A 72,089-nucleotide genomic window follows, 5' to 3' on the forward strand; every position below is an offset into this window, starting at 1 on the left:
AGAATTTCTCTCTAAAAAAAACCTCTCCAAACACTCTCTTCTTCTCACAATCTCTTTCTGGATTGTATTTTTGTGTGTTTATTTACAAGTCAAACATAAGACTCTATTTATAGCCTTAAAAATGTGGTTGGTGGTTGAATTTTCCATTCAACAATAGAATTTCTCTTTATAGAAAAAACCTCTCCAAACACTCTCTACTTCTCACAATCTCTTCCTGGATTGTATTTTTGTGTGTTTAATTATAAGGCTCTATTTATAGACTTAAAAATGTGGTTGGTGGTTGAATTTTTCATTCAACAATGGAGGCTTCAACAATGATGGCTGATGGCTTCAACAATGGTGTGCTGCTTCTAGAATTGTGGGCTTCTAGAATGGGTGGCTGCTGAATATATCAATTCTCCCTCTTCAGCTGCATTCTAATATAGCTACTATCTGAAAGTTATTCCAACTATGTTTCTGCACAGCTCTAACGTTTTTTTGAATGACCACCTTTGTCAACATGTCTGTTGGATTCTCCTTTGTATGGATCTTCACTAGTTTCAACAGTTGTTGATCCATCACCTCGCGTATCCAGTGATAGAAAATGTCGATATGCTTTGTCCGAGATTGATACATTGAGTTTTGCTTAAATCAATAGCACTTTGACTATCACAATGTATTTTATACTCTGTTTGATTCATCCCTAGTTCTTGGAGAAATTGCTTTAACCACAACATTTGTTTACCAGCTTCTGCTACAGCAATATACTCTGCTTCAGTTGTGGATAGTGCAACACACTTCTGCAATCTTGACTGCTATGACACATCTCCCCCTGCAAAAGTATAAAGATATCCTCAAGTTGACTTTCTACCATCAGGATCTCCGGCTATATATGAATTTGTATAGCCTTCAAAGACTGAATCAGCTCCCCTAAAGACATACTTGATTTTGAAGTACCCTTAAGATACCTAAGAATCCACTAACTACCTCCCAATGTTTTTTCTAGGTTTAGAAAGAAAATACCAACCACACCTACTCCATGTGTGATATCTGGCCTCGTGCAAACTATGACATACATCAGACTTTCAACTACTGAAGAATATGGAATTGTAGACATCTCATCAATCTCTTTCTTGGATGAGGGGCACAAACTCTTGCTCAACTTGAAGTGATTTGCCAAAAGAACACCTATCAGTTTGGCTTTACTCATATTGAACCGTTTGATCACTCATTCAACATAATTTTATTAAGATAGCCATAACTTCTTGTTTCTTCTATCTCGAGTTATCTGCAGTCCCAAAATTTGTTGAGCTGGACCTAAGTCTTTTATTTCAAAGGACTTAGAGAGTTCTTTCTTCAACTGTCTGATTTTTGTTGCATCTTGTCCGACGATCAACATGTCATCCACATAAAGTAGAAGTACAACAAAATTGTCATCCAAAAATTTCTGAATGTAAACACACTGATCTGCAACATTCCTTTTATATTCATGACTTACCATGAATGAGTCAAACTTTTTGTACCACTGTCTCGGTACCTGCTTCAGGATATATAAGTTTTTTCGTAAGCTTATAAATGATGTTTTATTTACTAGAAACCTTAAAACCTTTCGGCTGCTCTATATATATTTCTTTATTTAGATCACTATGCAGAAATATTGTCTTGACATCCATTTGTTCAAGCTCCAAATTCAAACTGGCTACCAATCTAAGGATGATATGGATTGAAGTCAATTTTATAACTGGTGAAAATATTTCATCAAAGTCAATTCCCTTTTCTGTAGGAATCCTTTGACTACTAACCGGGCTTTGTGCTTCACAACCTTTCCGCTGCCATCTTTCTTGAGCTTGAATATCCATTTTCTCTTGAGTGTCTTCTTTTCTTGTGGAAGTTTCACAATCTCATAAGTGCTGTTTTTCTGTAAAGAGTTCATCTCTTTGGTCATTGCTTGCAGCCATTTTTCTTTGTCCTTATGAGATATAGCTTCATGGAAACTCTCTGGTTCTCCATATTCAATAAGAAAAATATACTTGAATTCTGAGTATCGAGTTGATGGAATCCGACCTCGTTCAGATTGACGAAATTGTTGATTATTGGCTTTAGGAGGTGTACCATCATCGTTCCCTTATGATGGTTTTGTAGCTTCTCGAGGGGTTTGTGCTTCCTCCTGCTGAACATCCTTCTGTTCTGCTTCTGGTACTGCTTCATGCTTCCCCATTATATTTGTGGCAAACTGCAATGGTAGTAGATCTGAAACAACTTTCTGGGCATTGGAATTTCTTTTATGAGACATTGTGGAATTCTTTCTATTGTCTAGTTTTCGTGGAATACACATCCCTACTTCTGATCACCGTCTTCTGTATTTGATCACATGATCTATATCTAAATTCTTCATCTTCATAGCCTATGAAGATACATGGTATAGTTCTACCATCAAGCTTCTTCCTGAGCTCCCTGGATACATGTGCATGCTCTAAACAACCGAATACACTTAAGTGAGAATATGATGGATTCTTACCAGATCATATTTTCTCTGGAACCTCAAAATTCAACAGGGCTGATGGCTTAGGCAGCTTTGCCATATTGATCATACTTCTGACTCTTTCCATGATTGTCCGATTCATTCTCTCGGCTACTCCATTGTGTTGTGGGGTGTGTGAGACCGTTTTCTTATGTCGAATTCCTTGTCTCTTGCAATAGGAATCGAACTCCTTCGAAGTATACTCGCCTCTATTATTTGAGCGAAGGCATTTTAATTTCTTTCCCATTTCATGCTCTACCATTGAATGAAATAACTTGAAATAGTCAAAAGCCCATTCCTTTGTCTTTAAGAAGTACACCCGCACCTTTCGAGAAGCATCATCAATGAAAGTTAGAAAATACCTATTACCACTAAGTGATTTCTCCTCCATGGTACCACAAATATCAGAGTGTACCAGATTGAGTAACTCTGATCTTTTGGTTGAAGAAAATGTAAATGAGACTTTGTGTTGCTTTTCGAATAAGCAATGATTACAAGGGTCTAAAGCAGCATTCTTGTGCATTATGATAAGCTACTTTTTCGTTAGAATTGATATCCCATTTTCACTCATGTGATCGAGTCTCTAGTGCCACAGATTTTGAAACGCCTCTTTTCCATAACACTGAGGCTGTCTGGGCATACCTTCACATGAGTTTTATATAGGTTGCATCAAATATGTCCTCGAGCGAGAACCATAACTCCTTTCAGCAATTTCCATGTGCCTTTTTCGAAATAACTTTTATAGCCTTAGTTTTCAAGAGCTATACCTGATATTAGGTTTAGCCGAAGATCTGGCACACGACGGACATCCTTCAGTATCATTGTACTCTCGATATTTATTTGTATTTTGATATCGCCAATTCCAACTATCTCACAAGAACTAGTGTTCTCCATCTTCACTGCTCCAAAGTCTCTTACTTTATATGTTGTGAAGAGATCTCTTCGGGACGTGGCGTGGTATGATGCTCCAGTATCTACCAACCATTTGTTGTCTTCTTGAATTGAGACGTGAAGGTGTTGACACCAATTTTGATTGACATGAAACGCACTTTATGACTTTTATTTGATTGACATGAAATGCACCAATTTCGTCTACAAATTATTATACAAATGTTGGGTTGATTGTATTTATCTATCCTTTGTTCTTAATATTTTTCTTGACTATGAAATTCGGACCTTGTTTCCAGATCCGTGCATAGATAGTTTGTGTTTCTTGCATGAAGCTAATTTTTGTCATTTGTGTTAAATTGCTAACTACAAGCCGGTTCATATCGTCTTTCTTTTTAAGATCCTTAACTAACTTTTTTTTGAAATCTTCTAAAAATATTTGTTTTGTATTAATCTCAATATGTAGAGCCTTGCAAGTGTCAGTTTTTAGCTAATTTGGTAGTCTGCTTAAATAAAGATGTTCTAAATATGTAGTTTAATTACAGTACAATTCGGATTATTAATTTACTAGGTAACTCCGGATTTAAATTTGGTAAGGTATAATATTCTAATTGATTTTAACTTTGATTTGCTCGCATTTGTTAGAATTGGTGTACAAAATTCATATGTCTCTCCCTTTAATATATTTTTTTTATATTATAGTTTTGCATGATTTTATATGTTCTGATTGATTCTTAACTGATTTCCCTCGCCTTAAATAATTATGTACATATTCTTATTTTATTGGTAATATTTTATTCATCTTACCTTAAGTAATAATCCCTGCAAATTCATACTTTGTTATTTATGGTATTCTCTTTAACTAAGTCTTCCTTGAATTGTGTTAAATTATTGACCAAATCATATGGCCTATTAATGGACTGTTTTTACTCTATTATTTTTGATAACTTTAGAACATTAATTGATTTTCTTTTGACCGCTTTCACTCCATTATTTTTTTTGTAACTTTAGAATTGTTGACATCCAATTTTGACCCCACAAACGTATACTAGTTACAGAGCTTCTTCAATTTTAAACAATCTGAAGTAATTACTTTTATAAAATCTCAAAATATTTTCAAGTGTATTTTTAAAAGAAAATTTTATCATTCTTATAATTTTTAATGATATCTATACAGTTCTATATAATTATCAATTTCTATAAATATTCAAAAATGACAAAATAATAATAATTTAATTTTATTGTTTCGTAAATTAGTAACTTATATTTTTGAATTAAGTAGTTTATAACTAAGTTAATTAATTCATTTTGGTTAGAATTAAGAAACTCGTTAATTAATTATTATCAATTTGTCTTATTTAATTTTTAGCTTTAATTTTAGCTGAATTCACAAATTAAATCAATTTGGCTATTTTGTGGCTATTTTCCTTACAAATCTAACTATTTTTTCACTCCACCCTTAATCAAATTTCAAGTCATTTTTAAGCCCAAAATTGGGTCCAAAGTCATCCTAATCCAATGTTGTCATCCCACTCTCTACAAACCCAATAACAACAACATCCTACACTATTTTGTGGCTATTTTGTGGCCATTTTCCTTACAAATCTAACCATTTTTTACTCCATCCTTAACCAAATTTCAAGTCATTTTTTTAGCCCAAAATTGGGTCTAAAGTCATCCCAATCCAATGTTGTCATCCCACTCTCTACAAACCCAATAACAACAACATCCTACACTATTTTGTGGCTATTTTGTGGCCAATTTCCTTACAAATCTAACCATTTTTTACTCCACCCTTAACCAAATTTCAAGTCATTATTTTAGCCCAAAATTGGGTCTAAAGTCATCTCAATCCAATGTTGTCATCCCACTCTCTACAAACCCAATAACAACAACATCCTACACTACTACAACATACTAATTCTTATAATAATTTTGGCATAACACCAACTCGCTACAATACATATATTATACTTATACAATACTAAATCCACCCCTTTCTTCTTGTTCATTTTTCCACCTCCCAATCCCACCTAAACCTTTTTTTTAAAATTCCCAAATATCATCATTCTTCTATCCCCATCCTTTTCATTTTCCTTTTTTCTTTTCCCCTTTTCACCCCATCAAATCCATCATTATTCAAAAATCTCATTATTACTCCCACCAACCTCACTCTTTTTTAAAAAAAATACCTTCATCTTCTTCAAAAAAAAGAGAAGAACAACATATATCACAAAAAAGAAGAATTAATCTAAATTCATCAACATTCAAAAACATACAAGGACACAAAAAAAGGGAAGCAAGAACATAATACTACAACAACAAAAATTAGACGAAAAAAATAACAAAAAATTTTAGTCCCGAATCTTCGATTCTTTTTTTTTTAGTTCTTTCGCTCATTTCTTGGTGGGTTCAAGGAGTTCATCTCCCTCCAATTCGTCGTCTCAGTCGCTGTCCAAAAATAGGTAAAAATCTTTTCTCGCTTTTATTTTATTTAATGAATAATTATTTCATGTCTTCTATGTAGTCGATTTGTAATTTTGTTTTTTTTAGTAAGCATGTGTTAGGATTAGTTAGATTAATGATAGAAATTTCTTGTCTTGCTTGAAGTGTAGTGATATTTTTTATCAAATATGTGAAAACTCTTAGTTTCATTCATTATTTTTTTCAAGTAGTTTTTTTTTGACGATATAGATTTTTACGTTTTCAATTTCTTCTTTTATCATCATTTAGATAATAAATATATGTTTAAGTTATTTGTTAATTAGAACTTTCATGGCTTAATTGATTTAAATTTTGTTATGAGATTTGAGTTAATATAATGTATATGTTTATTCCATGCCCTTTATTTACTCGGATATATTTATATGTTCCCCTTTTTTTCTTTTTTTCTAGATATATGCATGTTGTTAGTCACTATGTTATTTTATAATATTCATATGTGATCCTTTTAAGTGTTATGCATATATACATATGTGTGTTTTGATATTTTATTCTTATGACTCAAGTACTCACCAGACCAAGTTGAATTTAGTGGTAATTTGATCATGAGTTGTGTTGTCTCTATTCATACTGTGAAGTTTATGTGTTTGTTTAATATATACAATAGCTCATATTTGTATTATTAAATATTATGCATGAATTGGTCTCTTAGTAAAACACATGATTAATTAGAATTAATGGGGTATCTCTTCCTTAGAGGCAAGTTTCATATTGGTTTTCTTTAGATTCTAGTGATTACACTTAAAATGAGATGTTTAAGTATCCTTTATTCAATTAATAAGAATCATATTGTAACGATCTATTAGATCGTTTTGAGTACTAGGGATTTTATTTCATAAAAAACTTATCCCATAAATTTTTAATGAGTATTTTAGACTATTCGATAATTATGGTTATTTAATTGAGAGGTGAATTTAGATAACCTATTTAATTAATGGGCTAAAGTGGTAATATATTTAATACCTTGTACTGCTTATTCCATATTTATTAAAATGGATAGTAGGACTATCACTTTTTGTACTTAATTAATTAGAAAAGAGAAGAAAAAGAGAAAAGGAACAAAGCGAAAAAAAAACCTCACCTGCTGTGACAACCTTCACGTAAAAATTCAACTTGAATGTACATTAACATGGAAAATTGTGTGCTTCAATTTACTTATTACTTTGGAAAATTATTATTTTATTGAAAGAAACGTGTGGAAGGAGGATCTAATAATGACAAGATAGGATCAATCATGGGCAAGATTACAAAAGTGACCATTATTTGTTCCCTGTAGGTCGACTTCCAACAGCTTTGCATATCTGCAAATATTAGTAATTCTTATAAGTCAATGTTTTTGTTCCTTTTTAATATAGTTTTACGGGTAAAAGTACATTAAGGACCATAACTCGAGTTTTTCTTTAAAAAATATTAATAATTAGATGTTAATCGAAAACAGTAGGTTGACCATGCATAAAGTTTCCTATAGGTTGTTGGATAATTTCTTTAGAAATTCGTGTATGTTTCATAGTTAAGTTGATTTTGACATAGTGGTATATATTAAATATGTAGGTGTACTTCATTATATGAATATCATTAGATTTATTAGGAGAAAATTGAGACTTAACCCTATGCTTGGGATTTAGGTAATTGATTATAGATTTGAGGTGATTGTTTTGGGTCTAGTCTAGACATATAGCAATATGGGTGTTTACGAACTCGTTTGCTTACAATATTGTATAATTGATAGATTGAAAACATAAGTCTTTGAAAAAGGGAAAGACATTGGTGGATTAACTTGCTTTACTTCGGTTCTTCGGTTGAGGTTGGTTATGGATTTTATTTTATATCATAGATAGACTCTTAATAGTGATTGATAGTCATTGAGTAATGTGTGAAGTTTACTATATATTTAATTGTTGTGGTTTGGATGCTTGATATGTTATTGTGATTGGTCTGAAATTCTCAGACCGTAAACTCTATAATCTTGAAATTGCCCTATCAAAAATGGTGCATTGAATAAAGAAGGCTTGATTAAACATTTCTAATGAAGTGGAATGTAATAATAAAGAATGATAAATTAATTATATTTAAATTGGGTGTCACGTTCTAATATGGTATACTTGGGATTGGGTGTTACGTTCCGATATGGTATATTTAGGATCGGGTGTCACGTTCTAATATGGTATATTTGAATTGGGTGTCATGTTTCGGTATGATAATATTCAAGGGAAACAAATTAAAATGACTTAATGTTATCCATTCTCCAATAACTCATTTCTCAAAAAAGCGTGATGTGGAGGCTTGAATCTTTATGTGTGTTCTTGATCTTGTTGGTTGCCACCTGTTAACTGGTATGATTGATTTTTCACTATTACTTTATGCATATTGATTTTTATTTTGAATCGGTCGATGATAACTATCTAGTACATGTTGTCTTATACTGACCCCTACTTGTATATTTTTTTCTTTATTTTATTTTCTAGAGTGCAGCGAGTCTTCAATCGGCTTCGACTCGATGATTTTAGGGTGAGCTATCCTTCTAGCTCGTGATGGGTTCTCTCGGTCATGGCATGATGTCCTTATTTTTGGGACACATTTTGTTATTTATTTATTTTGGTGTTTGATATTTTTAGACTTAGTTTTAGAATTTAGATGTCCTTTATGTGATGACTTTTAGATTTTGGGGAACGTTACGTAATAGATTTTAGTGACTTTTGTTATTTCTGACTTTAATAAGGTTGAGCTTCCATATTATTGTTGTGGTTTATAAGTTGAATTGTTAATGTAAGTTGGGGTTTGCATTGCTTGTTTTCCTACTTAGGAGGTTAAGTTTGGGTGCCACTCATGACCCAATTTGGGTCGTGACAAACTTGGTATGAAAGCTTAAGGTTTGGTGATCTCATCACACAATGAGAGGTCTAGTAAAGTCTTTCGGAATGGTACAGGGACGCATTTACTTTTCTTTGAGAGGCTACGGGATTTTAGTAAAACTCTGTTCGTTTTATATTTCATGCTATTATTTTAATCCAATTGGTATTTAGGTGATACAAATTGGTATCTGACTTTCTTCATCTTATTTTCGCAGATGGTTAGAACTAGAGCAATAACAACATGACCTGAGCCAGCCATTGGGGCTGTAGCTAGAGGAGGAGTAGCAACGAGAGGTCGTGGTAGAGGTTGCGGGAGAAATCCCACCAAGGACAGGGGCCAGACATCTGGGTCAGACAGCTGGGCCAGCCAAGGAAAGAGCAGCGATCCCTCCACCGACTGATGAGGTAGCTAGACATGGTGTTGAGGTGGAGGATGAGCAGGTTCATGAGAGAGAAGCACCACCCCATCCTTCTCTAGAGATAATCCACCAGGTTCTCACCTATCTCAGTGGGTTATCTGATTAGGGACAATCTCCCCCAGTACCTTATATCCCAAGAGTACAACATTTAACTATTGTGGCTCCCCGTATGACGTTCCCCTCGGAAACAAGCACGTTTTCTTGATTGACTTGAGGTCCGGTAATGACTAGTGACCAGCATGATCTATTTGTAAAGTTTTTGAAGTTGAAACCCCCGGTCTTCAGGGGTATTGAATCTGAGGATGCTTATCATTTCCTTTTTGATTGTCATGAGCTGCTTCATAAGATGGATATAGTAGAGCAATTTGGTGTTGAGTTTGTGATATACTAGTTTCAAGGAGACGCCAACATGTGGTGGCGGTCTCATATTGAGTGCCGACCAGTAGAGGCACTACCTATGACTTGGAAAACTTTTTTTGACTGTTTCATAGAGAAGTATATTCTCCGGACCTTGAGGGACAGGAGGAGAGATGAGTTCCTGAATATAAAGTAAGGGAGGATGTCTGTTGTCGCCTATGAAGCCAAGTTTCGTGCCTTATCCAAATATGCTACTCAGCTTTGCTTCAGTCCAGAAGAGCGGATTTGCCGCTTTGTGAAGGGATTGAGGTTATATTTACGGAATCCAACTTTATAGATTTCTGCGTCAGCAAAATCTTTTCAGGAAGTGGTTGAATTTGTGATAAAGGTAGAGAGAGTGAAGCCAGATAACTTCGCTAAAGAGACAACGTTCAAGAAGTTTAATAAAGGATGTAAGTTTAGTGGTTCTTACTCCAGAGGATAAAGTTCTGGAGATTATTCGACCCGTCCTATTCAGTCTTCATTGCAGGTTTCAGATGGAGGTCAGTTAAAGAATAGTCAACCCTTTTCTAATTTTGGGGGTTATCTTCAGTCTTCTTCGTCTTCACAAAGACCCACTATTGACCCTAAGACTTGTTGCGGATGTGGTGAGCCTGGACATATCAGAAAATAGTGTCAAAGACAGAGTCAGGCTTGGCACGATCAGGGTTATAGAGCCCTATCAGTTAGAGGTAGAGGCGACGGCTATGGTAGGTACCGTCATATTGGAGGACGTGGTGGCCAAGGTCATAGTGGTCGTCAGTCCAAACGGGGTGGAGGGCAGGTTGGAACTACTTGGAGTATAGCCCGACAAGGGAAATGGTCAGACAAGCGACATAGCCTATTATTATGTTTTCCCCGGGAGATCAGAGCCTGAGGCATCCGATGTTGTTATCATAGGTACTCTTCTGGTCTGCAATAGCTTGGCTTTCTTATTGTTTGATCCTGGATCCACATTTTCCTATGTATCTTTCACATTTGCTGATTGACATGCCTATTCGTGTTTCTACTCTTGTTGGTAAGTCTGTGCTAGTTGAGAAAATGTATAGGTCTTGCCTTGTGACTTTTGTAGGGAGCAGAACTTATGTAGATTTGATTATTTTGGAGATGGTTGACTTTGATATAATCTTGGGTATGAATTGACTTTCTCCAAAGTTTGCTATCTTATATTGCAATGCTAACACTGTGACATTAGCCAAGCCTGGGATGGATCAGTTGGTTTGGGAGGGTGACTATCTTCCCGCCCCAGTTTGGATTATCTCTTTTCTTCGTGCTAAGAGGTTGGTGAGTTAGGGTTGTTTGGTCTTCCTAGCACATCTTAGGGATGATAGTTCTAAAGTGCCATCGATTGAGTCTATTTTGATAGTGCATGAGTTTATGGATGTTTTCCCCGCAGACTTACCTGGTATGCCACCTGATAGGAATATAGATTTTTGTATCGACCTCGAGCCCCGCACTCGCCCTATTTTCATTCCACCTTATAGAATGGCCTCGGCTGAGTTGAGGGAGTTGAAGGCCCAACTTTAGGAGTTGTTGGGTAAAGGTTTTATAAGACCGAGTGCCTCTCCTTGGGGTGCTCTAATTTTATTTGTAAAGAAGAAGGATGGTAGCCTGCGTATGTGCATAGACTACAGGCAGCTGAACAAGGTGACTATTAAAAATAGGTATCCCCTTCCTCACATTGATGACTTATTTGATCAATTGCAGGGTGCTTGTATTTTCTCAAAAATTAAATTGAGGTTCGGTTATCACCAGCTAAAAATATGGGTAGCAGATGTATCGAAAACTTCTTTTTTAATCAGATATGGGCACTATGAATTCTTAGTAATGTCTTTTAGGCTTACAAATGCATCTGCTGCTTTCATGAGTCTGATGAATGAAATCTTTAAGCCATATTTGAATCTCTTTATTATTGTTTTTATTAATGACATATTGGTATACTCAAAGAGTAGAAAGAACATGAGGAGCATCTGATGATTGTTTTGGAATTGTTAAGAAAGAAAAGGATATATGCCAAATTCTCCAAGTGTGAGTTCTGGCTTGATTTAGTGTCTTTCTTAGGGCACGTGGTTTCTAAGGATGGAGTGATGGTGAATCCCCATAAGATTGAAGCAGTGAAGAGTTGGGCAAGACCCACTAATGTCTTAGAGGTAAGGAGCTTTATTGGTTTGGCTAGCTACTTCCGCCGATTCGTCAAGGGATTTACTTTCAATGCTTCCCAGCTGAAAAATCTGACCAAGCAGAAAGTTCCATTTGTGTGGTCAGACCAGTGTGAAGAGATTTTTCTGAAACTCAAGACCTTATTGACTACTACACCGATTCTTGCCGTACCAGTAGAAGGTAATAATTTCATTGTTTATTGTGATGCATCATATTCTGGTTTAAGTGCAGTGCTAATGTAGGAGAATAATATAATTGCCAATGCTTTAAGGCAATTAAAGGTGCATGAACGTAATTACTCCACTCACAATTTAGAGTTGGCTGCGGTTGTATTTGCATTGAAGTAGTGGAGACATTATCTATATGGGGTAAAGTGTAAAGTGTATACAGATCATCACAGTTTACAACATGTGTTCACTCAAAGAGACTTGAATTTGAGGTAGAGGAGGTGGATGAAATTGCTAAAGGACTATGATATCATAATTCTTTATCACCCGAGAAAAGCTAATATAGTGGTCGATGCCTTGAGCAGAAAAGTAGGGAGCATGAGAAGTTTAGCTCATTTGCAGGTTTCCAGACGTCCATTGGTTAGAGAGATTCAAACTCTGGCTAATGACTTTATGAGGCTGGAAGTAACTGATAAAAAAGGATTATTGGCCTGTGTGGAGGCAAAATCTTTTTTCCTTGACAAGATTAAAGAAAAGCAGTTTGATGATGAGAAGCTGAGATGGATTTGCGATATAGTCTTACAGAGAGAGGCCAAAGAGGCTTTGATCGATGAAGAAGGCGTCTTAAGGATTAATGGGCGGGTATGTGTGCCCCATATTGATAATTTAATTTAGACTATTATTGTAGAGGCTCACGGTTCGAGGTACTCTATACATCCTGGTGCAATCAAGATGTATCGCGATCTGAGATATCATTATTGGCGGAGCAGAATGAAGCGTGACATTGTTGATTTTGTTGCCCATTTTCCAAATTGTCAGCAGGTAAAATATGAGCACTAAAGGCCTGGAGGGACACTTCAAAGAATGCTTATTCCTGAATGAAAGTGGGAAAGGATTGCAATTGATTTTTTGGTCGGCCTTTCAAAGACATTGGGTAAGTTTCATTCGATATGGGTGATTGTTGATAGGTTAACTAAGTCTGCTCACTTCATTCTAGTCAAGGTGACTTATGATGCAGAGAAGTTAGCCAAACTCTATATCCGCGAGTTTTGGAATCCATATTATGCAAGGAGACATTGTTTTTGCTAATTCTGTTCGATTACATGGAGTTTCGTACTATAATAGCTATCACTCGAGTATTCATATGGCTCTATTCGAGGCATTGAATTGGAGTAGGTGTAGGTCTACTATTGGTTGGTTTTATGCGTTTGAGGTGAGACCCTAGGGAACTGATCTTTTGAGGGAATCACTAGATAAGGTAAAATTTATTCAGGAGAAGCTTCTAGCAGCTCAAAACAGACAGAAAGAGTATGCAGACCAAAAGGTCAGGGACATCGAGTTTATGGAGATAAAGTGTTGTTGAAGGTTTCACCCATGAAGGGTGTGGTGAGATTCGGTAAGCGAGGTAAGCTCAGTCCAAGGTATATTGGGTCATTTGAAATTCTTAAGTGTGTTGGAAAGGTGGCCTATTAATTGGCTTTACCTCCAAATTTGTCTAAAGTGCACCCAGTGTTTCATGTGTCTATGCTAAAGAAATATCATGGTGATGGAAATTATATTATTTACTGGGATTCGGTCTTTCCTGATAAGAATTTGTCTTATGAGGAGGAGCCTGTAGCTATTCTTGATAGGGAGGTACGTAAGTTGAGGTCAAGGGAGATTGCGTCTATGAAGGTCCAGTAGAGGAATCGTCCTGTTGAGGAGTCCACTTGAGCGATTGAGACTGATATGCGTGGAAGATATCCACATTTGTTTGTCGAGTCCTGTTGATTCAAAAGAATGGTGGGTAAATTGGTATCTGTTGTAACGACCTATTAGATCATTTTGAGTATTAGGACTTTTTATTTCATAAAAGACTCATTCCGTAAATTTTTAATGGATATTTTGGACTATTCGATAACTATGGTTATATAATTGAGAGGTGAATTTAGATAATCTATTTAATTAATGGGCTAAATTGGTAACATATTTAATATCATGTACCACTTATTCCATATTTATTAAAATAGTTAGTAGGCTATCACTTTTAGTACTCAATTAATTAGAAAAGAGCAAAAAAAGAGAAAAGGAACAAAACGAAAAAAAAACCTCACCTGCGGCGACAACCTTCAGGTAAACATTCACTTGAATGTACATTAACATGGAAAATTGTGTTCTTCAATTTACTTATTACTTTGGAAAATTATTATTTTATTAAAAGAAACGTTTGGAAGGAGGATCTAATAATGACAAGATAGGATCAATCATGGGCAAGAAAACAAAAGTGATCATTATTGTTCCCTATATGTCGACTTCCAAAAGCTTTGCATATCTGCAAAGATTAGTAATTCTTATAAATCTATGTTTTTGTTCCTTTCTTAAAAAAATATTAATAATTAGATGTTAATCAAAAATAGTAGGTTGACCATGCATAAAGTTTCCTATAGGTTGTTGGATAATTTCTTTAGAAATTCATGCGTGTTTCATAATTAGGTTGATTTTGACATAATGGTATATATTAAATATGTAGGTGTACTTCATTATATGAATATCATTAGATTTATTAGGAGAAAATTGAGACTTAACCCTATGCTTGAGATTTAGGTAATTGATCATAGATTTGAGGTGATTTTTTTGGGTCTAGTCTAGACATATAGCAATATGGGTGTCTACAAACTCGTTTGCTTACAATATTGTATAATTGATAGATTGAAGACATAAGTCTTTGAAGAAGGGAAAGATATTGGTGGATTAACTTGCTTTAATTCGGTTCTTCGGTTGAGGTAGGTTATAGATTTTATTTTATATCATAGATAGACTCTTAATAGTGATTGATAGTCATTGAGTAATGTGTGAACTTTACTATATATTTAATTGTTGTGGTTTGGATGCTTGATATGTTATTGTGATTGGTCTGAAATTCTCAGACCGTAAACTCTATAATCTTGAAATTGCCCTATCAAAAATGGTGCATTGAATAAAGAAGGTTTGATTAAACATTTCTAATGAAGTGGAATGTAATAATAAAGAATGATAAATTAATTATATTTAAATTGGGTGTCACGTTCTAATATGGTATACTTGGGATTGGGTGTCACGTTTCGATACGGTATATATAGGATTGGGTGTCACGTTCTGACATGGTATATTTGGATTGGGTGTCACGTCGGTATGGTAATATTCAAGGGAAACAAATTAAAATGACTTAATGCTATCCATTCTCCAATAACTCATTTCTCAAAAAAGCGTGATGTGGAGGCTTGAATCTTTATATGTGTTGATCTTGTTGGTTGCCACCTGTTAACTGGTATGATTGATTTTTCGCTATTACTTTATGCATATTGATTTCTATTTTGAATCGGCCGATGATACCTATCTAGTAAATATTGTCCTATACTGACCCTTACTTATATATTTTTTTTCTTTATTTTATTTTGTGGAGTGCAGCGAGTCTTCAATCGGCTTCGACTCGACCTAAGCTCTAGTAAGTCTCCAATTCATCAGATTTTAGGGTGAGCTATCCTTCTAGCTCGTGATGGGTTCTCTTGGTCATGGCATGGTGTCCTTATTTTTGGGACACATTTTGTTATTTATTTATTTTGGTGTTTGACATTTTCAGACTTAGTTTTAGAATTTAGATGTCCTTTATGTGATGACTTTTAAATTTTGGGGAACGTTACGTAATAGATTTTAATGGTTTTTCTTATTTCTGACTTTAATAAAGTTGAGCTTCCACATTATTATTGTGGTTTATAAGTTGAATCGTTAATGTAAGTTGGAGTTTGCATCGTTGGTTCTCCTACTTAGGAGATTAAGTTTGGGTGTCACTCATGGCCCAATTTGGGTCGTGACACATATCTCAATTGCTTTCTATTTATTCATTTACTAATGTTATCTTTTTTGTTTATTGTATGAACCATCGTCGAAGTCCAAGGACTTTTTCCATTATTTGCATTTCAACATTTAGCCACGGAGGCCCAAATACCCTTTTTCGAGTCATCCTCTTCAAAACAAAATGGAAAGAGATGCTGACTTACAGGTTGCTGGAGCTGAAAATAGGTATATATACAGTTCAATATACATGAAAATAGTATTGTATATACTGATATACAGTATATATGCATCCGCAATATACAGTCGAATTGGGCCTAAGGCCCAAAACGCAGGTAGCCCAATAACTTAGCGCAGACGTACAGAATTAAGTCTTAGAACAAATTTTCATACTTTATTCAGTTATATTTAATTCGAGTTTTAATAATTTATTTATTTATTTATTTATACTTTTGTAGAAGTTGATTTAGTTTGGTTTAACTTAATTGAACTCTCGTAAAAGAGAAATCATTTTTTTTTATTAATTTATTTTTTAAAAATAATTTAATTTAAGTATTTTCTTTTACTTAGACATTTCAACAATTATGATTTTCTTCCAAATTATCTTAAAGGTTTTTAAGTTGATGTTCTTTCAAATCAATTGAGTTTAAAATGTCTTGATTTTTTCCTAAATAGCTCAAGTGATTTTCCTTATTTAATCAAAGTATTAATTGTCTTTAATTTAGTTAAAATACATTCGATCTATTACTTTTCTTTAAACATATTTAAAATTTATTTACTTAGTCATTTAATAGAGTATATTTTCTTAATAAATTATCTCAAGTATTTCAAGTTGATTTATTGCTCAAATAAATATATTTATCTTTACTACTTACAAGTAATTTTTCCAAAATCAAATAATTTTCAAGTCGTCGGATAACCGCACAGATTACATATTTTAGAATAGCATGCCTATAAGATCTATCAATTTTTATGAATATGTGGCACATCAGTGAACATAATTTGTATGAGTTACTTAATATGTTCTCTATAATTAGAAATCATTTCTATAGATTATTTTAATAAATATTTCAGTACGTCTCTGTGATTAGAAAATATGCCTATAGAATTGATGCATTTTACAGCATGTTAAACAAATATAAAGCATGCCTATAGGGTTAACATATTATTTTTCGATATCAGAAATCATGCCTCCTTAATTGTTCTATAATATTTAGTATGTTTAAAATTAGTTTAATAAATTCCAGCATACCGTTTGAGACTTAGAAATAATGTAGGTTTATATAATAATTACAATCTATTAATCATTTAGATGTCATGCTCACATGATTCATCAAATAATTTTAGACATAACAATTGAATTATTATATTTAAAACTTGACATATTTTTTTAGAATGTATTTCAGATAGACATCATGCCATAGGATTTAATTATACGCAGAAAATCATGCCTATAGGACTATAAATATTTTCAGCATGTTAACTGCTTAGAATAGGACTATAAATATTTTCAGCATGTTAACTGCTTAGAATTATGATTTATTTTCAGCATGTTAATTCATATGAAAATAATATATACTAGATTTATTATAATATTTTCAGCATGTTAATAAAACCATATCTGCATAAAATATTTACAGTATATATATGAAAATCATGTTTGTAAGATTTTTAAATAAGTTTTCAGCATGTTATAAATTAAAAATCATGTCTATAGGCGTTTAAAAATATCTTAGCATAATGTCATATATAGATACCATGCCAATAGGACCTTCAAGCATAAGCACTAAATGAATTGATTTAATCTCTGTTTAACCTATACGCACTTTAGTTTCTGCGTGTCTATAACCATTTCTGCCTCCTCTAAAGTGTTAATAATTACGTTGTTATAATGTTTGGTTGTTTATCTGCACCCACACTATAAATTAGAGGCATATTTCAGATTTTACGTGCTAATTACTCATCTTATTTGTTTTGTTTGATGATGAATCCAATTAGGAGCCTATATTTTCTTTTAGTCTAAAACATATCCTAATAGTACATCCATGCCTCTTGGACCTTAAGTTAGGACGTTAGGCACCTTTAAAATGTTAGTTTTATTATTTTTTTAGATTGCTTCTTAGATTGATAATAAATGAACTCAGGAGGGGAGGTGTAGAGGTAAATAGGCCCTTCAGAGATGATAAAAGGTGATTCGGGCATACTTTATATATTTTTGTTTTCCGCTAATAAGCCTGTTGCTGATCCGAGTAGGATAAATCAATTTAGTTTAGTTAAATATTTAATTCTTTAAATTTTCATACTTTTGTTTGTATTTATTTGGGGTAGTTTAATTAATAAAAAAATAATTTTCTATCTCTAATTAATTGTGTAAATTCTATCTTCTTGCTTGTCTATTTCTTTTATCATGTTAGTTAATGTTTAATTTATGTTCTTTATTTCGTTGTTTTAAACTCTTTTCATCACTTAGTTCTACTTTAATTTAATAAATAAATTAGAGACCCTATTTGCTATTATTTTTCACCGCCATATAGATTTATAAGATTCGATCGGGATCCATACTTGTGGACCTCGAAAGGTGCCTAACACCTTCCTTTTGAGGTAATTTGAACCCTTACCCGAACTCTGGTAGCAATTGACCCTTTAAAACTAATATAGGATAGAATGGTACCCTAACACGCCTTCAATTCATTAGGTGACGACTCTTCTCTTTTTAAAATCCTAAAAAGAGTTGTCATGTCGTTGCAATCCTGTTTTGAGAAAAATGGGGCGCGACAGAAGACATGTCTCTTCTTGGATGGAACAAATGGCTACCTCTCTGTGGGTAGTGACTAATGCATCTCCATCCTTCTCCTTCAATTGCCCCTTCTTCTTCTGCATTTTTTTCTTCAGTCCTTCTTTAAATGGCCCTTTATTCCACAGTGGTAGCACTCATATGATGGCTTCCTACCATTTGTGGATTTTTCCTTACTCTTTCTTCTACCTCTCCCCTTATCTTGACTTCTTTCTTATTGTCTCCCTCTTACTGTAATAAGGGCATGCGACTCACCATAATCGATGTCCTTTCTTCTGGTTTCTTCATTAAATAAGGCATCTTTGATCATAGACATGGTCAGTTTTCCACCAAAAGCTGAATTACTGAGAGAGACTATCGGCGCCTCCCAGCTATTAGGAAGAGATATAAGAAGTAGTAGGGCTTTCATATCATCCCCGAAAGGCATTTCAACAGACGATAATTGATTTATCAAGCTCTGAAACTCATTGGTATGCTCGACAACTAAAGTTTCGTGCTTTAACTTCAAATTGACCAAACGCCTCATCAACAGGGCTTTATTCCGAGTGGTCTTGGCTTGATACATCCCTTCTAACTTCATTCAGAGGGCATAGGCATATATTTCTTGTGCAACATGATGAAACACGCTATCGTCAATCCATTGTCGAATTTGCCCGATAGTTTTCCTGTTTAATTTTTTCCATTCTGCTTTTTTGGTGGAATCAGGGTTCTTTTCCTTTGCTAATATGGAATCATACAAATCTTTACAATTGAGGAGATCTTTCATCCGAGGTCTCCACAATGTGTTATTTGTGACAATAAGCTTTATCATAGGTCCAAATGATGATGACTATTCCAGTATATCTTAAAAATTGCTTGGTCAATATTTTGGAGCAAAATCTCACCAAACAGAACTCACCAACGCATCTTTATCATTAGATGCCTGAAATAGAACATTTAACTGTGTAGGCACTAATATTCCGTTCGTATTTGTTGCATCAAAAACATCTTTCCACAAGATTCTTACACTGAGGAATTGGAAGCAGAATTTGGAGTAAACACAACAACATCTTCTGCAAACAAAATCACTACACATCCCAACTTTCGATGCTAATTACATAGTGAGATAGTATACCACCAAAAAGAGGACCACAAATAAGGCTACAAGCGTAAATATTCTTCGGCTTGATTTAGTCTCGAATAACTGAAAAGGCAAGCAAAACAAATTTAGATTCAGCACTCAAGTCAAGGCTAGGGAGAAATTGGAATAAAGGCAGTCAAATATGATATACCATCTTAAATTTATCCATTGTGCCAGATAAAACTCCCCTTGAAGAATCCAAACAAGAAAAGCTCACATAAATTTTCAGTCATGCAATAAACGTAAAAACATGAAGTAAGTTACATAATTGAAGTGGGCTGACCATTCTATCCAGCATCCTATTAGGAGTATCCATTTCCTCATGTATATCACCTGATAACTGTTGGATATAAAACTTCATCAGAACAAGTCTAAAAATCTTCAAAGGTTCAAGATGCTCATTGTCAACAACACAGCTATGTAACTTCATGGACACACATTCAGTGATGATGTAGAAGAGAAAGAAACGTAGAAGAAACTCAAATACTTAAGTTGCGCGCAACTAAAAGAGAAAACAAATTTTCCAACCTAATGCAAGATCTCCATAGTTAAATGTACATGACAATAACTCAGTTAAGAAACTTAGAACTCAAACACTTGAGTTAAATCTTTTCTTTGAGGAAGACAATAAGCCTGTTAAGTGGGCTCAGGCCGGATCAGCCAACTAATTTTTTTGGCCACGGACCGGGCAGGGCCATTCTGGTCCTGGCCCAATAGTGCTAAAATGTTAGACGGCCCATCCCATGACCCATTAAGGATACAGTGATCGGGTCTACCGGGCCGGGTTGGGCCTATTGTGTTGGATTTTTTTTTGTGATGTTTATGTATTGAAAAATTTGACTCAATCATCAATATATTGTATCGTTATCTATTTAATTTAGAAGTAATTATAACAATTTATGTACTTAAAATATATAATAATATACTTATATTATATTACATATATACTTACAATGTATACCAAATATAATCACAATATATTATCTATTATAATGATATACTTACATTAAATTATATATACGAACAATGTATACCAAATATAACTACAATATACTATCTATAATGATATACTTACATTATATTATATAGACTTTCAACGTATACCAAATATACTTACAATATACTATCTATTATTCTATTATAGTGATATAGTTACATTATACTATATATACTTACAATGTATACCAAATATACTCACAATATACTATCTATTATTCTATTATAGTGATATAGTGATATAGTTACATTATACTGTATATATTTACAATGTATATCAAAAATACTCACAATGTACTATCTATTATTCTATTATAGTGATATAGTTACATTATACTATATATACTTACAATATATACCTAAATCCTAATATAGTCACAATGTATATCTAATATACTCACAATATACTATCTATTATAGTGATATACTTACATTACATTATATATACTTACAATGTATATCACATATACTCATAATATACTATCTATTATAATAATATACTTATATTATATTATATATACTTACAAAGTATATCAAATATACTCATAATATACTATCTATTATAGTGATATAGTTACATTATACTATATATACTTACAATGTATATCTAATATACTCACAATATACTATCTATTATAGTGGTATAGTTACATTATACTATATATACTTACAATATACTATCTATTATAGTGATATAGTTACATTATACTATATATACTTATAATGTATATCTAATATACTCACAATATACTATCTATTATAGTGATATACTTACATTATACTATATATACTTACAATATATATCAAATATACTCACAATATACTATCTATTATAGTGATATATTATCTATTATAATAATATACTTAATTATATATTATATATATACTTACAATGTGTACCAAATATACTCACAATATTCTATCTATTATAATAATATACTTAATTATATATTATATATGCTTACAAAGTATACCAAATATACTCACAATATCCTATCTATTATATTATATATACTTACAAAGTATATCAAATATACTCACAATATACTATCTATTATAATTATATTTTTTCAAGTATTGAAATCTTATAGTAACTATAAATTTAATTTTGAATAGATGATTATGTAAATTAAATAAAATTATTTAATTGAATCATACAAAAATTATGGGAAAAAAAATTAAGAAATGCAAAGACTCAATAAGTCTTTGAGTTTATTAATATATTAATAAAATTCAAAACATACAAAGTTTCAAACTTACAATTAGTTGTATATAAAATTTTAATTTCTACATATATTGAATCATTTTCTCCAATTCATCAGTATTAACATTAATAGGAATTGACTCATAATTTTTAAAATCAACTAATTCGTAATTTGGACTAACTTATGCCGAAGGATCTCCAATTGACATTATTTCTTAAAGTTCTTCTTCTTCTTCTTCTTCTTCCGTATCTCGTTGTCTTCCTTTATTTCTTCGCTCTGATCGAATCCAATCTTTGAGGCAAACTAAAACATTTATGGCATTGCTCCCAAAGAGTGTCGATTATCTCCGATCTGCTGTCTTCCTTGACTAAATGTGCTCTCCGATGCAACAGTTGATATTGGAATATTTAGCACATCCCTAGCCATGGTTGATTGCATTGAATATTGTTTTTGATTGTTCTTCCACCATTCCAGTGTGGATATACTATTTTCATCATAAGTCTCTAGGGCCTGTCTCAAATAATAATTAAGCTCATCTCGATTTACGCTCTATTGTAATATAGGTTATATTCTATTTCAAACAGATAAATTAGTAACACAATGGGCAGGTATACATTGTGCCTGTCTTTTAGAAGATGATGATTCGTCAGAAGGACGAGATAGAGGAACAATATGAGTAGATGTAACATTATCAAGTAAATCGATATAATAATTATATAATGCTTGAATATGATCATTTGTATCACTCATTGTCTTAAACATACTAGGTTCTTCATCTTTCTTAATGTCTAAAAAACTATATATAATGCAAATAAATTCAGACATAGTAGTAAATTTTATATATGGATTTAACATAACATCAATTAAATGAATATTAGGAATAGGAAAAAAATATTTTTAAAATTTCTGTATCATTCCAATTATAACTTCTTTGTAATCATTTATCTGTTTATACTCCATAAAAAATACAAAAATTTTGGCTATTTAAGCTAAAATATTACAAACAGTAGGATAATAAGAACCGAAAAATTCAATAGTAGCCAGATAAATTTTTTCTAAAAAAATAACAACATCATTAATTTTATAACAAAATCATAAGTAGAATTCCACCTAGTCTCAATTTCTTCGGGCATTAATCTTGATCTAACATTATTTTCCTCACATTTTCTTTTAAATTTTTTAAGTCTATCTTTTCTATTATTTTCTTAAATAAAACCAACTGCATGCCTAATGTTTTCAATTGTTCGCTCAAAAAATAAAAATCATATTTTACAATTAAATTATATATATGACAGGTACATCTAATACAAAAAATATCCTCTAGGGGGCGGGGGAGGAGAAGCTCAGTTTTTAAATGATTAATAGCAACGGTGTTGTTAAATACATTATCAAAAGAAATACATCAAACTTTGTGTTGAAGATCATAATATTTTGCAACCATTGATATAGAATCAGAAATAAATTATGCAGCATGTTTTCGATCTTCATCATATTAAAGGTTAAATAATTATTTTTATTTATAGCACGACCAAGATTAGAAGTAAGTGAAACTCTATATGAAAGATTTGTTAATAATAATAATATGCATATTGTCCATGAAGTCTAAAAATATATGATCTACAAGTACTTCTAGGAATACCTTTAAACATGAGATTATAAACTGATTGTATATAATGAATAAAAGCATCAGAAGAAGCAAATGAAAAAAGTAGATAACCCAAAGTAATCATTTTCGCTAACTCTTCACGATCCTTCATTTTATTTTACTTCCCAATTAATTTTTTGGTCTATGGGTTTAATCTACCTTGAATTGGTCCAGTAACACCCCTATTCATTTTTTTTCAATCAGTATGAAAATTGTCTAGATGTCTAGTCAATTGACCCGTCCCACCTTTATTACCCTAGGTCTTATGCTCGAAAATTATTTGACAATCTTTACATTGAACTTTAGTTGTTCCGGCTATTCGTTCAAAATAATGTTATACTAAACTAGTTTTTTTTCTTTCTTTTATAGGTCGTGGAGGAAGATTAACAGTACTAGGTTGGGCATTATTTATATCAACATCAGGACTAGTTGGTGTAACATCCTCATCATCGTTATTATGTTGTTCTATTTCTACTTCTACTTTCACTTTATTTGGTTCTTATATACCGTAAGTTTCTTGATATTCATATTCATTCATATCATGTGCACCTATACTTATTTCTCCAAATTCACTAGGTGGTACTTCAGACATACGAGAATAACTTCTACTTGTACTACCTCTATCAGAACCACTTTTTTTCTTATTATCACTACTACCTCCGGGACACAAATTTTTAACACTTTTACCTACATTTTTTAATCTATCCATTATGCAAATTAAAATAATAAAAATTATAAACACAAAAATTAAATATTTAAATATACTAGAATTAATTTACTAAATAAGAGTAAGAGAAGGAACTATTATACCAAATTATCGGAATCAAATAAAGAATCGTAAAATTGATGAAATGTTGAACACTTGAAAGTTGAAAACTTCCACTTGATGTTATTAATTTCAAAAAATAATAAAAGATTGCTATCACTTTAAGAGAGAATTGAGAAATTGAGAGAGAATTGGATGATTGTTGGTGGGAAAAAATAAATAAATGTTGTAGGTATTTATAGAAAAAAATTTGATTAATAATTTTGTTTTTAAAAAACACAATTTTTGCCACTTTTCAGAAAGTTTAGCGTATGGACAACAACCACTTTTTGAAAAGTGGCCCAACGGATATATGCAATTAAATAATTTATTTTTAAAAATCCCTTACCTGGCCAGTTACCGGTCCCTTACCGGATCTGTCTTATCGGGCTTGAACAAAAAATTAATCGGACCGACTCAATTCATTAAGAACGTGGGTCAGCTACCGGAGCCGGTCCCTTAGTGGGCCGGTGTTAATTTGCTAGCCACCAACGGACCGGCCTAATTGACTGGTATAGATGATGGTTTGTATTTTACCCATCAACGATCAAATAGTTGAGCTCTGTCCACTATTTCTTAAGAAAAAGATTCTCTAATGGAGCCTTAATCACCCTTTAACAGTGGTCTATTATTCAAAGTAGACACAACCAATATAATGGTGTTTTTTTACTTGGCTGGTAAACGTAAAAAATTAAGAGTGTTTAAACTTACTAGATTAGGATACATATGTATGAATCATAATTAGTAGAATTTTTTAAAAATGAAAATTAATTGATGAAAAAATAAATTATTAAAATTTACACAACTAAATGAGGTTAAACAAGTCATATGATCAATATACTATCCCAATTTACGTGGACTATTATATGATCATACGACTTGTTTAAGCTCATTTATTTGTGTAAATTTCAATAATTTATTTTTTATTAATAATTATTTTATTTTTTTGACAATATGCTAGTAAGGGCTATAAACTCATACAATATATTATTGACAAAGCGTGCAGTCTAGGATTTACAGTAAATTCAATTGAATGTCCTCAATATAATATAATTTATCTAACTTTTTTTTAACTATATACTAACATTTTTTGACAATTGCATCAATCCACCAATCCATATGCTAGTATTATAAGGTATATGAATTGGTACAATGGTAAAGTGGCTGAACAAATGAAATTCTTACAAAACATAGTTGTGGTTTGATAAATATTACTCTGAGGATGTTGATTATATAATTATTACTCATTCTCACACTTCTCTGATTATCGTCCTCAATTTACGTAGACTATTATATGATCATATGACTTGTTTAAGCATTTAGTTGTGTAAATTTCAATAATTTATTTTTTTATTAATAATTATTTTCTTTTTTTGACAATATGCTAGTAAGGGCTATAAACTCATACAATATATTATCAACAAAGCGTGTAGTCTAGGATTTACAGTGAAATCAATTGATGGTCCTCAATATAATATAATTTATCTAATTATTTACTTTTTTGCTATATACTAATATGTTTTGACCATTGTATCAATCCACCAATCCATATACTAATATTGTAAGGTATATGAATTGGTACAATGGTAAAAAAAATATTACTAGTATATAACAAAAAAATAACTAACTAAATTATATTATTTTGAGGACCGTCGATTAAATTCACTTTAAATTCTAGACTACACGCTTTGTCAATAATATACCATATGAGTTTATAGTTCTTACCAGCATATTGTCAATAAAAGAAATAATTAAGTAATAAATAAATAAATTATTGAAACTTAAACAAGTAAATAAGCTTAAACAAGTCATATGATCATGTAAGAGTTCACGTAAATTGAGGACGGCGATCAGAGATGCATGAGGATGAGTAGTGGTTATACATTCAACATCTTTAGAGCAATTTTTATCAAAACACAAGTATGTTTTGTGAGAATTTCATTTGTTCAACCACAATTCATCGTCAAACATTGTTGATCACTATCCCAATTTACTTGGACTCTTATATAATCATATGACTTGTTTAACCTCATTTAGTTGTGTAAATTTTAATAATTATGAATGAAGGTCTTACACTATGCTTAGTTTGTTCCTCAACTTATTATAGTCTAGCCATACTAAGACAATCATCCATAATAAACTTACTAGATTAAGATACATATGTATAGATCATAACTAGTAGAATTTTAAAAAGAGAATAATTAATTGATAAAAAATCTATATTAAAATTTACACAATTAAATGAGTTTAAACAAGTCATATGATCATATAAGAGTGCCGTAAATTGAGAACAGCGATCAAAGATGTATGAGGATAAGTTGTGGTTGGAAAAATGAAATCCTCACAAAACATACTTATACTTTGGTAAACATTACTCTGAGGATGTTAATTGTATGACCACTACTCATCCTCACATATCTCTGATCGTCGTCCCCAATTTACGTGGACTCTTATTTGATCATATGACTTGTTTAAACTCATTTATTTGTGTAAATTTCAATAATTTATTTTTTTATTAATGTAACAACCCCTAAAATGTTGTATGTCGGTATTTCAATTCTCGACGAAAATAATACATCCTATGTATTTTGGGTATAACTTTTCATAGGTTGGTCCAAATTAGGTGATTAAAATTTCTGGGTAACCACAACATCCTTACCTACAACTTTCATGAAGAACATATCTTAAGAATCGGAGTATAAGTAGGTCAAATAAATTAATCTTTACAAGATATAGTACTCTGACGGAATTGAGTGTTTATAGAAGAAAATTCATATCTCACTGTAGGTTGCTCCAAATTGGTTTATTCTTGAATGATATGAAACTATACTTCCATATCTACAATTCTTGTGAAGACACCAAATCCTAATAAGGAATTTATCTTATTCAAACACAACTCTGAAAAAGAGTATTCTGTTAAAAAGAACTCATCTTACCTACCATGGAAAGATCTAGATACATTTGACATCATTTATGACATAAATTGTCCTCCATTTAACATCATTCATGACATCAATATATTCCATTAAATTTTTAGATTTTTCTTTATAATTATTTTATTTATTGTTAGGTCCCTCTTTCCCACCTATAAATACCCACCTTATTTCCTCATTTTATTCATCAAGCTTTCTTAAGCATTTCTTCTCTCTATATACTTCTTCTCAAATATAGTTTTAGTTTTAGTAGTATAAAAATACTACTCCGATGATTCTTATACTACGGGTAGTACATAAAACGCTCCGGCGAGAAGAGAAGGCTAGGGGTCCAAGAGTGTTCCAATTCAGAGTAAACCTTCGGATTTAAGGTATGTAAGGCTTTCATAGCATTGGATTGAGTTTGTCCATGCACCCAATATTTAAATTCATTATAATTGAGTTATAGTTGAGTTTTATCCAAATCTTGAATTCTAAATAAATTAATTCTTCTTCTATTGAGTTTGATATATTTATGCATTAATATTATTATTATTGTTATCTCTCATATTATTGGAATTATTGTTCATGGCTACTTTCCCATGAATCCTAATTGATTTGATGTTCATGAATATTTTTACACATATTTTGAGTAAAGATGTTGGCTTTTTATTATTTTCATTGATAAAAAGAAAGTTATATGAATTAATACTATATATGTATTTTATTGAGTTTTGAAAGAGCAAAAGAGTTGAGTTTGAATGAATTTGAGCAAATGATATTTTGAGCAAGATGTTTTGATATGATGTAAATGATGTTTTTGGAAGTATAATGATTGATGAACATGAAATGAGATGAGTTTGATGATTTAAATTAAAGTCCAATGAGACTAGATGATGAGTTTATTATGAGCACATATTTTGGGAGTAGTATTGAGCACCGAGTTGGGTAAGAGTTTAATTGACTCAATGTCATGCCCCGGGAGGGTACCCTAGACGTAACCGGCACCCGAAGGCCATTTCTGACCTCCGAGCGAACCACCAAGTCCAGTCACACATTCATTCAATCACATTCTCTTAGCGAAAACTCAATTAATGAAATACTATTCGCAATATGAGGGCCGAAGGCCAAATATTTATAAACTCGACAAACACATAAAATAAGATTCCTCAAAATAACCGTTCAACCTCCCCACACTCCAGTCTATGAAGCCTCTATCTAAGTCCAAGAGGTGCCAATGACAAGTCCATGGCTATCAATAATCAAAATAAAGGAAATGACAACAAAACTGTACAAGAAGACTCAACATCCTCCGGGAACTAGGAGGACTCACCAACTAGCTGGGAGCGTATGTGGATCTATAACGGAGCGCCGGTTGATGACCGCTAGTACCTGTCTCTGCATCATGAAATGATGCAGGCAAAATAGCGTCAGTACATGGAATGTACGAGTATGTAAAATGGCTGAATACAACGAACATCAAGGAAGAATTTATCAACTCGGAAGCTCAACTCAAGAGGAATAACAACTCAATCAAATGTCCTAAGTCTAAACAAAAATATGATTTAGACGGGACCAATCACATACAATTCAACTCAATCTGACTCAGAGTACTATCAAGACCTATTTGGGAGTTTTTCTTACCCGACAACCATCACTTATGAGCCAGTGAAAGTACAACAAACCGATGTTGTTGCCGCGTCCGTTCATACCTTGCCAGGGTATGAACGAATCAACCAATCATGGATCTAATCCAACCAAGTCGTATAATGTCAGGACAAATATTTTTGGGGAAACATCCGACTTTAACGGTTCAATCCCCTCCTACGTTTGACAACGTAGTTATTGGGTTCGAGTATGGACTTTACTCTTGCCCAATTCGGTGCTCGATACTCCTCCAAAGACTCAATGCTCATAAAACTCCATCCAATCAACTCAATCAAATCATATCGACAAGTCTCATTACAACCTTGTCAACTCATCAACTCTATCATGATCAAATCTTTTCCAATCATACTATCCGGTCAATCTCAGTCATATCTTTCAAAAGAAATTTGAATGCACATTTATAGCAACATATAAGCACAACCAATCATTTCCTCTATCCATTTACTCAATCTTTGAAACTCATCACAACTCCAAGGCTTTAAGTCAACAATTTAAGATAAGCAACATTTTTAAGAAAATAGCATCCTTCATCATAATCCACATAATTAAGAAGATCAATAAAATATATTTAATAACTCATCTTCATCGACTCATACTCACATAAAGGCTTAATTTAGAAACTTCTTGGCTCAACAACATCAACACATATAGAATCAAATACATAGGGGACAAAGTTCATACAAGCATAAACCACACCAAGAAACTCCATTTCTATGGACATCTAACCTCAAAGCAAGAGTAGGGCACATGAGTGGACTCACCCCATGTTTTAGATAGCCTTACATGCCTTAGTGAAGACTTGGAGAAAACCTTGATGTTGGGTCTTCAATGGAGGACTCAAATCTTGAAGCTCTTGGGACAAATCTTTGTTGAGAATGGAGAAGAAGAAGGAGATGAAGAAGAGAGAGGGAGAGAGGAATTTCTAGGGCTTTTAGAGAGAGAGTGATGGATTGAAAATGATCCCAAAATGTGCTAAGGCTGATACATATATAATTTGGAATAATTCCTAAATTGCCCCTCCTTAAAAGTTCTGAAAAATAGGCGAAAATGCACCTGGCGCGATAGTGGCGCATCGCGCCATTGCAGCGCCAGGACGATTATGCCTAAAAACCTGCACACCTCGTAGTGGCGCGCTGCATCAGAGAAAAAACTACTGAGGCATGTTTCTGGCGCGATAGTGGCGCGTCGCGCCCTTACAACGCTAAGGCCATATTTTCTTGGTTCTAGAAATTTAGCCTGAAAAACCCTGCACAACTTTTAGTGGCGCGTCGCGCCAAGGACCAAACTACTGAGGCATGTTTCTAGCGCGATAGTGGCGCATCGCGCCCTTATGGCGCCAGGGCCATTTCCCCAGCAGTTGCAACCCAGGCCAAAAAATGAAATTCCTGCCGTGCTAGTTCATCTTAGGATCGTCATATCTTTTGACTCCGAACTCCAAAATTTACGTTCTTGGTGGCGTTGGAAAGAAGACTCGACGACCTTAAATTTGATAGGTCGTGGGCCACCCAGATTGACGTCCTTCAAAAGATAGGATCGTTAAAAGTCGACCCTTATACGAACTAATCATAAACTTAGCCACGACGGATCTTTTGGACTTAGCTCGGTCCTAGGGGTCCTTAGTGACCCCACATCACCTCTAACACTGCTCAGTCCCTCAGAGACTCATCTTAACTCATGAATATACTTCAAGATACTCGGGTTCGACCCCTCCCAAACATAAGAAGGGTCCGAATCTTTGGAAAAATTTTGAGGGGTGTTACATTATCACCCCCTTGGGATCATTCGTCCTCGAATGATGAGAAATCAAGAACAGACTCAGGGTGCAAATCACAATCAAAACTCAGTCATTCAATCATTCAAATTCTCAATCAATTATCAATCAAGACTCAAGATGCACAAATGAATTCAAATCAAGGAAATGGACATTACCTTCAATATTCTCATCGTTAGGCACGAATAGATGGGATATTTAGATTTCATGGCTTCCTCCGCTTCCCATGTGGCTTCCTCAACAAATTGGTTCCTCCACAGGACTTTGACTGAGGCGACTTCTTTGTTCCTCAGTTTGCGAACTTGGCGATCAAGAATTTGGACCGGAACCTCTTCATAAGACAAGCTATCCTTAATTCCAATGCTATCAATGGGGACTACCAACGAAGGATCGCCCAAGTACTTTTTTAACATCGAAACGTGGAATACCGGATGAATAGAGGCTAGCTCTAAAGGCAACCCCAACTCATAAGCAACACTCCTAATCTGCCTCAAGATCTGGTAAGGACCAATATATCGAGGACTAAGCTTCCCCTTCTTTCCAAACCTTATGACACCCTTCATGGGTGATACTTTCAAGTACACCCAATCTCCCACCTTAAACTCCAAGCCTCTCCTCCTCACGTTAGTGTAAGATTTTTGGCGGCTTTGGGCTGTCTTTAGCCTATCTTGAATAAATCTCACCTTCTCCATAGCTTGGTGAACAAGGTCAGGCCCAATCAACTCGGCTTCACCAACTTCAAACCACCCAATGGTCGATCTACACCTCCTCCCATACAAAGCTTCATAAGGAGCCATTTGAATGCTTGCATGATAGCTATTGTTGTATGCAAACTCTATGAGAGGTAAGTGATCATCCCAATTTCCCTTGAAGTCGAGCACACATGCCCTCAACATATCTTCCAATGTCTGGATGGTGCGATCTGCTTGGCCATCTGTCTGGGGATGGAAGGCTGTACTCAAGTTCACCCTCGAACCTAATCCCTTCTGAAAGGATTTCCAAAATTGGGAAGTGAATTGAGCTCCTCTGTCTGAGATGATAGACAAAGGGACCCCATGCAATCTGACGATCTCCTGTATATACAACTTTGCATAATCTTCTGCGGTATCAGTAGTCTTAACCGCCAAGAAGTGAGTTGATTTCGTCATTCTATCCACAATCACCCAAATGGAATCATGTTGCTTTCGGGACTTCGGCAAGCCTGTAATAAAGTCCATGTTGATCATCTCCCATTTCCATTCTGGAATTTCTATAGTTTGGGCTAAACCACATGGCCTTTGATGCTCAACCTTCACCTGTTGGCAATTCGGGCACTTGGAAACAAATTCCGCAATATCTCTCTTCATCCTACTTCACCAATAGATTTCCCTCAAGTCATGATACATTTTCGTGGAGCCTGGATGAATAGAATATCTGGAACTATGCACTTCGGCCATAATCCTCCCTCGAACATCATCGACATCAGGTACACACAATCTACCTTGGTACCTCAACACACCATCTCCCCCTTTGGTGAAAACCATCAACCCTTGTTTGTGAACCAATTCCTTCAACCGAAGGAGAATGGGGTCCTGATCTTGTTTCTCCTTTACCTCTGCTACAAGTGAGGATGTAGCCCCATCTCGAACGTTTACTCCACCTTCATTATTCTCTTCGAGTCGAACTCCCAATCGGGCTAATCTATGTACTTCCTTCGCCAATTCCCTCCTTCCTTCCTCCACATGGGCAGTGCTACCTATAGACAACCTGCTAAGAGCATCAGCAACAACATTAGCTTTACCTGGATGGTAGAGGATTCTCATGTCGTAGTCCTTGAGTAGCTCAAGCCATCTTCTTTGCCTCAGGTTGAGTTTCCTCTGGCTGAAGACATATTGCAAGCTCTTATGATCGGTGAATACGTCGACATGCACTCCATACAAGTAGTGGTGCCAGATTTTAAGCGCGAATACCACAGCTGCCAGCTCAAGGTCATGAGTTGGGTAATTCTTCTCATGAACCTTAAGCTGTCTCGAAGCATAGGCTATCACCTTTCCCTTCTGCATCAGTACACAGCCCAACCCGATTCTAGATGCATCACAATAGACCACAAAGTCCTCTGTCCCATCGGACAGAGTCAAGACAGGAGCAGTGGTTAGCTTGGCCTTCAGTTTCTAGAAACTCTCCTCACAAGCATCGAACCATTGGAACTTAGCCTTCTTTTGGGTCAGCTTAGTCAATGGTGATGATATGGATGAGAATCCCTCTACAAACCTTTGATAATACCCGGCCAAACCCAGGAAGCTCCTTATCTCTGTCGGGGATGTGGGTCTAGGACAATTCTTCACAACTTCAATTTTCTGAGTATCAACCTGAATACCATCTTCAGATACAATGTGGCCTAAGAAGGCCATTGATGCAAGCCAAAATTCACATTTGGAGAACTTTGCATACAGTACCTGGTCTCTCAAAGTTTGTAAAACAACTCTAAGATGATAGGCGTGCTCCTCTTCATTCTTGGAGTAGACCAGAATATCATCTATGAATACAATCACAAACATATCGAAATATGGTTTAAACACCCGATTCATGAGATCCATAAAAGCCGCGGGGGCATTAGTCAACCCGAAGGACATGACCAAAAATTCAAAGTGGCCATAACGAGTCCAAAAAGTAGTCTTCGGAATATCACATTCCCTCACCTTCAACTGATGGTAGCCGGATCTCAAGTCTATCTTTGAGAAACACGTGGCACCTTGAAGTTGGTCAAATAAATCATCTATTCGGGGGAGAGGGTATTTGTTCTTTACGGTGACCTTGTTTAGCTGCCGATAATCAATACACATTCTAAGGGACCCATCTTTCTTTTGCACAAATAGGACGGGAGCACCCCATGGTGAGACGCTCGGCCTAATGAATCCCTTATCCAACAAGTCCTTCAATTGCTCCTTCAACTCCTTCAACTCAGCTGGGTCCATTCTATAAGGAGGAATTGAGATAGGCTGGGTATCAGGAAGAACATCAATCCCAAAGTCAATCTCCCTATCAGGAGGGACTCCAGGCAGATCTTCAGGAAAGACATCCGGAAACTCGTTGACAATCGGAACCGACTCAAGGGATGGAGACTCAACATTGCCATCTTTCACTCGGACAATGTGATAGATACACCCTTTTGAGATTAGCTTCCTGGCCCTAAGGTAAGAAATAAACTTACCCTTAGGCATAACAGGACTACCCCTCCACTCTAATACAGCTTCGTTTGGGAATTTGAATGTGACAATCTAAGTTCTACAATCAATAGAGGCATAACAAGCATAAAACCAGTCCATGCTAAGGATCACATCGAAATCAACCATGTCTAACTCAACCAAGTCAGCCAAGGTATCCCTGTGATGAATTGACACAGTGCAATCTCTATAGACTCTCTCAGCTAAGAAAGAATCACCGACAGAAGTAGCTATACTGAAAGGCTCAAGAAGACATTCGAGAATTTTATTGAATTTACTAGCCACATAAGGAGTCACAAAAGATAGGGTGGCACCCGGATCCATCAACACATAACAATCAAGAGAAGAGACTTGAATCATACCCGTCACGATGTTTGGAGAGTTCTCTTGATCTTGGCGACTACCCATAGCATATAAACAGTTTGTACCTCCATCGGTGCCTGAAGTAGTGCCCCTTTGATTACCTCTAGTCGGTGGTGCGGTGGTAGAATGCTGGGCCCTGTTCCCCCATGCTGGACACTCTCTCTGAAAGTGGTCTCTTTGGCCACACTTATAGCAACCAGCCCTTCCCGCTCTGCACTCTCCCAAGTGGAACTTACCATACTTGACGCATGGTGGCTTCCCTTGCGATCCTTGACCCATGCTAGATTTGGATTGCGAACCCCGAGGTCTGAAATCCTGGCGACTCTATCCTTGCCGATCATACCTGTTCTGCGGCATAGGTGCACTTGCGGTAGATGAGGCGTAGTTGGAAGGCCTCTTCTGGAAGAAGGACCTGTTTCCCTTGCTTTGCCTCTGCTCATTCTCATGCCCGGCTGATCTTGCCTTCTTGCTCAAATGCTCCTCTCTGTCCTTTCTCTTCTCCTCCTCCACCTGTTGGGCGTACACCATTAACCTTGAAATATCCATATCAGAGATCAACAATGCTGCTTTGCACTCCTTCTTCACATGCCTCCCTAATCCGGAGACAAACTTCCTCATCTTTGACCTCACATCAGGAATCATTTCTGGAGCATACCTGGATAGCTAGATGAACTTCAGGCTATACTCCTTAATGGTCATGCCTTCTTGTTTTAGATTCACAAATTCCTCCACTTTCGTTTCCCTCAATTCTCGGGGAAAGAAGTGGTCAAGGAAGGCTCCCTCAAATTCATCCCATCTAGCAGGTTCAGCATCCTCACCCCTACCCTGTTCCCATTGGTTATACCAAATGTTTGCCGCATCTTTGAGTTGATAAGACACCAACTCAACCCCCTCAATTTCTGTAGCATGCATAGCTTTTAGAATTTTCCACATCTCATCAATAAAGTTTTGGGGATCTTCATCAACTTTAGAACCCGTGAATGCCGACGGATTCATCCTCAGAAAGTCTCTAATTCTAGTGGCAGCAGATGGCTCTTGGGAACTAGAGTTAAGAGTCGGCGAACTCTGATTACCACTTCGGGCAGCCATTAAGTGCGTGAGCATTGTGATCGCCCCACGAAATTCTGCCTCTGATGTGGGCGCAGGTGGAGTAGCAGGCACTTGAGGTGTCTCCGCATATCTCGCAGGTCGGCCTCTAGCCCTTGCTGGGCGTACCTCTGACTATGGCATCCCTGCATTATCAACATTCCTTTGGCTAGCAATACATTTAGGAGGCATTATCTGTAACGTATAAATGCACGAATTAGAAAGGAGTTTCATAGAGTTTAACTCTATCGCACAAATTTAGGGTATGAAAGAAGTGAAACAATACCTAATGTCTTATAGCCTTCTGATTATAAGTGTGGTGCACAACACACTCATAAGCAAGAATCTACTAGACACGGCTTCATAGACTCCCTAGGACACTTGAACTCTGTGCTCTGATACCATGTTTGTCACGCCCCGGGAGGGTACCCTAGACGTAACCGGCACCCGAAGGCCATTTCTGACCTCCGAGCGAACCACCTGGTCCAGTCACACATTTATTCAATCACATTCTCTTAGCGAAAGCTCAATTAATGAAATACTATTCGCAATATGAGGGCCGAAGGCCAAACATTTATAAACTCGACAAACACATAAAATAAGATTCCTCAAAATAACCGTTCAACCTCCCCACACTCCAGTCTATGAAGCCTCTATCTAAGTCCAAGAGGTGTCAATGACAAGTCCATGGCTACCAATAATCAAAATAAAGGAAATGACAACAAAACTGTACAAGAAGACTCAACATCCTCCGGGAACTAGGAGGACTCACCAACTAGCTGGGAGCGTATGCGGATCTTCAACGGAGCGCCGGTTGATGACCGCTAGTACCTGTCTCTGCATCATGAAATGATGCAGGCCAAATAGCGTCAGTACATGGAATATACGAGTATGTAAAATGGCTGAATACAACGAACATCAAGGAAGAATTTATCAACTCGGAAGCTCAACTCAAGAGGAATAACAACTCAATCAAATGTCCTAAGTCTAAACAAAAATATGATTTAGACGGGACCAATCACATACAATTCAACTCAATCTGACTCAGAGTACTATCAAGACCTATTTGGGAGTTTCTCTTACCCGACAACCATCACTTATGAGCCAGTGAAAGTAAAACAAACCGACGTTGTTGCCGCGTCCGTTCATACCTTGCCAGGGTATGAACGAATCAACCAATCATGGATCCAATCCAACCAAGTCCTATAATATCAGGACAAATATTTTTGGGGAAACATCCGACTTTAACGGTTCAATCCCCTCCTACGTTTGGCAACGTAGTTATTGGGTTCGAGTATGGACTTTACTCTTTCCCAATTCGGTGCTCGATACTCCTCCAAAGACTCAATGCTCATAAAACTCCATCCAATCAACTCAATCAAATCATATCGACAAGTCTCATTACAACCTTGTCAACTCATCAACTCTATCATGATCAAATCTTTTCCAATCATACTATCCGGTCAATCTCAGTCATATCTTTCAAAAGAAATTTGAATGCACATTTATAGCAACATATAAGCACAACCAATCATTTCCTCTATCCATTTACTCAATCTTTGAAACTCATCACAACTCCAAGGCTTTAAGTCAACAATTTAAGATAAGCAACATTTTTAAGAAAATAGCATCCTTCATCATAATCCACATAATTAAGAAGATCAATAAAACATATTTAATAACTCATCTTCATCGACTCATACTCACATAAAGGCTCAATTTAGAAACTTCTTGGCTCAACAACATCAACACATATAGAATCAAATACATAGGGGACAAAGTTCATACAAGCATAAACCACACCAAGAAACTCCATTTCTATGGACATCTAACCTCAAAGCAAGAGTAGGGCACATGAGTGGACTCACCCCATGTTTTAGATAGCCTTACATGCCTTAGTGAAGACTTGGAGAAAACCTTAATGCTGGGTCTTCAATGGAGGACTCAAATCTTGAAGCTCTTGGGACAAATCTTTATTGAGAATGGAGAAGAAGAAGGAGATGAAGAAGAGAGAGGGAGAGAGGAATTTCTAGGGCTTTTAGAGAGAGAGAGTGATGGATTGAAAATGATCCCAAAATGTGCTAAGGCTGATACATATATAATTTGGAATAATTCCTAAATTGCCCCTCCTTAAAAGTTCTGAAAAATAGGCAAAAATGCACCTGGCGCGATAGTGGCGCATCGCGCCATTGCAGCGCCAGGACGATTATGCCTAAAAACCTACACACCTCGTAGTGGCGCGCTGCGCCAGAGACCAAACTACTGAGGCATGTTTCTGGCGCGATAGTGGCACGTCGCGCCCTTACAGCGCCAAGGCCATATTTTCTGGGTTCTAGAAATTTAGCCTGAAAAACCCTGCACAACTTTTAGTGGTGCGTCGCGCCAAGGACCAAACTACTGAGGTATTTTTCTAGCGCGATAGTGGCGCATCGCGCCCTTATGGCGCCAGGGCCATTTCCCCAGCAGTTGCAACCCAGGCCAAAAAATGAAATTCCTGCCGTGCTAGTTCATCTTAGGATCGTCATATCTTTTGACTCCGAACTCCAAAATTTACGTTCTTGGTGGCGTTGGAAAGAAGACTCGACAACCTTTAATTTAATAGGTCGTGGGCCACCCAGATTGACGTCCTTCAAAAGATAGGGTCATTAAAAGTCGACCCTTATACGAACTCGTCCTAAACTTAGCCACGACGGATCTTTTGGACTTAGCTCGGTCCTAGGGGTCCTTGGTGACCCCACATCACCTCTAACACTGCTCAGTCCCTCAGAGACTCATCTTAACTCATGAATATACTTCAAGATACTCGAGTTCGACCACTCCCAAACACAAGAAGGGTCCGAATCTTTAGAAAAATTTTGAGGGGTGTTACACTCAAACCCCAGAACTATGTAGCCAACGTAGGATGGAGGCTATGCCTCTTAAGTCCCAAAAAGAGGACTTTGATGAGTGGATCTAAGATGGTGATGTCCTTTACCCTGGCAAGGTATTGGATGGATGTGGCAACGACATCGCTTCGTTGTATCATCGCTAGCTCATAAGTGATGGTTGTCGGTTAGAGAAACTCCCAACTGAGTAAGCATTGCTTATTACTATTATTTTTATTATTATATTTTAAACATGTATTACATATTGATGTTGAGATGATGTTGAGTTTTGAGCTGAGTTTTTTTTAGAGGAGTTTATTGATATCTGTCCTTACCTTCCTGCCATTTTACATACTCGTACATTCCACGTACTGACGTCATTCGACCTGCATCGTTTTATGATGCAGATACAGGTGTTAGAGATCCTCAACAGGCGAATCGTTGAAGATCATTTCTTTTCGGCTATTTGGTGAGTCCTTCTTGTATTCGAAGGAACTCCTTATCCTTTCATTATTGTTGTGTGTGATGTTTCTTTTGAGGTAGCCATGGACATGTCATTGACACCATCTAAGAGTATTAGAGTCTTTATAGACATAGTTTGATGATGTAATACGAGTAGTTCTCCTTAGAAACTACTTCTTTTAAGAATTATCTATTTTTCCTTTGATGATGATAGGCCCACATTAGTATTCTTAAGTCTTCCGCTGATGAATAAATAAGAAATGAGACCAAGTGGTTCTCTCAGAAGTCATAAATGGTTTCTGAGTGCCGGCCACACCTAGGGTACCCTCTCGGGGCGTGACAATTAATTAATTATTTTCTTTTCTGACAATATGCTAGTAAGCGTTATAAACTCATACGGTATATTATTGACAAAGTATTTAGTCTAGGATTTACAATGAATTCAATCGGTGGTCCTCAATCTAATATTTATCTCAGCAACTTTATCTAATTATTTCCTTTTTTGGTCTAGAATAATGGCGGATGCTCTTTTTTAAGTAATTTGTAGATGATGAATCACAAACAAGCACTCCATCGACATCAAATTTTTAAGGCGTTGCCAAATTTTAAATACTACAAAGGTTTCAATTTTTTTTAAATATAGAAATTTGCTCATGACATTGTTCAAAGAAGCCGAAGAGCTAAAAGATCACTTGAAAAAATTGATAAAAAATAGAAATAGAGAAGTATCAACTAATTTTTACCATCGATCTCTATAAACTATGACAATAAATAAATTCGGAACACAATGCAACATACAGTAGTAAACATCAACTTCAAGTTGATAGTTCTCAATGATAGAAGTCTATATATAATTAAGAAGGTCTTCTATAAGAAAAGTCATCAATTATAAGACAATGCAACAACACAACACAATTCCATCTATCCACTAAAATCAACATGCACAAGCACGTGCTGGACTTTGGACATAATTGTGATCATCCAAATCGTCATCGTCCTCAACGACCTCTACTGATGAAGTGAGGACAATCACGCCTTTGAACTCCACCTTGTATCGATGAATGTGTTCTTAACTTCGTTCGTATATGATTTAAATATTTTCATGTAGGTCTGCTTCATCTCACGAACAATAGGGGTAAGGTATGAGTGCACAATCTAGTTTAAAAATATTATTATATAATAACAAATAAGTTTTTACCATTATATTGTTCCCATTATACTTAAATGGGCTGCTTTTCATTATGTTGTCGCTCTTCGACGTGTGTCATCTAAGTAAATGAGGAACGTGCAAACTAGAATGCAGTGACTTTCCGAAATACTTTCCAAGATGAGGAAAAGCCTCATATATCCAAACTTGCAATCAATAGAAGTATAAATAAATTTATAGAGTTTATGTATTACTGCATAAATAGAAAAGAATCTATAATAAATCGATAAGATGGTAAATAATAAGTATTGCAAATTTTCAGGAAAAGTCATATGATGCATTATTCTTCTAATTAAAAGCTTTTTTCTTCTTGCTCAAATCAATCTTATTCTTCAAATAGCTCAACACTAGCCCAAACGATTCTTTCCCCTATGAATAACTCTCGAATAAATCTAAATCAACCGCCATCTTGATGTGGTCTAAATTTACCTTTTTTGATGAATCATTTGTCGGCAGCATTGAGTGCACGAACTAAATTAAAGTGCATTTCAACTTTTGCTCCTTTCTTAATGTATTACATTAATCAAGCTTATCAACCTTTCAGTAGTGATGTTCTTGTTCTTGGTCACCTTGAAATAAAAACGGTCACAATTTTGAAGGACTTTGCTTGTTTTTTATTCGTTGGGGTATGCTAAACAATTTAGCCTCGTAATCAAAGCAAATTCTTTTAAGCCGAAACAAGATGGCTTATCGTTCACACAGAACCAAATCTCATGCAACTTTTTATTATTCTTGACACGCCGCAACAATATATTTTGAAACTTCTTCACCTTTATGTTTCTTACTGCTACAAGCATTAAAAACAGATTCTTTAATGATTTTTTTTATCTTTAGCCATACTTTACAGTCTACAAGCAAAAATAAATTTGTAGTGGTTATTCTATCGACCATTGGTCTATTAACAGAAACAAAGAAGTGTTCTAACCTAATGTGAAAATAAGTAGCAGTGATTTTAGAAAGGGAGAATGCAAAAGACAGCAACAAGAACACCATTAAAGTCTACCAAAATGCAGAAAAAAATTTAAATTCGATAGGCAATTTAAATATAAAAATTCAAAAAAATTCTAGCCTTTATCGAAAGAAAAATGCAATTAATGATGCGGAATCAAAAACATAAATTAAAAATATATCATATTTTAACTAATTTAATCAAGAACAAACAATTTTCCGCAAAAGCCCAAAATTCACTACACTAAAATGCAACAAAAATAATAATAAAATGAAGCTAAAATTGTTCGGGGAAGAAGAATAAACTTACGTGAGAACAAGTCGATGAAGTTTCGATTTGGGAAAGAAGATTGGAAAAAAAAGTTTCAACTCTTTGAAGCACTCAAGAAAATGAGAAAGAAGAGAGGTTGAGGAGAGAAAGGAAAATTGTTGAATTATTAAATGAATTTAAAAATGAATGGAATATTTAATAAATATAAAAAAGAACTTTGTTGTATTTTTATAAGATTATATTTTATCCCCAATTTTTTGTAATGTTAAAGAAGTCCATGACCCACAATCAAAACTTTTAAAATATTAAACAGATCCATGACCTCACAATCCAAGTTTGTAAAATATTAAATAGGTATATGACCCCATAAGCCAATTCTATTTTTTCACCCTTTTTAATCCTAACCCTAAAAAATAAATGAAAAAGAAATTTAGTGGGCATTGACTAAATTAAGTTTTGAAAGTGAGTATCAATCCAAATATTCTCAACTCACTCCTCTGTGCGCTATTTTGACTTGGTGAGTTATTATTAGATTTAGAAATTCAATGGATGGTTAAAACAACAACAACATATCTGGGGAAGTGAAATTCTATAGGCGGAATTGGGGAGGGTAGAGTATATGCAAACCGACATGCTCTTTTTCAAAGACCTTCGGCTCAAGTAACGCTTGTCAAAGCAGTTAAAAAAAGAAAATACAAAAGTAAAAAAGACATAGCAAATAATTGGGAAAATATTATAGTATAACATTTAACAACAACAAAATAATTCATTAACCAGAGCAAGACTTTTATTGTAGTTTGATTTGTTGGTGGTTTTAATCCACTAGGGTAGCAAGGAAATTTTAACTACATATCAGGATGCACTGTATATGTGTATATATATGATATTGATGGAAGTATGATTATCAGTCCTATATGTGTTATGTCTTGCTGATTCTTGAGATTTGAAGACCCTTAAGATCTTTAGTATGTTAGTTGACACCTCAAAATTGTACTACATACTGAAAAGAGACGCAAGTTTAGGATAATGAAAGAACTCCTCCTGAAGTATTCTTTGGAACAACACCAATTGCTGGGGCATGTAGCTCTTATTATAATGATAAATAAGACTCCCTCATGATATATTTTTCATTGTTGATTAGTTAAGAGTCTTAACACATATAGCTGTTAAATTTTTCATTTTTGTTCTTATTTACATTAAGCTTTTAGTTAAGTTTTTCTTTATATATGTTGTCATTGATCTTCCTTTGATCTCTCCACTTTTTGTCCATGTAATTATTGAATCTTGTTTTTTGATTCAGATGTGGCATCACGAGGAAAGCAAAACAAAAACTTTGTCTTGATGTCCCATTAGAAACATCTTATAATTGCTTTCTTTCATATTTTTAAAGATCATGCATTGCTTGTTTGAAATGCTAGGTTTCCTCATCTCTTGGTATAAATCACTAGACTAATTGTTAAGAGTCCTTTTAAGTTTATGTGGTAAGTTAAGAGGACATGCTCTGACTGCATCAAAACTCTTTTTAGGTTCCCGTTTGACAAACTTTGTGGATATACTAAGCCAAGGACTAAGAATTGCTCCTCCAGAAGCTCCAACTACGGGATACATGGTATCACCTGCCCCTTACATTTACATTTTGCACTTTTTTGAATTGACCTCTGTTTCTTAGCTATTCTTTTGTCCGTATATCGAGACATTTACTAAGCGTTACACCTATCTAATGTGCAATTTCTTTATCTACCTTGTAGTTTGGAGATGGAATAATATACTTTGCTGATATGGTCAGTAAAAGTGCACAATATTACTTCACTGATCGCAAGAACCCTGTTGTATTTATGCTTCTCAGTGAAGTTGCTTTAGGTGAGGTTTCTGAGCTAAAACGCAGCCAAGGTAAGTAAATACGGTAGGATTGCCATACCATACTGCTGTTATTTCATTCATTCAGCGCGTTGTCCTATTTCTCTTCGCCTGCCTTTTTTTTACCTTGTTACTAATGGTATTTATTGAGGCTTTGTTTGGCTTCTATATAGTATATGGACAAACCTCCTAAAGGGATGCACACTCTACTAAGGGTCTTGGCAAGACAATATCTGAGAGATGAGAGTTTGTGAACTGGAGGGATGAATAAGTTGTGGTTCTGTGTGGAAAATCAGTAACATTAAATGTTAAGAACTCTGACCTTTTGTACAATGAATATATAGTCTACGATGCAAGTGTTTTTTTTGAGTTCCACTCTGACTATTTAGAAGGTTATATATAATAATACCTTAATGTCTCCTAGGCGGGCTTAAAGTCCTCTTTGTCTAAGCAAATGTATAGCCCTTTTTGAATACATTTGACTTGGTGCTCACTTGTAGGAAGATTCCCCGGCTCGATAGGTGGCAGGCTCAGAAGAAGAGGTTAGAGGATAAATACAAGGGGGGAAGTTTCTTGTCAATATTAGGTCTGTTTCTTGATAGTTAATTGATAAACATTTGAGAGTATTTAACATCTGTTCTTGTTTGATGCAGCACTAACTCTTATCTGTGAATTGGACGAATTAACTATAGGGTTATTTATTTAGTTTTGCTTCTTTCCTATAAATCAGTAGGCTGCTAAGAAAGTTTGACATGTAATTAGTTAGAGAGGCATAGATTCTCCTGGCTTTGCTTTTGCTAAATTGTCAACTGTTTGAAGTCCTAACAAGTTAACTATGAATGGCCATAACATGAAAGATGCTAATATTTATGGAAAAGCAAAAGGATTTCTCTTCTTTTTATCAGCATTAACAAGCATGGAATTAGTGCTGAAGCCAAAGGTTACAAAATAGCCTATGAAACATGATCCGTCCAACCTGTTAAAGTTTGTGACTTGTCCATTTATTGGTTCGACACATTCTTACCACATTTTGACCTGCCCAATCTATCTAAAAATTATACTGATACATATTCAAAATTGTTCCATGAGAAATTATCAAAATCTATGTAGTCATAATATTTGTTTTATATTTAACTCATTAATGGAGGACAAAAAAAGATATTAAAACTGAGTAAATTGAGTTATAATTCACTTTTTAGTTCAATTTATTTCAGGTCAAATAATTTTGAATTTGTGGTTCAATGATCCGCCAATTTTGCAACTTAGCTCATTTTGGTATATTTAAATTTACTTCAACTCACTCATTTGACACCCTTCGTCAGAAGCTGATGATCCTAAAAAATGACTACAGACCAATGATCAAGACATGATGATCATACACTCTCCGAGCTTTCCTTCTAATAATGCCCCATGGTTCAATATCAATCGAGTGGAAGTCGGTTTCTCTCTTTCTGCTAGCTTTGAGCAGAGTGAGTTGATTATCCAAGAAACGAATTTTTAGTCCATCTGGACAATTTTAGTGACATAGGAGTGTTAATAATAAGTTTGCTTAAAGGCAGAGAGGATGTTTGCTGCATGACAAAGGTGAGTTGTGCAGATGATGCATGAACATAACAAAACATAACATGGGAACTTTATCCTTTTTTCTTCAAACTCCCATTTTCTGTTTTTAGGATGACGAACCTCATATTACCACTTCCATTTGACTATACACCTAGTTTAATTTTCCAGTTGTCCTCCTCCCTATGTGTAATCCAACACAGATTTTTGGTTGCACAAAAAAATTTCCTTTTCCTTCTATTTAATTACAATTACAATTAATTAGTTGGAATTGAGGGTTAGCCATTTTTACAAATTATTAAGTATTACTACTTCATCTGATAGTGTTTGTATTATATAAAGTAAAATTTGCTTCATTAACTCTTATCGCACGTATACCAACCACGTGCAACACAGGTGTGTTTAGTACGTGGGAGAACATTTTCAAGAAAATATTTTTCAATTTTCTTTTGGTTGGCTTAAATATTTTTCTCTAATTTAGGAAAAATGATTTTGCTACATAAATTACTAAAAACATTTTTCAAAACTTTTTCAACCTCACCATCCGACTTCGACTTGAGACCCAACTACTAATTCTGACCATAACACCAACCGAGATCAGACTTTTAACCTCAACTCGAGATCCAATTCATGATCACCCGATCCGGGACCCACCTATTGACCTTGACTCGAGATATGATGTAATACCCCGAAAGTTGAAGAGTCTTAAGATGAGGTTCTAAAGATGAATTATAGAAAAGTGTAGCTTTTGGCACCAGGTGATGACTACTCAATGAATCATAAAACCATGCATGCTCAAATCATACAATATAGTCGGCCTTTTCGGGGATCTGGTGAATCACCTCTGTAGGACCATTATAGGCCCGGCGCCATCACCACCTTATTGCAACACATCATTATATATATACATACGTACCCTGACCCTCTAGTGAGGGACTCAGTGAGTTTTTCATGTCATTGCATTATCATATCCTCGTATAGTGTACCCGACCCTTTAGTGAGGGACTCGGCGGATAATGCAGTGAACTGTGCACGAGAACATATCCTGGCCCGGGACTCAGTGATAGTAGGGTTACGGTATTCACGACTAGAGTAGTGAGTAACTATATGCAATTTAAATCATTATCATAAATGATAAATACAAAATAAATGATAGATAAAGGATATCATTTTCCGTTAAACTACAAATATAATTAAAGGATACAATTACTATAAACAAAAATACAGATTTAAAATACATCAAATTACAATAACTAATTAAATGACATACATTGGGATTGAATACATTCTAATATTGAAGAAAAATTTTAAATATAAGTGGCATACATCTGGATTGAATACTGTTTGTTAAAGGATACAATAATCCTAAAATCTACAGATATAATGATAATAGTAATGAATACAAAATATTATTAAGAAAATACGAAATATAAAAAAGAGATTTAGTAAGATGCAAATAATGAGAAATAATAGATAATACAAGTCAATAAAAATCTACCATGATATATGATGAATATTTTGTTACCTAAATCAGTGGAATTCTATTGGGGAGAGATTTTGAGAATTTTGAAAAAAAATAATAGAGAAGATGGAAGAGAGATAAGTAGGAATTGAAAAAAAAATAGAGAAGAAAGAAGAGAGATAAGTAGGAATTGAAAAAAAAAATTAGAGAGAAAATAGGAAATGGAAGAAAGAAACGGGACCATTAAGAAAGTGGGTCACTTTACAAATTTTTTTATTTCTCTAAAAACGTGTGCATAACAAGTTGAGAAAAATTAGGAACTAAATTGGGATACTATTAATTTGCTATAGAACTATAATATAGCTATTATTGATAATTTTTTTATACTGTAGTCCTTTTCACTAAATAAGTTGAGAATTTTGACTAATTCACTAATTTTTCCTTAAATAATCAACATTAACGGGTAAATGCATTTTTGTTCTTCTTTTCTGCATTTTTAAGTAGTTTGTTCCATATAATTGCTAATTTTACAAAGTTAGTGTATTTTGTAGTTTATAGATCATTGAAGACTGTTTTTGTATGTGATTTTGTTGGGAAATTTTAGTATGGATCGTAAGCATCATCTCTTTTGTCATGAATTGCTTTTTTGGGTGGATATTTTTCAAATGAGCATAAAAGAAACTTCCTATTAATTACTATATTCATAATGATTGGAGTTTAATTAGTATGTTCTTTAATCGGTAGTGTGTTGCTTGTGTTCAAGTCATTATTCATGTATATTTTGAAATTTAATCATAAAAATTATATCAGGAGTAACGTCCATAAGTGAAGAAGTCATCGAGTCACTTCTATATGACTCTAAATGGTTTTCCCATAGTTCTACGATCACGAACCATGTATAAAAGAATCTCAAAAGATAAGATAATTTAAAAATAATAATGTAGAATAAGATCTTTTATAATGTTGCATGATTGTGGTAATCACGAAGGGCTACATAAGACAGATAGTATTTCAAAGATGTAAAAAAAGACCTAATCTAAAATCAATGAAACTTAGGATCAAAATCCTAAGTTGAGTTCACTGAAGGATCATGGTGCAGCTAAAAAAAAAGTCCTTTTTTTTCTTTTTTCTTTTTTTGGATTGAAAAGGGTTCAAGTAGAATTAATCATGCAAAATGATTCATCAATATTTTTGGTTAATAGTTTGGTTCATATCAATTTTTTGATTTTAAGACGGCTATTAGATGTGGTCATTTAAAATGCAAGTATAAATTTAAGCAATGTGTTAAGCACCTCTAATCATTGTCTAATAGTCAATATAAGTGCAAATATATATCAGTCTGGTAATGGCAATGATTAATTTAAGAACTATTAACGAATGACCTGAAGAATTTTTGGTATAGCTTAGGAGTATATCTGAATTTGTTTTTCCAAAAAAAAAATTAAAAATAATATTTTTAGATAAAATAATTATACAATTAAATAAATTAGAATATACTCCATATTTAGAAAATTAAGGAAGCTTTGAGAATTCCTGTTCTAATTAAAGCTTTTAGAATGCCTTATGTATTTAACATGTTTTACATACAAATAATCACAATATTTGGCATATGAATTAGGAGGAAAATGACTCTAGCGGTTCATGCACCATATTCAAATTCATTTCACCATCCATGGCCCTCTATCCACATTTCATTTCATTTCTTTTCAGATATTATTATAACGTAAATTATATAATTGAGGATGATAGAAACTTTCACTTTCAACGTTCTTTTTTTTGTTTTCTTTCTTTTTAGTTCACTTTCCTCTTTGGTCATATAGGGTGAGCAATATAGTATATTACCATCGATTTCAAATATTTATTGTTTTGAAAAATTAAATTTGTTCAAAATATTTGATGTTTTGAAATAATAAAGTCATTAGAGTTACTTCTTTTTACTCTTATTATTCAATTAGTAAATTATTAATTAAGTAAAATATTTTACGGGAGATACAGCGCAAAAACAATAAATATTTCTACGATTAATGCTATCAAATATCTTGGTAAGGAAGTGTGCAAAAACTTAAAAGTTAAGAATCTGTTTTTTTTTAAAAAAAAATAATAATAATACTCCCTCTATTCCATATTATCTGAATTTTTAAAACTTTTTTCATTGTTCAAAATATATAGTTGAATTGTTCAAAGTTCTTGAATTTTTTTCCATGTTTACCCTTTGCTTTAATGAAGTTTTGTTTTTCTAGGACTTAATGTTTACACTACTTACAAAGAGTATTTATGATTTCACATTTAATCATTTTTATGAGGCTGAAATTTATAATAAAGAACTACTTGTATTACTAGTACTCTACTTCATAAAATTTATTTTTTAACTCATCCATCTCCATATCTACTCTTTTAAACAAATTGAAAAAAAAAAGCAAGAGAGGAAAAATTTTATGGATTTTAGTGTTGAAGACTCGATTGAAATAGTTCATGACACTATCGCTGATGAAAACTCGATTGGCTCCATGTAAATTTTTGTTAAACTTTTTAAGTAGAATTTTTTTGGTTGAATTTGCAAAGCATTGTTTTGAAATTTTCTTTTTCAAAATTTGGCTCCAACTATAAATTTTTCACCAGAAAAATAGAGTCAAATTTGAATTTTGGGTAAAATCAGAAGCTTGTTGGTCCTCGTGAAAATCTGAGGAATCAAATGGACTTCTTAACTTTTGTTAGTCGTAGTAATTATTATAGGTAAAATACAAACCTTTTTGAGTAATGGCTTAGGAATAAACAAAAGGGTCATAGCGAAAAATATGGTTTAAATTTTGTCCTTAAATGGTTTTCTTAATATGTGTGCATTACCTTAAAAATTCAGATAATATAAAATAGAGGGAGTACATATTTATGGGTCAAGTTTTATGTTTTAATAAAATTGAATCATAGTTTGGAATTTCAAATCCCACTTTTTGAAAAAATTGATATTTGAAATCATGATTTGAAGTTTAAGTTAAAATTTTGTGTGAATTTCATAAACCAACACAAATTTGAAATTAGGCTCCGATATCCTATGGACAAATGCCTACTAAGTACTTCCATTATTTTAGTTTATTTGACACCTATTTATTTTTCATATGTCCGGAAGGAATGGTGTAACACCTCAGAAGTTGGAAAGTTGACTTGAAAAGAAATGTTGTAGAAATTTTGTTGGTGCTAGTTCCCTTGAAGCCACCTATGGACCGTCTAAGGTCCTACGGCCCGTAGGAAGACAGTCGTAGGTAAGTCCTGATACTTGAAAAAATATTGGGTTTCAGAAATTGTTGTACGATTCGACCTAAGGATCGTGCAAGGTCCTATGGTGCATGGAAGACCATCGTAGAAGGAATCCCGAAAGAGGAAAAATTATCAAGTCTTAGAAGATTTTCTACGGACCAATAGGACGGTCCGTAGATAGGTTATACGGCCCGTAGGTGTGGCCATAAAAGAGATTCTGAGAGTTGGGAAGTTAAGGGTTGGCAAGATGAGAAGGCCTCTGGCCCGTAGGGTGGTCTATGGAACATAAAGGGGTTCGTAGTTTTGTTCTTGGGATTAAAATCTCAGTAAGTGACCTATGGATGACTAGAATGTTCTGTAAGGTCACTCCGGGAGCTATTTTTCAGGAATATTTCAGTCATTTCCGATTCTCTTAACACCTAAAGTATGCCGTTTATAAACTATTTCTAAGTCCTATAACTATCTTTACCCTTCAAATTTCCTTCATTCCCTCTCATTCACTCAACACCAAAAACTCTCAAGGAAATTCTCTCTCGAGGTCTTCTTTTTCAAGCAAGCTAGGATTTTAAGGATTTAAGTCTCCTCTTTCAATTCCAAATCTAGGAATCGTCAAGATATGTGAAAATTCATCAGTAGATCCTTTTCATCCATTGAGTCCCAAAGATTTCGTTACTTCTTCCATGAACCCAAAAATCTTCAAGATATGGGTTCAATTGTTTATGACTAAATACATCCTAATTTGTCTTATTATACATGATTGGATCTAAATTACATGTTTTCAATGGTTTTCTCATGAACCCATGCATTATGAATATTTTATGATTATGAACTATGTTTTGAGATTATGCATGCATCGTGATTGAAGAAACTATGATTTAAGGATGCTTTTAAACAAAGTATCAAGTATGATTTTATGAAAACAAGATTGTTTCAAATTGAAGTATTCTCATTATGAAGGATTTCCATGATTTAGACACTTTTGGTTGAAGTGTGATTTTTATGAAAAACTTATCATGATCTAGATACTTTAGATAAGTGTCTTCTATTTATGAAATCATGATATGTTTAAAGGAGCTATTCTTATGATTCAGTATGTTATTATGGACTTGGTATTACTATATTCTTACCATTTTCAAAGACTATGATATGTTTATGTATGATATTTCGTTGAGAGTTTACTTAGCTCCGAGTGGACTTTGGAATGAAGGCTCACTCGTTAGTAGAGGCAGAGTTCTTTAGAAGCAATCCCCTAGTCCTATAACTATATGCCCCCATGGGTTGTCTCAATTGGACAATCAACTTAAGCTAGTAGATCCACAAAAACTCATGTTCATGGTCAGACAAGTAGGAAAACCTCTTTTCATTGTAGGAAAGACACTGGACTCCATGTTATAGCCCAGATTGTTTATGTCAATTAACGGTATCTCTCACATAGACTTATCATTCTCACTTATATTATGTTCACCTTATGATTTTCTTATGACTATTGCATTGACATGATGTTTTAACTCAGATCATATCATGTTTTAACTTTGTCATTGCATTATCATATTTTCAGATTCATCATGCTATATCTCTCATGTTCATGTATTTTTTCCTCATACTCAGTACATTTTAAGTACTGATCGCATACTTTTTCCTATATTATTTAATAATATAGGTCACGACGCTTCTCATCAGACCCATGGTTATTACAGAGTCCTATTAGATTTCATATTACTAGTGAGTGCTCATATTCTGAGGAAGTTTATATTAGGCTATATTCAGATTTTTATTCAGTTTTTCTTATGTTAGAGATAGCTAGAGACATATTCTAGCATCTAGTCTATTATAGAGACTTTCGGACATTAGATGATTCCATGTATGTTGAGTTGAATTTTATTTTCCTATTATGATATATCAGACTATGTCAAGATGTATCTTTCACTTTTCAAATTATTTTCTTATGTTGTTTATCTTAGTTTCATGCTTATCTCAAGTGGCTTATTTAGGGTCTTTCAGGATTCTATTCAACATGTCACATCTAGGGGTAACTTGGGTCATGATAAACTTGATATTCAGAGCATCACGTTTTTAAAAGAGTCCTAGATTTCTGAAAGTAACGTTAAGTAAAGTCTATCAATGTGAAGTGCACAACATCTATGAAAAGGAGGCAACGAGTCATTTAAGAAACTTCACTTCTTTCATCACTTTTAAGTCGTGAGATAGAGTTGGACTCTAAAAGGTTTCCTTCTAACTCATGTTCTACGTGTTTTAAAATCATGCCTCCAAGAAAAGCTTCATTGAGAAGGAATGTGAATCAAGATGAGGAGCAACAAGCCCTAAAGCTTCACTTTATCCTTTGACCGAGCAAGTCACTCATGCCGAATTTAGGGCTACTTTCCAAGTTCTTGTCCAAGCTATGATGGCTCAAGCTAACCGTAAAGTTGTAGCTCCCGCGAACTCGAATATGGGTACGGTGGCGACTAAGATACGAGACTTCACTCGGATAAATACACTGGAATTCCATGTTTCTATGGTGGAGGAGAATCCACAAGAGTTTGTTGAAGGAATCCAAAAAATTGTGGACTCTATGGGTGTGACTCCAGTGGAAAAGGCAGATTTGACCGCTTATCAATTGAAAGGGGATGCTCAAGTGTGGTTTTCTCAATGGAAGGCAGACTTGTCTGGTATTAGTTTTTTAGAAAATCACCTTAGTTGATCTAGCAAAGTTAGATATGACTTACTTAGATGTTATTTTTAGTATGGATTGACTTTATACTTGTTATGCCTCTATTGATTGTAGAACCCGAATGATTAAGTTTTAGTTTTTGAATGAAATAGTCATAGAGTGGAAGGGTAGTAACTTAACGATTAAGGGTCAGTTATATCTCGTGCCTTAAAGCTAGGAAGATGATTTTTAAAATATATATCTATCATCTAGTTTGGGTAGGGATACTAATTCTGAGACCCCTACTTTCGAGTTAGTTTATATTGTGAATGAGTTTCTAGAAGTGTTTTCCGATGATCTTCCTATCTTCCTAGAGTTCCTCCGAAAGGGAAATCGAATTTGAATTGACCTTCTTTTAGATACCTAGCCGATCTCTATTCCTCCTTATAGAATAGCTCTGACATAACTTAAGAAGTTGAAAAATCAGTTAAAGGACCTTCTGGATAAGGGTTTCATTAGACCGAATATCTCTCCATGGGGTACTTCAATTCTCTTTGTTCTCTCTGCATGTGCATCAATTATCAACAGTTGAACACGGTCACAATAAGAAATAATTATCTCATCTCAAGGATTGATGACTTGTTCGATCTGCTTTAGGGTAAAAGTTTCTTTTCAAAGATTGATCTTTGATCTGGTTATCATCAGCTTAGAGTGAGAGAATGTGACATTTCAAAGATGGCCTTGAGGACTCGGTATGGTCACTATGAATTTTTGGTTATGTCTTTTGGACTAATGAATGCTCCTGCATTTTTTAAGGTATTGATGAACAGAGTGTTCAAACAATATTTTGATATGTTCGTCATTGTGTTTATCGATGTATTTTGATCTATTCTAAGAGTAAGGATGAGCATGCCGATCATTTGAGGATTCTCTTATAAGTTGCCAAGGAGTGCCAGTTGTTTTCTAAGTTAGCAAGTATGAGTTTTGGTTGAGGTCGGTTGTAACGCCTTGAAAATTTCCATATCAAGACCCGAACCATCCTTCATAGGCGTATAGGCTTGAACCCGATGACTTCTAATTTCATATATGAGTTAGGATCAATTTCTAAGTAATTGAAGTATGTTGGATGTGTTTAGAGGTCATAAGGGATCTCTAACACCAAGCCAATTCCAAAGAATTCCTATCGACTAAGTTTCCGGAATGAGTTCGGATAAGGGTCAACTTCAAATGACTATATCTCCTAGATTATGACGAATTGGGGGTCCCATAACCTATCAAATTAAAGATCTTTGAGTCGTCTTTCTACTCCACCAATATTGCAATTGTTGGAGTTCAGAGTCAAAAGTTATGGCCATTTTACTACAGACTAGTACTGCAGGAATTTTGGGCCTGGGCGACCACTGCAGGAATTTCAGGCCTGGCCCTCCAGTGGCGCGACGCGCCACTATAGCGCCAGAAAACAGCCTCAGTAGTTTGGTCCTTGGCGTGATGCACCACTATTAGATGTGCAGGTTTTTTAGCCTATTCTAGCTTGGCGCTGCAGTAGCGCGACGCGCCACTATAGCGCCAGCAGGGTCTTAGCCCATTTTCCAGATTTTTAAGGGGCATTTCGTCCTTTCCTTGTGTGTTACCCAAAGTGAGGTCATTTTGAGAGGAAAATTCACCTAGTAAGAGACTCCTAAGCCTCCTTTCCTCATTCACTCTCACTCACACTCTAATAACAAAAAGGGAACAAGAAGCCCTAACCTCCCAAGTGCTCTCAAGCCTTCTTCCTCCATCTCCAAGAAGATCAAGCCTCCATTTCTTTTCAAGTTTTTCATTCAAGAGTTGAATCCTCAAGGTATGTGAGCTTCCATCCATGGTTCCTTCCACCCATGGAGTCCAAAAGTTCTTTTTAAAATTTATATTGAAATATTAAGGGTGAATCTTCATGGGCTTTTATATGATGACTTTAAATGCATAAATTATGGTGTATTTTGAGTTTATTTACCTATATTGATGTATTTTGACTCTTAATTGCATGAATTGAATGATTTGCTAATGTGCCTCTATGAAGGCTTGAAGGAGGGTTTTAATTATGAATGGTGGATTATTTTGAGATATTTTAAATTGATGCATTTCATTATTCTCTTGCTTGCAATAATTCTTCAAAATACATTTAAAGGTTTTATGAAGAAAATCCACCTAGTTTTCCTCATGATTAAAGTAAAGTAAAATGAAGTTGGATTGAAAGTTTATGAAGCAAATGCCCATGATTAAGGAAGTCTTGAGAAATGATTGAATGATGATGAAAGGGCTTTTAGCCAAAGAAGGGATTCAACGTGAAAGGATAACTCTCACATAGTTGAATCAAATGAAATATTTAATGAGCTATTCTACCGAAAATAATTTGATGTCTAATGTTATACAATGCTTATGCTATTATGATATTTAAATGTTATTTCTGTGGGATTGACCTAGCACCGAATATAGCATGTAGATGAGGACTCGACCTAAGGGGTCCTTAAGTAAAGTCTCATAATGCATTAACTATGCGCCAACATAGAAGCCCTTGTAGGCTAGTTAGGCTAGTGGATCCACAATTAGCCAATAAAGTTAAAGTTATAGAACGTTAAAGTTGACGGAGTCCTACCCGGCAAGTAGACTCCCCGTGCCAATGTAGGGAGTTATGTTGGATTCCATGTAATAGCTCCCATGGTCTTAAATGTCGGTTAGGGTCACTTCTCCACAAAAATGAATATTTTAAAGTTTCCTATGATCATGTTTATTGCATGCATTCGCTTATGCATATTGCTTATTCATGTTTTTCTTATGTTCTTCATTTCATAGCATACTCACATACTTAGTACATTCAAAGTACTAACGCATACTTTTGCCTACATGATATCACCATGTAGGAACCGCCGCCGCTCCTCGATCTCCTCCACGTGGCTAACCCGTATTAGTTTGAAGATTTGCTAGTGGTGAGTTCCCATGTTTCGAGAACAACATCCCTTTTATTCTAAGCTTTGGTTATGTAGAATAGTAAGACTTTATTTAAAGCATTTCGTGACACTTATATTGAGGGTGAGCTAGGGATATGTCTTAGCCCCCGCCAAGTCTATTAGTAGAGGTATGTTTGGATATAAATGGATAAATGTTTTTATTTCTGCTTGTTATTATTTATCATTACTAATAAAATGCTTAATGAATGCTAAGAGGCTTGGGTGAGGTACCTTCGGGTGTCTCATTCGCCGTGTCGCGTCTAGGCCCTGGGCTTGGATCGTGACAAACTTGGTATCAGAGCACGAGGTTTTGAAATGGTCCTTGGATTCCAACATACCGCATCAAATAGGGTCTTGTTCATAGTTGTGAAGCGCGCCAAAATTATGAATAGGAGGCTATGAGGCATTTAGAAAAGTTTTTCACTTCTTTCAAATTTATGTCGTGCCTCAGAGTATCCTAAGCCTTCCTATAACTAACGGACTGTTTCGTGTTTCTTTAGATGATGCCTCGTGGAAGACCACCTCAAAGGGCAAAGGTACCACCCCAAAGGGCAAGGGTTGACGATGAGGACCAACCTTCTCTGGTTCCGGATATCCCACATTATGAGGAAGGGGTGTCCCATGCTGAGTTTCGAAACGTCATCACATTATTAGCTCAAGCTGTGGCCAACCAAGGGCGTCAACGTGTTCCCCCTGCCCAAGTGCAAAATCCGGCCACTAGGATTTGGGAGTTTCAAAGGATGAATCCCCTAGATTTTGATGGTTCTAAAATAGATGAGGACCCTATGGAGTTCATCGAGGAGGTGTATCGGATCGTGGAAATCTTGGGTGTCCTATCAAATAAAAAGGCCGAACTAGCCGCCTATCAACTCAAGGGTGTGGCTTGAGTGTGGCACAAGTAATGGGTTGTGGAGAGGGGTGAGGAAGTTGGGCCGATTGAATGGGAAGAGTTCAAAGGTGCTTTCTTAGATCGTTTCTTTCCATTGGAGTTGAGGGAGGCCAAGGTCCAAGAGTTCATCAACCTCCGACAAGGAAGCATGAGTGTGAAGGAATATGCCCTCAAATTTACAAGGTTGTCCAAATATGCTCCCTTCATGGTCTCTGACTCCCGAGCAAGGATGAGTAAGTTTGTTTTTGGTGTTTCAAGCTTGGTGTCCAAAGAGTGCAAAATGGCCATGTTGGTCAAGGAGATGGATATCTCCCGGTTAATGACTTATGCCGAACAAATCAAAGAAGAGAAGTTGAGGGAAAGGTCTAGAGGGTTCAAAAGGGTTAGAGTGGATGGTGGAGGGTTCAACCCTCAAAGGTCCGGTCATGATGGCATTAGCAAGGGCCAAGGCAGTCAACGACCCTTGGGGCAAGGTTCTACGAATGCCCCTATTTCCAAATTTAACAAAGACAAGGGCCCTAACTTAATGACCCCAAGAGATAACATTGGTACCCAAGCTTATCCCTCATGTGGGAAGTGTGGGAAGGCCCACAAAGGGGAGTGCTTGGCGGGCTCAAACGCGTGCTTCAAATGCGGCAAGCCGGGTCATCATGCTCGGGATTATAGAAGTGGTGGTGGTGGTAGGCCTCAAGGCCAAGTTGCTCATGGCCAACAAACTCAAGGAAGTGGCCAACGCACCAACCGTTTTTATACATTGCAAGGGAGGCAAGAAGTTGAGGTGGCTCCAAATGTTGTTACCGGTATGTTAAAGGTCTTTACTTTTGATGTATATGCATTGTTGGATCCCGGTGCAAACTTGTCATTTGTTACCCTATTCTTAGCAAATAGGTTTGATGTGTTACCCGAAATGTTATTAGAGCCTTATTTGGTGTCTACCCCCGTGGGTGAATCGGTTATTGCTAGGAAGGTCTATAGGGGTTGTCCCGTGTCTATTTTTCATAAAGTTATTCCTTGTGATCTCATTGAGCTTGATATAATAAATTTCGATGTCATCCTTGGGATGGATTGGTTATATGCATCTTATGCTTCCATAGATTGTAGGACTCATCGAGTCAAGTTCCAATTTCCCAAAGAGTCCGTTATTGAATGGGAGGGCCATGATTCGGTGGTGAAGGGTAGGTTCATTTCTTATCTTAAGGCTCGAAAAATGATTTCTAAGGGTTGTATTTACCACATTGTAAGGGTGAGGGATGTCGACTCCGAAAGTCCTCCTCTTGAGTCGGTTCCCATAGTCAATGAGTTCCCCGATGTCTTTCCTGATGACCTTCTCGGTGTCCCTCCCGAAAGGGAAGTTGATTTTGGTATCGATCTCACCCCCGACACCCAACCTATCTCTATTCCTCCTTATCGGATGGCCCCGGCAGAACTGAAAGAGTTGAAGGAACAATTAAAGGACTTGTTAGAAAAGGGGTTCATAAGGCCCAGTATTTCACCGTGGGGTGCTCTTGTGCTATTTGTAAGGAAAAAGGATGGGTCGCTTCGAATGTGCATAGACTACCGGCAATTGAATAAGGTAACTATTAAGAACAAGTACCCAATTCCTAGAATAGATGACTTGTTTGATCAATTGCAAGGGGCAAGTCACTTCTCCAATATTGACCTTCGGTCCGGCTATCACCAACTAAAGGTGAGAGAGTGTGACATTCCCAAAATGGCCTTTCGAACAAGGTATGGTCACTTCGAGTTTGTGATGATGATTTTTGGGTTGACGAATGCGCCAGCGGTTTTTATGGACCTAATGAATAGAGTGTTCAAGCCCTACTTTGATACTTTTGTTGTAGTCTTCATTGACGATATTTTGATTTACTCTCGAGGTAAGGAAGAACATAAGAATCCCTTGAGGGTTGTACTTCAAACGTTGAGGGATAGACAATTATTTGCAAAATTTAGTAAGTGTGAATTTTGGTTGAAGGAGGTGGCATTTCTTGGTCACGTAGTATCCGGTGACGGAATCCAGGTTGATCCTAAGAAAACGGAGGTTGTGAAGAATTGGCCTAGACCATTGTCCTCTTCGGACATTAGAAGCTTCTTGGATCTAGTCGGGTACTATAGAAGGTTCGTCGAAAGGTTTTCTTCCATCTCATCTCCTATGACGAAACTGACCCAAAAGAAAGCGAAATTCATATAGACGAATGAGTGTGAAAAGAGTTTCCAAACCTTGAAAGATCGACTTACCTCCACTCCTATTTTGACTCTACCAAAAGAATTAGAAGGGTTTGTGGTTTATTGTGATGCTTCAAAAATTGGTTTGGGTTGTGTCTTAATGCAAAATGGCAAGGTCATAGCCTACGCTTCTAGGCAATTGAAGGTGCATGAGAGTAACTACCCTACCCATGATCTTGAATTGGTGGCCGTTGTTTTTGCTTTGAAGATTTGGCGGCATTACCTCTATGGGGTACATATGGATGTGTATACCGATCACAAAAGTCTCCAATACGTGTACACCCAAAAGGACCTTAATCTAAGACAAAGAAGGTGGCTAGAACTCCTCAAGGACTATGACATGAGTGTGCATTATCATCCGGGTAAAGCTAATGTGGTTGCCGATGCACTTAGTAGAGTGTCTATGGGGAGTGTGGCCCATGTTGATGAAGGGAAGAGAGAGTTGGTGAAAGATGTTCATCGGTTGGCTAGATTAGGGGTGAAGTTGTGTGGTACCAATAATGGTGGCATGGTTGTTCAAAACGGGTCTGAATCCTCCTTGGTGGTGGATGTTAAGTCAACTCAAGATCTTGACCCGATGTTTGTTGAATTAAAGAAATTGGTAAAAGAAATGAAGGTAGGGGTCTTTTCCCAAGGGGGGGATGGGGTGATATACTACCAAGGTCGATTATGTGTTCCGGATGTGGATGGCATAAGGAGCTTGATTTTGAAGGAGGCCCACAATTCTTCATACTCCATTCATCCCGGTTCGACGAAAATGTACCGAGACTTAAAAGAATTTTATTGGTGGGGTGGGATGAAGAAGGACATAGCGAGGTTCGTGTCTGAATGTCCGAATTGCCAACAAGTGAAGGCCGAACATCAAAGGCCGGGTGGCCTAGCCCAAGACATTGAAATTCCCACTTGGAAGTGGGAAGATATGAATATGGATTTTGTAGTGGGTTTGCCTCATACCCGGAAGCGTCATGATTCGATTTGGGTAATTGTTGATAGAATGACTAAGTCGGCTCACTTTCTACCGGTTAAAACTTCCTATAGTGCCGAAGACTATGCCAAGTTGTATATTCGGGAGTTAGTGAGGTTGCATGGTGTGCCGTTGTCCATTATTTCGGATCATGGTACCCAATTCACTTCTCACTTTTGGGGATCATTTCAAAAGGGCCTCGGTACTAAGGTAAAGTTGAGCACCGCATTCCATCCTCAAACAGATGGACAAGCCGAAAGGACAATTCAAACCCTAGAGGATATGTTAAGGGCTTGTGTGTTGGAGTTTAAAGGGAATTGGGATGATCATCTACCGCTCATCGAGTTTTCCTATAATAATAGTTACCACTCAAGTATTGAGATGGCGCCATTTAAGGCTTTGTATGGGAGACGATGTAGATCTCTGGTTGGTTGGTTTGAGGTAGGTGAGATGGCCTTGTTAGGCCCCAATTTGGTACTTGATGCTTTAAAGAAGGTGAAGCTCATTAGAGAAAGGTTGAAAACGACGCAAAGTCGTCCAAAATCATATTCTGACACTAGAAGAAGGGATCTTGAGTTTAATGTGGATGATTGGGTGTATTTGAAGGTTTCACCCATGAAGGGTGTGGTTCGATTTGGTAAGAAAGGAAAATTGAGCCCTAGGTATGTAGGGCCGTATAAAATCTTACGGCGCGTTGGCAAAGTTGCTTATGAGTTGGAGTTACCATTGGAAATGGCCATGGTTCACCCAGTGTTCCATGTGTCTATGTTGAGAAAATGTGTGGATGATCCTAATTCTATTGTTCCTTTGGAAGTAGCGAATGTTGAAGAAAACTTGACCTATGAAGAGGTCCCGGTTGAAATTTTGGACCGTCAAATTAAGAGGTTGAGGAACAAAGAGGTTGCATCTGTTAAAGTTCTTTGGAGGAATCAACAAGTTGAAAGCGCTACATGGGAAGCGGAAACGGATATGATGAAACGTTATCCTCACCTTTTCCATTCTACTCAAGTCTAAGGTACTGAATCACTCACACTCAATGTTTAAGACTTCTATAATACGGTTCTTTTGAGTCCTCATATGCATGTTCATGAAGTTGAATTTTAAAGTTATGTTTTATGCTTAAATTTAATGATTTAATGGTTGATGAATTTCAAGTGTCATTGTATATATGTTGGGCTGCTAGTCCTCGTGCAAAGTCCCCCTCTATGCTAATGAATCTCATTCGAGGACGAATGTTTCCAAGGGGGAGATATTGTAACGCCTTGAAAATTTCCATATCAAGACCCGAACCATCCTTCATAGGCGTATAGGCTTGAACCCGATGACTTCTAATTTCATATATGAGTTAGGATCAATTTCTAAGTAATTGAAATATGTTGGATGTGTTTAGGGGTCATAAGGGATCTCTAACACCAAGCCAATTCCAAAGAATTCCTATCGACTAAGTTTTCGGAATGAGTTCGGATAAGGGTCAACTTCAAATGACTATATCTCCTATATTATGACGAATTGGGGGTCCCATAACCTATCAAATTAAATATCTTTGAGTCTTCTTTCCAACGCCACCAAGATTGCAATTTTTGTAGTTCGGAGTCAAAAGTTATGGCCATTTTACTACAGACTAGTACTGCAGGAATTTCGGGCCTGGGCGACCACTGCAGGAATTTCAGGCCTGGCGCTCTAGTAGCGCGACGCGCCACTATAGCGCCAGAAAGCAGCCTCAGTAGTTTGGTCCTTGGCGCGACGCACCACTATTAGATGTGCAGGGTTTTTAGCCTATTCTGGCTTGGCACTGCAGTGGCGCGACGCGCCACTATAGCACCAGTAGGGTTTTAGCCCATTTTCTAGATTTTTAAGGGGCATTTCGTCCTTTCCTTGTGTGTTACCCAAAGTGAGGTCATTTTGAGAGGAAAATTCACCTAGTAAGAGACTCCTAAGCCTTCTTTCCTCATTCACTCTCACTCACACTCTAATAACAAAAAGGGAACAAGAAGCCCTAACCTCCCAAGTGCTCTCAAGCCTTCTTCCTCCATCTCCAAGAAGATCAAGCCTCCATTTCTTTTCAAGTTTTTCATTCAAGAGTTGACTCCTCAAGGTATGTGAGCTTCCATCCATGGTTCCTTCCACCCATGGAGTCCAAAAGTTCTTTTTAAAATTTATATTGAAATATTAAGGGTGAATCTTCATGAGCTTTTATATGATGACTTTAAATGCATAAATTATGGTGTATTTTGAGTTTATTTACCTATATTGATGTATTTTGACTCTTAATTGCATGAATTGAATGATTTGCTAATGTGCCTCTATGAAGGCTTGAAGGAGGGTTTTAATTATGAATGGTGGATTATTTTGAGATATTTTAAATTGATGCATTTCATCATTCTCTTGCTTGCAATAATTCTTCAAAATACATTTAAAGGTTTTATGAAGAAAATCCACCTAGTTTTCCTCATGATTAAAGTAAAGTAAAATGAAGTTGGATTGAAAGTTTATGAAGCAAATGCCCATGATTAAGGAAGTCTTGAGAAATGATTGAATGATGATGAAAGGGATTTTAGCCAAAGAAGGGATTCAACGTGAAAGGATAACTCTCACATAGTTGAATCAAATGAAATATTTAATGAGCTATTCTACCGAAAATAATTTGATGTCTAAAGTTATACAATGCTTATGCTATTGTGATATTTAAATGTTATTTCCGTGGGATTGACCTAGCACCGAATGTAGCATGTAGATGGGGACTCGACCTAAGGGGTCCTTAAGTAAAGTCTCATGATGCATTAACTATGCGCCAACATAAAAGCCCTTGTAGGCTAGTTAGGCTAGTGGATCCACAATTAGCCAATAAAGTTAAAGTTATAGAACGTTAAAGTTGACGGAGTCCTACCCGGCAAGTAGACTCCCCGTGCCAATGTAGGGAGTTATGTTGGATTCCATGTAATAGCTCCCATGGTCTTAAATGTCGGTTAGGGTCACTTCTCCACAAAAATGAATATTTTAAAGTTTCCTATGATCATGTTTATTGCATGCATTCGCTTATGCATATTGCTTATTCATGTTTTTCTTATGTTCTTCATTTCATAGCATACTCACATACTTAGTACATTCAAAGTACTAACGCATACTTTTGCCTACATGATATCACCATGTAGGAACCGCCGCCGCTCCTCGATCTCCTCCACGTGGCTAACCCGTATTAGTTTGAAGATTTGCTAACGGTGAGTTCCCATGTTTTGGGAACAACATCCCTTTTATTCTAAGCTTTGGTTATGTAGAATAGTAAGACTTTATTTAAAGCATTTTGTGACACTTATATTGAGGGTGAGCTAGGGACATGTCTTAGCCCCGCCAAGTCTATTAGTAGAGGTATGTTTGGACATAAATGGATAAATGTTTTTATTTCTGCTTGTTATTATTTATCATTACTAATGAATGCTAAGAGGCTTGGGTGAGGTACCTTTGGGTGTCTCATTCGCCGTGTCGCGTCTAGGCCCTATGCTTGGGTCATGAAATCGGTAGCGTTCCTTGGCCATATCATTTTCGGTGATGGTATTAGAGTTGATCCTAAGAAGACTGAGCCTAGACCTCTTTCTCCCTAAGATATTAGGATTTTTTGGTTTAGCCGATTACTATAGACGGTTTGTGGAAGGATTTTCCTCTAATTCTATATCTTTGACTACTTTGTCTTAGAAGAGGTGAAATTTTAATGGTCCAAAGTTTTTGAGAAGAGTTTCTAAGAGTTGAAGAATCGACTTACTTCAACCCTAGTTATGACCTAACCAGAAGGATCCAATGGTTTTATTGTATATTGTGATGCCTTGAGAATTGGTCTTGGTTGTGTTTTAATGCAAAATGGTAAGGATCCTATGCTTATAGCAACATAAAGTTCATGAGAAAAACTACCCAACTCATGATCTAGAGTTAGTGATGGTGGAGTTTGCTTTGAAGATATGAAGACACTATCTCTATGATTTTCATGTGGATTTGTTCAACGATCATAATAATTTGCAATACGTGTTTAAGCAAAATGATTTGAATTTTCGCCAACAGATGTGTCTTGAATTGTTGAAATATGACATGAGTGTTCTTTATCATTTGAAAAAGGCAAATGTGGTTGTCGACTCTCTTAGTAGATTCTCTATGAATAGTATTTCTCACATTGAGAATAAAAAAAGGAGTTGGTTCATGATGTGCACCGACTAATCGTTTGGGTGTACATTTGGTTGATTCAGATAATGGTGGCATTATTGTGCAAAATAGCTTAGAATCGTCTCTTATGTCAGATGTGAAGGCAAAACAAGATAGTAATCCGACTTTGATTGAATTGAAAAAAGCAGCTTCAGAATTGACATGGGTACATCCGGTGTTTCATGTTTCCTTGTTGAAGAGGTGCATTGTTGATCCTACTTTGATTGTGCCATTGGAAATTGTTGGAGTGAAAGAAACCTCTCTTATGAAGAGGTTCCGATTGAGATTCTTCATCGTCAAGTCTGGAAGTTGAGAAATAAAGAAGTTGCTTTCGTGAAAGTCCTTTGGACAAATTAGTTAGTTGAGGGTGCTACTTGGGAAGCCAAAACTGATATGATGTCCTGTTATCCTTATATCTTTCCCTCCGCTTCAATTTCAACTTAAGGTATTAGTCTCTCATGTTTACTCTTTTGGATTCATGCATTTCGGCTATTCTCATGTTTCCATATGCATGTTCGTGAAGTCAGTTTTAAAGTTCATACTTTAGCTTGGGGTCGATTAGTCCTTGGTTTTATATATTTTGATGTGATTTGCATTTATGTTGGGTTTTTAGATATCTTTCCCTATTGTATTCATGCTAGCTTGAGTTTCATTCGAGGATGACTGTTCCCAAGAAGGAGATACTATAACACCTCGAAAGTTGAAAAGTTTACTTAGAAAGAAATATTGCAGAAATCTTATTGGTACCAGATTCCATGAAGCCACCTATGGCCCATAGGAAGGCACTCGTAGGTGAGTCCTGGTACTTGGAAAAATATTGAGTTTCAGAAGTTGGTGTATAAGTCGGTCGTACGCTTCATAGAAGAACACCATAAAAGGGATCCTGAAAGAGAAAAAATATTATTTTCTCTCAAAGATTTTCTACGGACGAACAAGACGGTCTATTGATAGGTTATACAACCTGTAGGTGTGGTCGTAGAAGAGATTCAAAGAGTTGGGAAGTTCAGGGTTGGTAGGCGAGATAGCCTATGGCCTGTAGGGTAGTCTATGGACCGTATATGGTTTTGTTGTTTAGGTCTAGGGTTTAGGGTATCAGTAAGTGACCTATGGATGACTAGAACGGTCCATAGGAGGACATACGGTCCGTAAGGTCATTTCGGCAATTTTTTTAGGATATTTCAGTTATTTTTTATTCTCTTAACACCTAAATTATGTCGTTTCTAGACTATTCCTAAGTCCTATAACTACCTTCACCCTTCAAATTTCCCCTCATTCCCTCTAATTTACTAAAAACCGCAAAAGATCTCAAGGAAGTTCTCTCTTAAGATCTTCTTCTTCTTCAAGCAAGCTAGGATTTCAAGGATTCATGTATGTAAGACCCTAGAAGTCAGAAAGTTAGAAAATGAGGAACAAAAGATGAAATTCTTGAAAAAATGCAGCTTTTGGCACTAGATGGTCTTCACGGGACCCACTACGAGCCATGAGGGGGGCCACACGCCATGTAGGGCAACTGTGATCCATGCTTATCTAATTGGCTCCAGAGATGAGGACCACGAGGGGCCACCACGAGGGGCCACTACGAGCCGTGGTGCAGACCGCGGACTGTTATGGATTTCGTGGTGAACACCTCTGCAAGCTCCCTGTCAGAATCCTAACCACGACCCACATCCACGGATCTTGATGACCTTCATGGATCGTGAAGGCCTCCATGGAGGAGGTCCTGCAACCACCCCTCTAAACCCCACGGATGAAGGTCCAAGGCAAACATCACAGAGGACCAGCACGGATTATTGTGCCCATAAGAGCCGTAGTGGGTCTCATGGTGGGCAGCCTTCCCCTTTTCATAAATTACCAAGTCCCTCACCAAGAGAGGACCACGAACTGTGGTGCCTTCAACGGTACATGGTGATGGTCCGTTATGGGCACCAAATTTAGTTTTAATGAGGGTTATTTTAGTCTTTTCCCTATATCTCATTAATGAATGTGGATGGTTTTAGAGACTAAATTCATACCTATTAACTGTCACACCCTGAGAGGGTACCCTAAGCGTGGCCGGCACTCAGAAACTATCTCTAGCCTCCGAGAGAACCACTTGGTCTCATCACTTATTCGTTCATCAGCGGAAGACTTAAGTGAAAATAAGAATACTTATGTGGGCTTGCCATCATCAACATCAAAGGAAAGAAATAATCCTTAGAAGAAGTAGTTTCAAAGGAGAACTACTCTAATTGCATCATCAAACTCTGCCTATGAAGCCTCTAATACTATCTGACGGTGCCGACGGTGCCAATGACATGTCCATGGCTACCTCAAAAGAAGGAGTCACCAAATAGCTGGAAAGTAATAATCTTCAATGATGCGCCTGTTGAGGATCTCTAACACCTGTATCTGCATTGTAAAACGATGCAAGTCGAATGACGTTAGTACATGGAATGTACAAGTATGTAAAATGGCAAGAAAGTAAGGACGGAAATCAAGAAACTCCTCTCAAGAAAACTCAGCTCAGAACTCAACATCATCTCAACATCAATATGTAATGCAAGTTCAAAATTAATAATATGCAATGTTTACTCAGTTGAGAGTTTCTCTAACCGACAACCATCACTTATGAGCTAGTGATAATACAATGAAGCAATATTGTTGCCACATCCATCCAATAACTTGCCAGGGTAAAGGACATCACCATCTTGGATCTAATCATCAAAGTCCTCTTTTTGAGACTTAAGAGGCATAGCCTTCATCCTACGCTGGCTACGTAGTTCTGGGGTTTGAGTCAATTAAACTCTTACCCAACTCGGTGCTCAATACTACACCCAAAATATGTGCTCATATTAATCTCATCATCTAGTCTTATTGGACTTTTATTTAAAACACCAAACTCATCCCATTACCTCTTCATCAATCATTACACTTCGAAACATCATTTACATCCCATCAAAACATCTTGCTCAAAACATCATTTAATCCAAAGAATCAAATTCATTTAAACTCAATTCTTTTGCTCTTTCAAAACTTAATAAAATACATATATAGTATTAATTCAAATCACTCTTTCTGTTAATAAATATTAAAAGCCAACATCTTTACTCAAAACACGCATAAAATATTCATGAACATCAAATCAATTAGGGTTCATGAAAAAGTAGCCACGAACAATAATTCTAATAATATGAGAGATAAAAATAATAATAATCTCAATGCATAAATATATCTAACTCAAAAGAAGAAGAATTAACTCATTTAGAATTCAAGAATTAGGGTAAAACTCAACTATAACTCAATTATGATAAATTTAAACATTGGGTACATGGACGAACTCAATCCAACGCTATGAATAGACTTACATACCTGGAATCCAAAGCTTTACTCCAAATTGAAGAACTCAATGAACACTCTTGAACCCCTAGCCTTTTCTCCTCGTCGGAGCATTTTGTATACTACTCGAAGTATAAGAATTACCGAAATAGTATTTCTACACTACTAAAAACTAAAATTATATTTGAGAATGAGTAAAGAGGTATATAGAGAGAAGAGTTGTTTGACAAAGCTTGATGAATAAAATGAGGAAATAAGGTAGGTATTTATAGGTGTAGAGGAGGGACCTAACAATAAATAAAAATAATTTCAAAGGACGATCTTGAAAATTCAATAGAGGATTGTGATCTCATGGATGATGTCAAAAGGAGGACTATTGATGTCATGGATGATGTCAAATGGATCTAGATCTTTCCATGGTTGGTGAGATGAACATTCTTTTAACGGAATATTCTTTTTCAGAGCTTCGTTTGAACATGATAAATTCCTCATTAGGATTTGGTGTCTTCATATGAATTGTAGCTATAGAAGTCTAATTTCAGGTCATTCAAGAATCAATCAATTTGGAGTATACTACAATGAGATATGATTTTTCTTCTACAAATACTCTATTTTGTCACAGCTCCATGTCTTGCAAAAATTAATTTATTTGCCCTACTTAGCCTCTGAATATTAATATATGGTCTCACAAAAGTTGTAGGTAATGATGTTGGGGTTATTCAGAAATTTTAATCACCTAATTTAGACCATCCTATAAAAAGTTATACTAAAAATACAGAAGCAGTATCATTTTCATCGAGAATTAAAACACCACATACAACGTTTTAGGGGGTGTTTCAATATCTCCCCCTTGGGATTATTCATCCTCAAATGAAGATGAAACTAGGAGACATCAAGAACGAATATCATCAAAATATCAATTTCTCAAAAACTCTGATACTCAAATGCTCACATACTCAAATAGTCAATGACTCAAACTAAAGAATACACATTGACTCAAAGGTAGAAGAAGAGAATATTACCTTGAACATCATCATAGGAAGGCACGAATAGATGAGGATAGTTATCCTTCATATTTTTTTCAGTTTCCCGTGTAGCCTTTTCAACAAATTGATTTCTCCATAGGATTTTGACAGATGTCATTTCCTTAGTTCTTAATTTGCAAACCTGACGATCAAGAATCTGAAATGGAATCTCTTCATAACTCAAACTCTCTTTCACCCCAATGCTCTCAATCGAGATAACAGGTGAAGGATCTCCCAAACACTTCTTAAGCATAGAGATGTGAAACACGGGATGAATACCTGCTAACTCTAGGGAGCAACTCCAATTCATAAGCTACGTTACCAACCCTCTTCACAATCTGATAAGGACCAATGTAGTGGGGACTAAGCTTCCCTTTCTTTCCAAATCTCATCACACCCTTCTTGGGTGAAACTCTTCAAGTATACCCAATCATACACTTCGAACTCCAAATCTCTCCTCCTAACATCAGTGTAGGATTTCTGACGACTCTCAGCAGTCCTCAACCTCTCTTGGATGGTTTTCACCTTCTCCATAGCTTGATGAACCAAGTCTGGTTCAATCAACTCAGATTCACCAACTTTGAACCAACCAATTGGTAATCTACATCTCCTCCCATACAGAGCATCATAAGGAGCCATTTGAATATTCGAATGGAATCTATTATTGTATGCAAACTCAATAAGAGATAAATGATCATCCCAATTACCTTTGAAGTCGATGACATAGTCTCTCAATATATCCTCCAAAGTCTATATCATACACTCTGTCTGGCCGTCTGTTTGCGGATGAAAATCAATACTAAGGTTCACTCTTGAACCCAAACCCTTCTGAAATGACTTTCAAAACTGAGCAATAAATTGAGATCCCTTATCTTAGATGATAGACAAAGGAACACCATGCAGTCTAACAATCTCTCTAAGATACAATCTGCATAATCCTTTGCGGTGTCCGTAGTCTTAACCGGTAAGAAATGGGTGAATTTGGTCATCTTATCCACAATCACCCAAATAGAGTCATGTTGTTTGTGGGTTCGCGGTAAACCGGTAATGAAGTCCATGTTGATCATCTCCCACTTCCATTCCAGGATCTCTATATTGCGGGTCCTGATCTTGCTTTCCTTTTACCTTTACAACTAGAGATGATTCAGCTCTATTTCGGACTACTGTACCACCCTCACCAGAGTCAATAAGTTGAACTCCCAAATGCGTAAGTCTATGCACTTTGTTTGCCAAATCTTTCTTTATCTCTTCCACATGGGTCGTACTCCCCATGGATAACTTGCTAAGAGCATTGACAACTACGTTTGCTTTACCTTGGTGGTAGAGAATGCTCATGTCATAATCCATAAGCAACTCTAGCCATCTCCTCTGCCTCAAGTTCAACTCCTTCTGACTAAATACATACTACAAGCTCTTGTGGCCCGTGAATACATCCACATGTACACCATAAAGATAGTGATGCCAAATCTTAAGAGAAAATACCACAGCTGCCAACTCAAGGTCATGGGTGGGGTAGTTCCTCTCATGGGTCTTAATCTATCTGGAGGCATAGGCAATGACCTTACCTTTCTGCATCAACACACATCCCAACCCAACTCTGGAATCATCACAGTAGATTACAAAATCATCCGTTCCCTTGGGTAGAGACAACATTGGAGCAGTAGTTAATCTAGCTTTTAATTCTTGAAAGCTTTTCACACAAGCATCAGACAATTGAAACTTAGCCTTTTTCTGAGTCAGCTTAGTCAATGGTGAGGATATGGATGAAAATCCCTTAACAAACCTCCTGTAGTAACCAGCCAAACCTAAGAAACTCTTTATGTCGGTTGGAGAGGTGGGTGTGGGCCAGTTCTTAACTGCCTCAATCTTTTGAGTCTCAACTCAAATTCCATCACTAGATATAATATGGCCTAGGAACACTATAGACGCAAGCCAAAACTCACACTTCGAAAACTTAGCATACAACTCCCTCTTCTTGAGAGTTTGAAAGACAATCCTAAGGTGGTTAGCATGTGCACTCTTACTTCTAGAGTAGACCAAAATATCATCGATGAAGACAATCAAAAACGTATCCAAGTATGGCTTAAATACCCGGTTCATAAGGTCCATAAAAGCTATAGGAGCGTTGGTTAATCCAAAGGACATAACAAGAAACTCAAAATTACCATAGCGGGTTCGGAAAGCCGTCTTCGGGATGTCATATTTGTCATGACCCAACTCTGTAGGTCGTGACTGGTGCCCAAGTTGGGCACCCATACATACCCTTAGCTCCACTTAGCGTGTTAGCAGAATAGACAAAAGTAGGAGCCAAAAAGGGGTCGCTAGAGAGCGCATGAGAAAAGATATAGCACAAGAGGGCCGTTATGGCCATCACAGAACACAAAGCCCAATACATATATACATAACCCACATCACAAGTCTACATACCTCTACAGAAGGATAGCCTAGTCATATGACGGGACAGGACTCCATTGTACCCTTAACCAATATGTACAAATGTACAATAAAAAAGTTAGTACCAAAATAGGGCTCCAGACAAAGAAGTACTGTCAACCAATAAGGAGGATGTCCTAAGAGAGTGGATCAGCAAACCGAGCATATGTACCTATGGGCATGTAACGCAGCCCCCAAAGAAAGGGGGTCAGTACAAATAATGTATTGAGTATGTAAAGCATGGACTGTAATAAGTAAAGCCATTACTAGAATAGAAGGTGCAAAAATAAGCAAAATATCTAGAATACCAAAATGCTTTTCATAACCACAGATAATGTATGCAGAAAACATATGCCATATCCGTCCCCATTATGGACACGGTGAACAAATCATGGTCGTCACCCCGTCACTGGCGCCACAGCATATCATAACTCCAGAGTAGGGAATATCTCCATAATAGATCATATCATATCAGATGGTCATATCAGATCATATCATATAATATGTGTACATGGCACATCATAACTCCACAAATCCCATATACAGATCGTACCTGCCCCCTCACGTCGGGGCACGGTGAATAATGCAAAAAAGTACGCATGATAACAAATCATGTCACAGGCTCAATGAAAGAAGCATTGAGGCATCCACGAGTGGAGTAGTAAGAAACTAAATGCAATATAAAATACAAAACATTTCTAGAGACTCGATAGCATAACTTCAATGCCAAGTCATATAAGATAAAATTGAGCGATAATCATAGTGCATGTCTTTCAGATGTCACGATGGCCTATGTCAAAATAGTCTTTCTGAAATCATTTCCATATTTCAAAATATATTATGGGGCTCAATGGAATAATTAAAATAAGCTATCGTTCAAAATCAAGATAAGAGTCATATCAAGTACCTTTTGAAAGTCACTATGGATTACATCAAAATGGAACTTCTGAAATTATATACTCGTATCAAAGCATAATAAAATGTCCTTTGGAAATGAAGAAATTGTCCATCCTAATGGCTCTAGGAATAGGAACTTCCTTGGAATCATAAAAAAATTCATATATTTGTTTCATAAAGACCATGCCAAAAGAAAGATTAGCTTTTCATACTTATGTCAAAACATTCCAAGAGAAAGAATAAGCTTTACATACTTATGTCAAAAACATGTCAAAAGGAGGAAACGTTAGTTTTACATACCTCTTACGGATTACTCTTAACACGTTCGCCTCGTCGTCTATTGAATCTATTTAACATGAAAGTAATTCTAAGGTTAGTGACCTTCGACTGTCCAGCTTGTAATTCTACCACCAATTACCCATAGGAACCAATCCCTTATCCATTCCCTTAGACTAGTTCATTACTAGTTCCGAAGTTAGCAGAAATCGGGCAACATCTCGCATATAACTTGTCCTATCCAAACTTCCTTTTTAACCTCCAAACCTTAGCAGACAACCAAAAACGACAATCAGAAGCATATATACAAGTAAACCACTTCAACATTACATAACACAAACTCCAAATAACTCGCTTAAAACTATGATACCAAAATAGGGTTTTTAATCTCTATTTCATAAAACCTTTAACCACACGAACCGGGGTGTCATGTGGCTGAAACCAACAGCATATACAGTCATTTTTAGTCATGTTCCATCCCTGCAATACTACAAAACAATGCCCAACACAACACCACAATAACAACGACTCTAGCCAAACTTTAACCCGTTAAAATCGCATCAAACCAGCCCCTACATGACCTGCAACGTTCTTTAGTCGTAACATGTATATTTTCATCTTTCTAATCCGTATTTATACCTTCATAACATGTACAAACCCTTACCAAAATGTGGAAGAAGAGAGACAAGACATACCTTGCTAGAACTCGCTAAAACTTGCCTCGGAAGTTCTCTTAACATGCTGAAAATTGACGGGCTATTCGCATCTCTTCTTCGCTGCCCCAAATAGTGATTTTACGTTGTTAAACACCGTAATTTATCCATGGGATACCTTAAATAATTAATTCACGGAATGAAAGTCGGAGGTTTACCTCAAATTTGCTAAATCTATGGTTGTCTTCTCTCCTTTCTCTCATTTTTTTCTCTTCTTTGTTGCTGATTTTTGGATGAAAATGACTTAATATTCATCACAACATGTATATATATGTTTTCTTAAGAGGGGACACATGGCATCCCCTAGGGATGACATGTGGTAGCCCCCTAGGGCGCCACCTCATCCATGCACCCACTCACATATTGCCACATGGAAGCATGGGGTCC

The 72,089-nt window shown here is 35.8% G+C and overlaps 1 pseudogene; it reads left to right on the forward strand.

Annotated features, from left to right (window-relative positions):
- The first annotated feature begins 51,549 nt into the window (after positions 1 to 51,549).
- LOC129883633 (uncharacterized) lies at positions 51,550 to 59,869 on the forward strand (annotated as a pseudogene).
- Positions 59,870 to 72,089: the final 12,220 nt, after the last annotated feature.

This window comes from Solanum dulcamara, chromosome 3 (genome assembly GCF_947179165.1).
Source record: "Solanum dulcamara chromosome 3, daSolDulc1.2, whole genome shotgun sequence".
Lineage (NCBI taxonomy): Eukaryota > Viridiplantae > Streptophyta > Magnoliopsida > Solanales > Solanaceae > Solanum > Solanum dulcamara.